At 33.0% G+C, this 72089-nt stretch overlaps 1 pseudogene; it reads right to left on the reverse strand.

Annotated features, from left to right (window-relative positions):
* Positions 1–21148: 21148 nt before the first annotated feature.
* On the reverse strand, positions 21149–44613 carry LOC149567747 (vacuolar protein-sorting-associated protein 11 homolog pseudogene; annotated as a pseudogene).
* Positions 44614–72089: the final 27476 nt, after the last annotated feature.

The raw sequence follows: 72089 nt of genomic DNA on the forward strand, positions 1-72089 counted from the left end.
ATATCAAGAAATGGTGGCAGGAAATATAGGTTGAAGGATCTAAAATGTTCTACTTAGTGTCTAAACTAAAAATTGAAAAAGAAATAATTCTAAAATAGAATAAAAATCATCTCAAAAACATCTTTAAGGAGAAATTGGAAGTAGAAGAATACTTAAAAAAATCTCAATGAAATAGTGATAAGAAACATAATGGATAAATAAAAATATCTCAAAGAAAAAGACTTACTAGCCAAGCAAGAAACAATCCTAGCTAAAGAAGAAATGTTTTGGAGACAAAAATCACAAGAGACTTCACTTTTAGAAGATGATAGAAACACAATTTTATTTCACAATAGTACCTTAAACAATCAAAATATCAACATAATAGCTAAAATAAAAAATAATGTAGATGGGTTAGTAGAAATCCAACATAAATAACATAAGTTTTCTTTAAATTATTATACAAACACTTTAAACAATTTTGAAAACTCAAATCTTACGACCCAAAATAGTATGTTAAATAGAATCCCAAAACTAATAAAGAAAGATGATAATAAAAATCTAAATAAGGATTTCATGAAAGAGGAGATCAAAGAGGCCCTCTTTAGTCTAAATCAGATAAATCCCAGAGACTAGATGGATTTCAAGCCCTTTCCTTCCAAAAATGTTGGAATATTTTAGGGGAAAACTTATGGATGGGCATAGAAGCAACTAGGAATTCAGGATCACTATTAATACATATTAATAGTACCTTTATCTCTTTAATCCCCAAAATAAAGAAGTATGAAAGTGCAGGGGACTTTTGGCCAATAGCCTTATGTAACATAATATATAAAACTTTAACCAAAGCACTAGAAAATAGACTAAAAATGATATTACCTAAAATAATCTTGGAATAACAAACATTCTTTGTACCCAATAGGTCAATTCTTGATGGAATAATCACAATCCAAGAACTAATACACTTTGCACAAAGTAAGAAGGAGACACATATGCTAATTACATTAGATAATCAAAAGGCTTATGAAAAGGTAGATTGGAGATTCCTATGCAAATTCCTAGAACATTTTACCAATGAATAAACCTTATCTTCAACAATATGTCCACCGCAAAATTTTTACTTCTAATCAATGACACCCTAGAAGGGTTTTTTAGCACATCTAGAAGAATCAAATAAGGAGATCCAATCTCTTCATTCTTATTCATTATTATGGTAGAATCCTTTGAACATAGAGAAATAAAAAAAGCCTAATCAGAATAAAAAATTAAAGGAATCTCAATAACATAAGGAATACCCAACATAACTCACCAAAAATTCAAAGATGATGCCATACTTATAAGAGATGGTTCTTTGGAAGAAGCTAGAAATTATAAGAAAATAGTTAGAACATACATGGAGGCCTCTAGAAAAAAAGTCGATGCTGAAAAATAAAAAATTTTCTTCGTAAATACAAAGTTAGATCTTGAAAGAAGTATCTATCAACTTTGGGGATATAAAAAAGACAACCTTCCATGTAATTATATTAGTATACAACTTGAAAAGGATGCAAAATAAATAAATTGGGACCCAATCTTAGAAAAAATAGACAAGAAAATTGAAAGATGGAAAGGGAAATGGCTAACCAGAGTAGGTCGAGCCTCTAAGATAAAATCAGTTCTATCCGCAATCCCAACTTACCAAATGTCATGCCTTCCCCTCCCCAAAGGTATTAAAAAAAAGACAGCCAATTAAAAAATTTATTTTGGAAAGGACCAAAGAAAATAAAAAATAAGCATTAATTAAATAGGAAAGATTTGTAGACCATAAGAACAAAGAGGTCTAGGAATTAAAAGTTTGGATTGAAAAAATGAAGCAGTAGGATCAAAACTAAATTGGAGGATGCATAACAAAAATGAAGTAAATGGTCACAATTATTGTACCATAAATATTTAGGTAGCTCCAACCCCCTATCACCATTTCAAACGAAAAACCCTCCCAAAGGGTCAAAATCTTGGAACTTCATGATGCAATGTATACCTCTCATTTGCAACAACCTAACCTAGGATATAGGACAAGGAAAAGAAGCCTTATTTGGGAAGACTCCTGGGATGGAATCCCCTTCTGGGACAACAATAATCTCCCTCCTAATGTAAAATATACACTAACTTATGGGGAAACCATGTTTGGAATTAAAAATATAATATGATAAACAATCAAATTGAAAAATGGGAATGAAAATCAATAAAATGAACCAACCTATCATAAGAAGAAAAGAATGTCTATAATTAATTCATAAATTAAAGACATGTAAACCACAAAGAAAGACAAGACAAACTAATTTGGGGGCATCAAAAACTGGGAAATATAGTTTTAAAATGGCATATAAATTAATCATCAACTCTCAAAGATGGGAACAATTGATATCCCTCTATCTTTATGCTAGGACCCAACATGTCTTCCCAAAGTAGGATTTTTTTTTATAGGAAACAATGCATAAAAGAATCCTTACAATAGATAGATTTAATAAAATAGGATTTGAAGGCCCATTGAGATGTCCCTTATGCAAAACCAACTATGAAATGATACAACATCTACTCTTTTAATGTAATTTTGCCGAAAGCTATTAGCAATGGTTATGCAACAAATTCAATTGGAAGACAACTTAACTAGAAAAAATATGGGACCATCTAACAAGTTGGCCTAAGAATGGGAAATAAAAAATTGGAAACTTCCCCTCAATCCTCTTATGGGATTTTTGGAGAGAGAGATGAAAAATATTCAAAAATGAAGAAATACCATTACAATTCTTCTTAAGAAGAGTGGAATCAAGTATAGTCAAACTAGTCAACAATAACCTAAGAAATACATCTAATGAAGAAGGAATCTTTTCATACTAGGATGCATAAATAAAGAGAAAATGGAATAAACTAATCAACCCCCCTTTTCTATATTCAATAGTGAATAAACAAGAAAGAACAAGTTTCAAGTCAAAATTTGCTCTCGTAGGACAGGCTAAACTAAATTTTGATGGAGCCTCTAGAGGGAATCCAAGTGTTGTAGGAATAGTTTTTATTGTCAACTTAGCATCATGAGAATGGATAAATAAATGAGAAAAACCAATTAGAACAAAAAAAAACAACTTTTCAGAACTAGAAGTCGTAATAGAGTGTTTCAATCTCAACTGAGATTTGGGTATCGAAAAATTGATCATAGAAGGAGACTCTCAAATCATTTAAAATGTTTTAACAAAAAGAATAATACAAAATTGGAAACTCAATTCAAAATTAGAGAATTCTTTACTTTTAATAGATAAATTAAAAGGAATTTTATTTCAACACATTTATCATGAAGGGAACAAGAAAGCTGATAAGCTAGAAAATGTAGGGGTCGACGAAGAAAATATACTCAAAAAAGAATTCATAAAATCTCAAACTAAATAAAATATTAAAGACAAGTATCTTAAGGAAAGGATTAAACCTTAGAAAGCCCCTTGAAATTCCATAGACTTTAAATTAATTAATTCTCCACCCCTTATTCCTAGAAGTTTAAATGATATTTTTCCTTAATCACTTCAGCTCCCAATCTCCTCACGCAATCCTATTTAGCAAACCAAGTCTCTAGATATCCCCAGTTGAGGCTATTTAAAGCATACTTTAGATGTCATCTCCAATTCACTGTAAGGCCCAACCATCCAGTTTTATTTTGATAGCCCTATCAATAGTCATAGACTGCACAACATAATGTTAGCTTCCCTTTTTTTGTAGCTAGAGAGGTCTTTAGGATCCTAGGTAAAGAATTCATCAACTAGAGGGACATATATAGAATTTATTTTGACATCCATTCAATGTTCATTTTAACAACCATTCAAGTTATAAATGAGTTTGAAAATTTCTCAAAAATAAGCACAAAGTAAAATAAGATAAGAAACCCTATAATTGACAATGGACACCTAAAGGAAGGCATCATTTAATACAGAAAGGGTAGAAGTAATAATGAGAGAAAAGCCTAAGCTAAGTGGCTCAAATGGTGAACATTGAGAATTAGGGTCTCTTCTATCTATCCCTTTTATTTTAGTTCTCTTCTATATGATTTATCTTATGTTTCCCTTAGATTCTAACTCAATAGTCTATCCATTAAGGACTTCCAACTAGGACTTTCTATTTCTCCCTAAGATTTTTCTTTAAGAGTGTCCTTCCCCATTTTTTTTGACCTCTCCTATTTCTCATTATTTCTTTATTTTTTTAAAATATATTTATTTGGTCCTTCTTAGATTTTTGTTAATCTTGTACCATATTTTTCGCTTATAGCATTTCTCTTCCCATTTAGTGTGTCTTCTCTCTTTTTGAGATCAAACCTTTTCATAATTCCTATTTCTTCTTTAGCTATTAGCCTTGGTTTGTTGTATCCTTATCATTATTAGTTTTCCTCATTTATTCCTTTGGTAAATGTTATCCTATTTTAAAGTAATGCTTAAAGAAATCCAAAGATCTTTATCACCCTTTCTCCCTCTAAATAAAATAATTTTTGATTGTCTGAGCTATTAATCATGTCTTATAAGAAAGCCATCCTTACACATTTAAAATATTTAAATCAAATCACACAAGGATTATAATTAAAGTTTATCCCTCATATACTAGAATCTAGTTAAAATGGAAATGCCTAGAATTAAAACAATTAATAAATAAGAATTTTTAGGCTAAAGCTCATTTGATTATTTTTTGAACTAGCATAATGTATGAGTTGGAAGCTTTTGTGAAACCATAGAAGATCATGAAGATTATCAGGAGGAAATATCACAATTCAAATTTTTCTTGCCACATAGAGAAATCTTGTCAAAGCTTTGATACAAATCTAGACATTTAATAGATCTTCGAGCAAGACTGAAAAAGGATCTCAAAATAATGTGAATGAAATATAAAGGAAGAAATACCTTCCCAAACTCCAAATAAGAGAGGGGATATGTATAATATTTTTCAAATTTAAGATGTCTAACATTAGATGTAAAAAAGGGGAATGTCCCCTGATAAAAATTGTAAATTGGGGTATGTCCCTTTTTTTGTAATAAAAAGTATTTGTTTCCCAAGAAAGATTGGAGGTTTTCTTCTCCATTTTTTCATACCAGTACTTGTTTGAACGGATCTTCTTGTAAATCTTTTATGATTAATATAAGCAATAGGACTTTGACCTTTTATTGAATAAAAATATAGTTATGAGAAAACAATTAAAGATTTACTTGATATTAGTAAAATCATATGATAAGCTTAATTTTTAAAATTTATTGAATATTATAAGTCCAAAGCTAGATTGAGCATGGAAAAGTTGGGACAACAATGAGAATAAATTATAATCAGGGTAATATTCTGATTATTTAATGAATAGAAAAAAGAAAGAATTCCTTAAACACATAAAATATATGTGTAAACAAAAAGCTCTTTGAAACTATTTATGATTTCCTCCTTGATTGGTAAAGAGTACCTTTAACTAGACAAAATTTGTTCTCTATAATTTTTTTTCAGTGGTCCATGAATAAAATAAAAAATATAACTATAGTCAAGAACTATCACATTTTGTTTTAAAAGAAAACTAGGGTCTTAAAGTTCACTTAAGAAAATCTTAAATAAAATATCTTGTACAAAGTATTTATTAAAAAAAAAAAAAAAAGCAACAACAACAACAATAACAACAACAAAATAAAAAAATAAAAAAATACCAACCTTTGTAACATTTAGACCTATCCTTTAAGGTTCCCAATGGGGCATTACATATCATTTGTTGACGAATCTTGGTAACTTGTGGTTTTCATGTTGATACAATTTGAGTGATGAGAAGAATGTGCCTAGGCATATCAGCCACTAACCACACAAGCTCTAAAATTTTACATGGGTATATTTCAATATTCTATTATGAATGTTTATGCATTTGATATATCCTTGACCAAACTAGTCAATGCAATTTGTGCCACTTCTCCAGTAAGACCCTTTAGACTGGCAAGTTGAGGGATGCTTTCTACAATGTACATGTCCAATAAGGATTAACCACCTCATGATCCAAAGCATTCATGAGACATCAAATAGTACCCAATCTAATCACTAGATATGAATTTGGCAGGTGCTATAATGTCCCCAACTCCTTGAATCACTCCTTGCAGTTCAATTCTACACATAACATTATCTGCCATGAGAACCAATGTATGCACAATAAAAGGCACCCTCTAACCAACAACAACCTTGTCTAATAACACTTGATGATCAAATCAATGATAAAGACTAGGAGCCAACCTAACACATCCCTATCCTAAATATGGTATAAAATTAGTGTAATTAACCACCCTCCCTAAATGAACCTTGACAAAAAGTTGTTGTGCAAAATAAAGTAGAATCTAATCATTATTTGGATAATGATCATGAGTAGTATGGAAGCATGGGTATATCAATGATGACATCACTAGGTCTTGACACCTCATAACCTAACACCCCTTCAAAAACTTTTGACTCACATAATGAGGGAGACATTCCCTTTTCAGGGTCTCTTTAGGCACTAAGCCCTATACCTTAGTCAAATAAATACCAAAAGAGACCTCTTGTCTCTTCCTCTCAACTATGGCCTTTATAGTATCAAAAAAATATAGAGTAGTACCATGAATATCATCCCTAATGCTAATGAGGCTATCTAAAATAGACTGTCATGTACTACTATATGAGAGCTGCAACATTAATGACACTATTATAGTGTGCATCCCTAATCTCTGTTGATATATCTTCTTTCTTCTTCTCTTTTCACCTACTAATCCTCATAGATAAATAACGTAAGATTATTAGGGTTACCTTTAGTAATATTTTTACTTTTGTTCTTTCTTGTAACTAATGATGATAAACATTATTATTTTTTCCTTTGAGACTTTTCTTGATTAATTTTTGGCACTTTAGTAACTCGAAGTTCTACTTGATTTTTATCCTATTTTTGCAATTTGGCTTCCTTAAAAGATTGATTTTTTAAATATCTTACATGTTTGCCTCAGTTTTTCAAGAACCTCTTCAATAAAACATAGACATAGACACATACACAGAGACACAGTCACACACACACACACACACACACACACACACAAACAATATTTATTTTATGTTCTAATACTCTTCCATTATAGGGGGCGCACACACAAAATATTTATTTTATGTCCTAATACTTTTCCATTATAGGGGGAATTCTATTAAAATATTCATTAAACACTTATTAATGTGTCTTTCTTTCTCTATCAATACCTCCTTCATTATGGTTTCAATGCCATCTAGTTTTAGATAGGGAAATGGGTGTCGTGTAGTTGTCTTTCTCTAGTATACTATTTATGTATTTTTCTCTAGTGGTTAGTGTTAAATATATGGAATACTTAGAGGTTTTGGTGGGGGGGGGAATTGGTGTTACACAAACTTTTTCCCAACTATGGATACCATTAACAATATTTAAACATGCATATATGTGTTGGAATCAACACTTAATCCATTCATCATTAATTCATCTAATCTACTGCATGCATGAGAAAAGATAAACATTCATAACACATGAACACAAAATTTTGGTAACCCAAAAACCTTCCAAAGAAAGTAAAACTAGGGTGGGGATGATACCCACAAAACTTCACTACTATAGTATAAAGTTGGCCTATTAGGGCTTACATTGACCACTTCTGATGATCTGCCCTATTAAGAGCAATTTGGATTGCTAGATCCACCTTGTTAGAGGTTTTACAAACATACAATGAAGTATGCACTCTGTTAAGAGATTTAGAAGAAGACTATTAAGTCTACCCTATTAAAAGATTTAGAAAACTAATTCACCTGTTAGGATGAAATAGTGGATATGACTTACAACTTGATTTCTGATTAGATCCTTGAAGTACATATCACCTCTTGTGATTGATATAACTTTATTGCTCCTTGTAGACCTTGCTGAATACTCTGCTCTACTGCTGATTCACGTTCACTCTTCTCAAAACATTATATATCCATCCATACATATACTCATTCATTCATTCATATGTTGCAAATGATACAATACATTACATATATACCATTCCAATATTTACAATTACAAGGTTTGCTAAAACACAAGTAAACAAAATATTACTGAGTCAACCAAATAGTAGAAACTCGGGTTTTATAAGTTGACTTGGTGAACTTTTGATACTTGGCATCCACTGCATTACTCGACATCATCATGCACTTGATAGAAGTAGAATCTTGATCCATACTAATCACACAATGTAGCTTTGAACTTGGTAACTATTGGAGACTCGGTAGATATAGTGTCACTCAGTAGATATTGAATCCTTTGTTTACCTGGCTTTCACTCAGTAAACACTACACATCCATCACTCAATATACATTGGCTTCTCATCACACAAACTGATGACTTGGTAGACACTGTGAAGCTCAATGACCAATATTTTCTTGGTAAATACTACTGGACTGCACACTCACTCGATAACTTTAGGAATGCTCGGTATGAACTGCTTAACTGATGAACTTACTTGGCAACCACTGAATGTTTGGTATAAACTGTAGATTGAGTGATGAGTTTGGTAACCATACAGAATTGAATAAGTGTTGTCACCAATGAAAAATATAACACAATGCCAACAATCTCCCCCTTTGGCATTAGTGACAAAAACACTTATAAGCCAAGACTTATGTATACTAACATACTAATTTTTGATTTTCCAAAATTGATCTTTGTAAAGCTACCATATATACATTTGTACATATCTCCCCCATACATAAGTCATAATATATATATATATATATATATATAGCTTTTCATCCTTTTTATTCTGTACATAAATCAATCTATTTTCTCCCTTATTGTCTCTTACTCCCCCTTTTTGACAATAATGCCAAAGAGTTATGCAATGTATTCAAATAGAGACATCAAAATGTGAGAGAAATTACGAGTGTACCTTGAGAATAAGATCTAAAGCCTTATCCTAGTTGTCTTGCAAAATTTTGTAGGTGGAGAGTGCCACATGAACTTTTGCTGAAAGTTCAATCATATGATTTGCAATAGAAAAATTGTTATCTTGGGCCAATGTTTTTGAATAGACAACATGTTTTTGCATTGAGTCCATAACTAGAAGGATCATGTTTTGTATATCTATCATTGTGGACCTGATCCTGGCTTCCTCTCTTAGCAATTCTACCTACATATCTGACAAAAATCTCACCTTAATGTGATGTGCCGAGCTTGAGCTAGGGTCAAGCTATAGCTTTTGAGCGCTAACCTTCATATCTACATCAATCTTATTGAGTTTCTCTTTGATCTCCTTGGTATACTCGGTAACATCACAAAGCTTAGCAAAAAGTGATGTCACATTAGAAAAAGAATGTTCAAGATTGCCCAAAATTGAGGATAGTTCTTCCTAGTTTATGGCAATGTGCTGAGCAATGTGCTCAAGCACCTTATTATCAAACTTTTTCTCTGCCTTCTCAATTAAATTTTCTTGGCTAGATGTATCCTCATTGAACTTATTGACTACTTCTTCCAATTGTAGAAAAATGTGTTGAGATGAATCCACATCAATGCCTATAGCTTCTATTATTATTTTCTTAGCATTTTCAATTATTCTAAACTCTCTATCTCTTTTAGCTCTGAGCTATTTCTGCCTTGCCTTTTGTTCCAAAAGCTGATTAACCAATCTCATTTCATCAACTGTAGCCGTATCCAAATCCAACTTGGGAATTACAATTTCCTTGCCCAAATCAATATCTTCATCAATTTCCTTACCAGTAAGTAGAAGTTTTAGGGGCATCCTTGGTTCTACTTCTGACCTTACTGCCTTGGACTTAGGAATAGAAACAATTGTAGAGATAGCTGGGCTTGTAGTAAAAACTTGAATAGGACCAACTGAAGGAAAACTAAAAGAAATACTAACTAAATCCAAAACTGATATGCTACCCAAACTTGAAGTAATAATAGGTGGAGCACAAACTAGAGTACTTACAATAGAAGAACTAACTGGAACAAAATTTGGTGCTAACAAAGCTAAAGTAGTCAAAACTGTAGAACATGATGATGAACTTACTGTACATGCTGCTAAAAAAATTGACAAAATTGTAGAACTGGATGCTTCACATACTATTGATGTTGTTGACTTAGGACTTGATGAAGAGAAGGGTTGTAGCTCAATAGATGAAGTGGTAGAAACTTCCATTATTGATACCTGGAGCTGAGAGGTAGCAAATAGTGATTGAATGTATGATGTGTCTGTTGTAGTTGCTATCACATTTGCTGAAGCTATCTCCAAACCTGATGATGGAGTAGTCTTAGGTGGAGAATGAGGAAGGGAAGCTATAACTTGTGCTACTATTCTTACTAGATCACTTTCTTCATCTCCTTCCTTGTCTTCCTCTTTCTCTTCATCATCATTCTTTAATGCCTGGTAGTCTTCAACATCAAAAGTGACACATGGAGTGTTATCTTCTTCATCATTGTCATTGTCATCATCATCATCCTTGATCTCTACTAGATCTTCACTAGGCTTGTTCATATGATAGATGTTTTCCAACATAGATGTGACATCCTTGACCACATGCTCAATTTCTTTTACCAAAATCAGACAAGTTTGAAATCTCATCATCATTTTCACTTCATTCTTTTTCATTGCTACCTTAACCTCTACATTTGAAAGATTTGGTAGTAGTTTTCTCAAGGATTGCTCAAATATGTATTTAGCTATTTGTTCAGCTGATTGCCACCTAACCTTGACTTTTTCTAATAAGACTACAAGGATTTGTGAAACAAACTGATCAAGAGAGAATTTCCATCTTCCTAGCTTGTCCATGATCAGATCTTCAACTTCCTGTTGTTCTGCTGAAGTCCTTGATTCATACTTGAGTGCTTTGAAGTTATTGATTCCAGCACCTACTCTCAATTGATTGAGTCTTTCTTGAAATGTGGGAGGAGGCTTAACAAGCACAACTTCACTATCTCCTTTCCTTTTAGATCTCCTTGTGAATACAACTATAGAGGTCTTGGGTGGCTTGGTAATGATTACCCTGCCCTTCTTTTTTATTGGCTCTTCCTCCTTCTTAGATTCCTACTCTTCTTCTTCTGATTCTTCTTCATCCTCTCCTTTTCCCTTGATAAGCATGAGAGGGGTACTTGTAGTTTTCAACTTGACTACCTTCCTCTCGCCTTTGCTAATTGCCTAAGGTAGCTTGATTTCAAGCTCAATTCTAGCCTTTGCCTCATCAAATGTTCCAAAAATAGGTTTCTTTCTATCTACTGGCTCATTCACCAGTGCTTCAATGATATCTTTGGTTTCATCAATGTTGACCTCATATGGAAGAGGTTTCAGCCATGCAATTCTAGGCCTGACTGCCTATATATACACTCTATCACAATCAACCATAAAACATACATCATCTTTATAGTCTTCAACAAGCTTGGGAGGAATCTTGAACTTGTTGTTCATCTTCTCCTTGAAAAATTCAAAGTAATTATCCATAATACTATCAAAGTTTTCATCCATTTCTACAATGAAATCATTAATCTGATACATAATTGGAGTATCTTTCTTCCATACTATTGAACCTTTTGATGGGAAAAACTTTTGAACATGAAAGAAAAGACATGTTAACAAAGAGCCAAATTTGCAGGGGTTTTCTTTGATGTCATGATACTGTCCATATTTTTGTTCAATTGCTTCAACAATAACTCTAATAGATCAAATTGCAAATTCTTCTTTACAACCTTGAATGCCAAATCAACTACCTCACATGACACACTGTTCAAACAACTAGAGCTATAAATCTTGTGAGCAATGATGTGAATACCAAACATCAATTCAATGTTAGATACTGTGCTAATATTTAGACCTCTACTGTCCCACTCGGCTAGGGTTTTCTTTTGAAGCTCTTCCCAACCTAGGGTTTTGGTAGTTTTGTCTTTGCTCAGCATGGGAAGATCTATGATCTTATGAATCATTTTCTTGGTGATCAATACAGGCTGTTCTAACCACAATTGACCATTGTGCACATGACTAAGAATATATGTAATCCACTTAATCTGAAAGCTCCTTAGCATATGCAGGATATGAGTTAACCCTTTTGTCTCTAAATGCTTATGCTCGAGTTTCAAAAAACCATCAACACACATTTCTCCTAGGGTACTATCCATCTCTAGGGTTCCAATCTCTTGCACAAAACACTTAAAATGAGTGTAGATATCATTAATGAGGAGTACCTTGGGAGGAATTTTTGATTGAGCTCCATTAGGGTCAAGTGAATCTGCAACTGCTGGTAGTAACTTGAAATTTGGTGCTTTCCATTCCACACCTTATACCAACATCTCAGATCATCTCTTTTCCTTGCTGCTATTGGTGCTTTTGGATGCCATGGTTGCTTGATAAATGGGAATTTTTTTTTGGAACAAATCTTCGCTGCAAATTCACTCGAGATTGCTTGGATGCACCTGGAAATTGCTCTGCTCTATGTATTTTGTAGTTGTGGTGAAAAATGCAGTTGAATCTTGCCCTTTTTGATGAAAAATTCTCCATTAATGCTTGGTACCATAATGACATAGTGCATGATAGAATATCATCCACTCACTTGCTTAGTAGAATCTTGTGACTTGGCGTCTAAACAAAACTTTTATTACTCCTGACCTAGCTTGGTAGAGTTTATGACCAACCTTGCTTGGTGAATGCTGATTTCTTTTGATCCCTCTATATCCGAAATACTGATTTGGATCTTCTACTTTCTTTCATTGGAATTGCTCAAGATTTGACTTGAAGATATAGTTCCAGTTCTTCCTTTAAGAGTCTAGTTGGAAATGGTGGTCACCCACTTCTTGAGTGACATGGCCATCATTTGAGCTGGCCTGCTTGGTAGATTTGGGAATCCACTATTGTCTCATCTACTTCCTGATGTTATTAGCTTTAGCTTTCTTTTCATCTTCAACCTTTCCTATGCTCATGTAGTTCTTAGCTATATGATCAAGTTCAGTGCATGTATAACATCCTACTGTTGTATCCTTCTTTCTCAAGTGATGCCTTGTATAGTGTGTCTATATTCTCCACAATAGTGACATCTACACCAAGTATTGTAGTCCCAACCAAATATTGCCTTTACAAGTTGTTCAACTAGATTGAATTGTTTAGATCTACATTTAGATGCCTTGTGACCTTGTTTCTTGCATTTGTGACATTTACCTTCAAATTTTGGTTTCTCCTTGCATTCATTAGCTTTATGACCAGGTTGACTGCAATTGTAGAATTTTCCATTGAATTTTGCCTTTCCATTGCTCCAACATTTGTTTGATGTATAACCTAACTTACTGCAATGATTGCAAGTAGGTCTTTGATTTCTTTGGGCACCTTGTTTGGAAATTTCACCTTCTTATTTGTATCCAAGTTGTGTTTTATCTTTTTTCTTATATAGATTCTGCTCACTTTGCTAATTCAATTGATCCATTTCTGCTTGAGATTTCATCATCCTTTCATTGAGTTTTTTTTCAAAAATTAGATCAACTTTCAATCTTTCATTGATTTGTCTTTCAGTGATTAAATCATTCCTTAAGCTTTCATTTTAAAATCTCAAACTCACAATTTCCTCATTTGCATTGGAGAGCTGATTGATAAGACTTTCTTGCCGAAGGGATTGACTTTGAGTTTCATTGTTCCTTGTCTCCAAGTCTTCACTTGCCTTATTCCTTTGTTCCAAGATTTCACACATTCTTATTGACTAAATTTCTTGTCCTGTTTTCAATTTTCTTACCTCTTCTTGTAGAGAGCCATTCTTTTCTAGGAGTTCTTTGATTGCCTCATTTGCTTCATCTAAACCGCTAGAGGGGAAAAATTCTTCAATATTTTCTTCAACATACTGGTGGTCATTCATTTTTTTTGCAAGTTCCTTCCTTCTTTTCAGGGATTAGGAATAATTCTCTTTTGCTTCCTTGAGTTGAGCTATGGCCATCTCCAGATCTAGCTTCTCATTGTCAATGGCTTTGTCAAGTTTGAATATCTCCATTTTCCTTGATCTTTGCTCAAGTTGTCAAACTTTATCTTGAGAACCATAAGCTCTGATCCCAATTGTTGGAAATAATCAAGGCTAGCTAGGTTATTGAGAGGGGAGGGGTGAATCAGTAACCTCAAAAACTTTAATTAATTCAACACTTAATCCATTCATCATTAATTCATCTAATCTACTACATGTATGAGAAAAGATAAACATTCATAACACATGAACATAGAATTTTGGTGACCTAGAAACCTTCCAAATAGAAAGTAAAATTGGGGTGGGGATGATACCCACAAAATTTCACTAATACAATATAAAGTTGGCCTGTTAGGGCTTACATTGACCACTTTTGATGATCTTCCTTGTTAAGAGAAATTTGGATTGCTAGATCCACCTTGTTAGAGGTTTTACAAATATACAATGAAGTATGCACTCTATTAAGAGATTTAGAAGAAGACTGTTAAGTCTACCCTGTTAAAGGATTTAGAAAAATGATTCACCTGTTAGGATGAAATAGTGGATCTGACTTACAACTTGATTGCTGATTAGATCCTTGAAGTACATATCACCTCTTGTGATTGATATAACTTTACTGCTCCGTGTAGACCTTGCTAAATACTCTATTGTGTTGCTGATTTGCATTCGCTCTTCTCAGAACATTATATATCCATCCATCCATATACTCATTCATTCATTCATATGTTGAAAATGATACAATACATTACATATATACCATTCCAATATTTACAATTACAAGGTCGGCTAAAACACAAGTAAACAAAATATTATTGAGTCGGCCAAATAGTGGAAACTTAGGTTTTGTAAGTTGACTTGGTGAACTTCTGATACTCAATGTCCACTACATTACTTGACATCATCGTGCACTCGATAGAAGTAGAAGCTCGGTCCATACTAATAAAAAAATGTAGCTTTGAACTCGATAACTATTGGAGACTCAATAGATATAGTGTCACTAATATGGAATCCTTTGTTTATCTATCTTTCAATTAGTAAACACTACACATCCATCACTTGGTATACATTGGCTTCTCATCACACAAATTGATGACTTGGTAGACACTATAAAGCTCGGTGACCACTATCTGCTCAATAAACACTGCTAGACTGCACACTCACTCGGTAGCTTCAAGAATGCTTGGTATGAACTGCTTAATTGATGAACTTACTTGGCAACCACTAAATGCTTAGTATAAATTGTAGACTAAGTGATGAGCTCAGTAACCATACAAAATAGAATAAGTGTTGTCACTAATGAAAAATATAGCATAATGCCAACAATATGATCAAACTAAAAAGTAAACATAAACATAACATAATGCAACTCATAACACCGTTATTTTTTTAACTAGAGAAACCTTGGCCAAGGGAAAAACCTGGTGGGGATGGTACCCACAAAATGATCCTCTAATAAAAAGTATTTTGTGAAATATATGGACCTTGTTAGGAATTCATTACATTTTTATAGTGTATATATACTTGTTAGAGGACTAGGCCTTGATAGAAGCCTCACTATTAGGAGTTACTATTACAATAAAAAAGTACCAAGTTGAGGCCACCATTCAAACATGCATGTAGAACAGTACAATATTTATGTAAAAGGTATAGATATAAAAACCTTTCTTACTGTGTTGGTATCTTCAATATCATATTTTTCCTTTGTAGCTTTCTTTACCAAAAATGATCATACATTCATATAATACTGTACTATCATCAAGTTTGCATTGTTAATGATCATACAAAGTGCACATTCAAATATTCAAACATTACATTACAATGCCACACTTATTACAAATAAAAAGTGTTTTGCTTTATACTAAATTACTTAACCAATTGGCCTTCAATACCTTGCACATTTTCCAAAACTTAAATTAACTTTTTTCTAAGTGAGGGTGAAGTACATTTAGGATGTCTTCCCAAACTTGTTAAGTCATTATTTTGGTAAACCAAAATAATCCCTTAACCAAAATGCCTTTACTCTATCATTTGCTCTGTTAAGCCTATTATGGCATGTACCTAGAAAATTGTCCATAAACTTACCCGTACATTGAATCTCTTTGAATGCTCTAAACCACATGCTCATTACATCATGTACTTCCTTCCCTCAATTGCACATAGTATCAAGCACTTCCAGTAGACTACACTAAAGAAAAATGTATAATTTTTCCATGTTTTCCTAAATAATACTTAGATAATTTTCTAAGTCAAAGTATCCAAAAAATAATATTATGTTTTGCCTTATTCATAGTAGGTATATGTTGACATAAATGACAACTCTATATCATCCTTATATATCCTTCTAGCCAAATTACCAATAGTTAGTTCTTCTTGATCTCTTGATTTTCCTAAGACATCAATAATTTCAACTTCCTCGGGGGTAATAGATGATACATGATTAGAAGTGGCAAAAAGGTATGACTAGATTCGATGGAGGAATATGAGATTTTCTCATATGCTATGTAGTAGATATTTAGTCATTACTAATAGTTTCATAAGAATGGTAATATTGTGTGCAAAGGTTAATGGTAGTGTATCATAGGAATAAATAGGAGTGGTAGGTGTTGAGAAAAGTCTATTTGCTAGGGGGAATTTTAATCAATACACTTAAAGTATTAACAATATTATCCCATATATAAAATAAATTAATTAATGATTAGCATAAAATAAAGTGAACATTTGAGATAAACATGAACATATTCATTCAACAAAAACTTTTGATAAATAATAACAAATTTCAAATTTTAATCTTTGAAACTTCTATTTAGTTTTATTTGATTCATATAATCTTCCTTCACACTTGAAGCATAAAAGACTCATATCTATCCTCTTACTCATCCATGATAACCTGATTCATTTTCATTAGAATATATAATGTTTCATTCATAAAAAATAACCAATAAAGTTAGCCACAAAATATAGGCATTATTGATACAAGGTTAACCACCTTTAAGAAAAATACTTGGTTCAATCCACTCCATAAAGTAGATTGTTGACAAGTATTTTTGAGGAAATATTATAAAATAATATTATAATTCCACAAGAATTATAACTACACCCAAAGAAAGACTTAAAGGAAACATGTGAAAAATCATTAAAAATAGCTTACCAATTGACCCCAAAACCTTCTCCAATATATGAAATACCATTAGAAGCACAAAAATTTGACTTAAATAAAGTATCGTAAGTATCTTATCTCCTAAAGTCATAATGAATCAAATCACCAAAATAACAAAAGTTAATCAAAATCAAACACACAAAATGAAAAGGTACAAATTTATACTTGTAGGGATAAATAATAAAATATATATGAAATAAAACACCACACAAACCATTTGACCAATTCAATCAAACTTCAAACCATGAAATCCTTCTTTAAAGGAATGCAAGTAATTTTCCAAGATTATCCAAACCATATAGTAGTAAGCCTTATCACCAGTCAAACAACACATCAAATATTTGTCATATAAATAGTTACAGACCTAGACACATGATGCTAAAATATTTACATTAGCCAATCATTGACTCTAGAGCTCAAAGTAGCCATTATCCCATTACATCATTTAATAAGGACATAAAAAATAACCTTTCCTACAAATTCTAGTCTAATATACTTTTTTCGAATGGAACTTGAATGTATTATCAACCTATTCAATTCTTATTTATCAATAAATGTTGCAAAAAACCTTTCAAAACATTATTCCATTTGTTCTCAACAATCTAATATTAATGACACATGGATGGTTGACATCAATGGAAATACAAACCATAATGCTTATGATCCCCCCTTCATCATCGATGGATTTATACCAATGATAAATGAGACAAATAAATCTTTTGAATATCCTTCTCCCCTTTTGACATCTAGGAAAAAGGGCGCAATACCTATTTCTTTTGATCCTACATAATTTCTACCCCTATCCGAGAGACCCACTTTTTTGCAATTCTTCAGGTAACCCACATTTCTCTCCTCAAGAGATACAATAGAATGAACCCAAGAGACAAATCATGAGAAATTATTCTCCCTTGTAAAGATGCATACTTGTGTACTATCCAATAGTACAAAAAAAACAATATATGAATAAATAAACTACCAAAATTTGTAGATATATGACCAATTTTGATCATGTTACAAGTGGTAGTTTATTTCTGGACATTTATCTTGCAACCAAATTTATGACTAAACTATTTTAATCATTGATTTGGTCATTAATTTAGTTGTTTATTATTTTTAATTGGTAGTTTATTTTGTCATTGTTTGTTGTTACTAGTTGTTTATTTGGTCATTTATTTGGTAGTTTATTTGATTATTTATTTGGTAGTTTATTTGGTGGTTTATTTGATCATTCATTTGGTCTTTTATTTGGTAGTTGATATAATAGTTTATTTGGTAGTTCATTTAGTAGTTTGTTTGATCATTTATTTAATCATTAATTTAGTCATAATAGGGCATGATGAAATTGAACCGCCATCCTCCTACTTATAAAGAAGACACTCTTCCATTGAGCTAGTACCCTTTAAAGAATAATGCAAACAAATGATATTAGATCTACCATGATCATGGTCATTGTAACATGATATACTCTTTTCAAGGAAAAATTGTTTTTAGATATAATGAAAAATAACAATCCAAACCTTTATCAATAACAATTCAACAATTTTAAATTCTTATGTTCAAATATTTTAAACTTAGATTTCATGTAAAATACACTTTTCTAAATTTTTTTAATGTTAGATTCTTAAAAAATATAAGTTGGAGCACTCAAAGATATTTGGTGGACACAAGTCTTGTTACTTGTGCTAACTTCTCAGAAAAAAGATACAAATGATTCTATAATTCAAGTCAAACAAATAGATGTACATGTTCTACTACCTATCAATTCAAGTAATTAAGAAATTCCCATAAAATAAAAAATTAATATATCATAATTCTACCCAAGCACTACTGGAGAAGAAGTCAAAATAAGACAAAAATACCTTAAGACCTTGAGCATGAAGACACATAGTAAGATGCTCATGAGATATCTTTGCACTTTTGTTAGTTAATAAAGGAAATTGTTTTTTGATAAGTTTTGGTGTTACATAATTGTCTACATAAAAAAATGAAGTTATCATGTTCAATTTTAATTAACGCAAAGGAGTTCAAAGGAATAAAAATAAGGCAAAAAAAAAAGTGTCAAATGATTTAAAAGTTTGAAAGTACCTAATAATACTATATATTACCTCGACAGGCTACACAATATAAAAGAATTCTTCCAACTGCTACAAATAAAAACTCAATTAATATGAGATAAAATGCAAGATTAAATATCAGGTCATCAATTTGAAAGAAATTATAGAACTCCCTAAATCAAATTATAAACTTTTTAAAAAATATGAAATTAATGGTCTCTAAATATGATCATAAGTACTTTATAAAAACTAAAATAAGAGCATAATAATAGTAGAGGCATCGATTTATGATACAATAATAATAAATATTAAGGATAAATAATATTAGGATGATTAATATAATCATAAAATCATAAAATTAATACTTAAATTTAAGTAAAGCATATTCAATATTATTGAAATGTAAATTTTATGAAATTTAAGTAAAGCATATTATATCTTATTAAAAGGATAACAATAGATTACAATGAGAGTGTAAAAAAATTAGGCTAAAGATCTATAAGATGAGGATCATTTCAAACAAAGAATGAATTAAAGGCAATGGTCTAAAATAGCGTGAGCACTGCTGAAATATCATGACAATCATAAATAGAAGTTGGTCCACTCTCATTAAATATCATTAATAAGTAATGAAAAAAATATCATAGATATCATTTTTTTTGTAAAAGTATGGAATTCTAGCACTTTACAATCTAGCTAGGTGAGAAATTTCCTTTAAAGTAGTGCATATATCTTTGCTTGATTGACTCTAAACTAGAAGTGAAAATAAAATAAAATAGAAAGGAAATTTGATTTTAATGAGATCCACTCGATAAAGATAATTTACATTGTGGGTTTATTTTGTAAGATGCTATTAGGTTCCCAAGTTTTAAGGGAATTGGCAATGATCCTCATTAGTGGTCTAGAATTATGTGTTAGGATTAATTGGGTTCTTTGATAGAATAGGAGATATTATAATTATAACATGATTTTAAATTCACAACTTCTTCCCCACCTCTTGAAGTTAAGAAAAAATAGATTTCAAGTTATCTCAAGAATACATAATTGTTAAGAGAGTGGAAAGCATTGTTAGTAATCCTATATTGAAACCCTCTATCAATGTTTTGTTCTAAGTAGCACATATAGGGCATTCCTTCTCATTGTCAACAAGACAACATTGATGAAATGAATGGATGCACATAAAGTGAACCACTCAAAGATTAGGGGTCAATGTACATCTAATGCATTTTCTCAATTTGAAAACCCTTGCATTTGTATGAAGTTCCTTATACTTATTTCCTCAAAGCTGCAATCTCTTCTTGTAACACATAATTTTGAGATGACAGACTTGTAAACTTAGGCCACTTTCAAATAAATGGAAAAAATATCTCTCACACACACATTTTTATTTTCTCTTTGTAAATTAATTAACATTAACCAAACACATGATAGTAAAAAGTATGGAAACTCAACCAGTTTGAATAGCTACTTGATACTTGTCAATTGATTTTCAATCTTCTTCCATAAGTTTGGATACTTGTTCTAGCTTTTGTGGAACATAATCCTTAATAAAAAAAATTGAAGACATGGCTTCTTAGCAAGAATCTATAAAATAATAATTAGGGGCAAGAGGTCATCCCTTTCAATCTACAAAGACACTTCTTTAACTTTTTCTGGACATTCTTCTCTAAGCTCTCCAAAGTACTTGATTAAATCCTCCCATAAAGATGGATCTTTGCCCCTACTTGAATCATTGAGCCTTTTGAAAAAATAAATTAGACCTTCATGGTTAGAATCTTGCATATAACAATAAATAACTTCTTTGTAAACTTTCATTTTTTCATAGAAATAAGAGGCCTTTCTTGAACTGATGAATTTCATAGAGAAAAAATAAAGATCTGCATCATAGCTTGGATGATCCTCATGAAAAGGACATGCACTCTTCAGAAAGGTTAATCCTTTATTTAGTGTTTCTATACATTCACATATTCCTATACGTGCCTATCTATTTTCAATTATTCCCAAGGTTTGACAATGACATAGAATTCTTGTTTGAATATTTCCCAAAAATATTCACATCTTTGAAGTTAGATTTGGATAATGAGATAGAAATATCATTAGACAACTATAGCTCCAAAAATATGTTATGAAGTTTGACATGAACAAATGAATTTTTCACTTTACTAATGTATCTTTCTAGGAAAAACTTACAAAATCAATAGGTGTAGGACATTTTCCAAGAAGGAGGTTAACAAAAGAATAATTGGAAATAGATTCATCCTCAACAACACAAAGCTTCATAAGGATAAAAATAGTCTCATTTACCTTATGCTCAACAAGAATCTTTACATGTACTTTCATTGTAACTATAGCTTGAAATATTTCAAGGATAGAGATGTATTTGAGCCTCATCATAACTACCAGGATCATTTAGTAGTATTTTTAAATACCACACATGGTTCCCATCTTTTTTTGCAACATACATTGCATGTTCATGATAACTTGTTGCTCAATTTTTTTTAATAGTTGTTTCCAAATCAAATTGGTTCTCACCTTCACCTTTAATGAAATCATCTAAATTTTCTAAAATCTTATGTTTGGTATAACAATTCATAAGAGGAGTTGTATGGTCCTTAGAAGCTAGACTTTTTTCATGTACTTTTCCCAAGTAACTAGTAAGATTATAAGTGCATTGGGAATCAAGAAAGTTTTGAATGACATAAGTGTGTGCTAAAATGTTGACACAGTTCTATGAGTCATTATATCCAAGATTTCTCAAGAATGAGATCTCAAATGGTGACTCATAGCTCTCTATTCATGGAGTGCAAGGGTTTCTAATGGAGGCCCTCATTTTGACCTAGTTTGTGCCCATGCAAGTACACCATAAAATGAGAGATTCAAAGATCAAAATATGCATGCAAATGAAGATGCAAGCTAATCTAAATGATAACAATGTAAGAAAGGAAATCTAATCTATTAAAGGGAATAACAATGTAAGATTAATCTATAAAAGGAAATAGGACTCTAAGGTGATATGAAAATGTAAGGATGAAGCATGATTATGGAAGCCATGAATGCATGAGAGAAGAAGAAAAGAAGAGAGAAGTTGCAATGAAGCTCCAATGTTCAAACCATAATGCTCAAACTCCTCCAAAATCGCTCTCCAAACCTGCAACATAACAATATTATAGCAACCAACCTCTCCAAATGAGAAGAAGAGGGCTCCTTATATAGTCAATTGTGGAGGTGGGAGGCTTCTCACAACCAATATAAGATAATAATGCTTGATCCATATGAGACAAAATTCTACCAATGAGAAAAGAGGAGTGTTTGACAAGAAAGTGGAAAGAGGAAATTAAGGAATTCCACTTAGAAATATGTGCATTTGAGTGTAGAGAAAAGGATTTATTTATTTTTTATTTAATTTATTTCATTTTTTCATCAAAAAGAGATATTTAAGTGAGAATTTTATTTAATTAAAAGAGCGATTTTATTTTAACTAAAAGAGGATTATTTAATTTAATTAAAAGATAAGTTTTCTTTTAATTAAATAATACTTAGAATAAGAAGATCAAACCTTAGGAAATATTTAAATAATTAAATTAATTGCAATTTGATCTAGGAAAATGATTTGAATTGATTTAATAAAATATTACAATGCATTGATTTAGGAAATTTATAAATTGATTCAGGAAATTGATAAATTGAAGAATGGGGCCCATAGTCTAGGTGACCATTTTAGGGTGCATACATTTTCCCCTCTTTGACTAATGCATGATCATTTTTGGAACACATGTAGTCAAAGAATGTAGTTTAAGTGTGAGGTTGATTTGGGATCACAAAACAACACAGATGTGTGGTCAACTTAGGATCACATTAGGACAAATAAATAAATTTTGATAACAATTTTATCTTAAAAAAGACAAGGCTATCCTAGGCGGAACAAAGATTGATAAAGCTTAATCAAGGATTTAATTTTGATAGGTATTGCCCCCTCCTAATTGAAATCAAAATGAAATAAAGGAGAAATAGAAAATTGATAAATTTGATCAAATTGAACTAAAGATAAGGTTCTTTATGTAAGATGTAAAATATAAGGATAAAAAAACTATAAGAATTTGGTATAGCTCTAATACCATGTGAGAACTTGTCTAAGGCACCAATTCAACACCAAGATCAAGAAGCCCAGTAGATAGCACAAGACAGACAAATGATGATCAAATGAGAATGGATATCAGATGAGTGGATATTAGATAATTGGATATTAGATATTTGGATGAATAGATTATAGAAGTTCCTTGTATATAAAGGAAACTAATATGACTAGGAGTGAGCAAAGAGATAAGCATAACAACTTGCAACAATGTGTAGATCACAAAATTCTACCCCAAAACAAAAAAAAATGCTTGAAAAAAGGAGTTCATATTAGGGAGATATTGCTGTTTGAAAATCACCTCTATACTTATTTTTCTTGAATCACTGCCATCACACATCCAAAAATCAAATGACTCTAGATTTCACCTCAGATGTCCAATTTTGATAAAAAAAAAGTCAATTTTGAGGTTTTTTTGACCTTCTGAATGTGATACCAATATCTAATTTTCTCTAGCAAGCTCTAATCTTGACCTACAAAAAAAATCTCTCCAATGACTATGCAATGAAACTCTAATGGCTCTGATACCATGTAGAATTTGGTATAGCTCTGATACCATGTAAGAATTTAGTATAGCTTTGATACCATGCAAGAATTTTTCTTAGGGAAAAATCACACCAAGATCAGGAAGCTCAAACACTAGCACAATATGGACCAATAAATTATGATCATAATAAAAATAATGAGAATATCATTGTGTACATACACACTAGAAGTGTCTGAATATAAAGACCTCTAGAATGACTAGGAGTTAGCAAAGTGATAAGCCTGACAACTAAGCACATGTCCACCAAGAGTAGATTATCCTCCATTGAGTATAGAAGTTAGTGTGTTGATGAGAGAATAAGAATACCGAGGTGTATCTCATAAAGAGATGTTGTAGACACCATGTGCTTAATTAGAGTGCATACAACTGTGTTGTCTACATGAAAACTTAGATAAATATGCAAACTCTTGTGTTGTCAACAAGACAACTCATCTAACTATGCATACTTCTAGGTGCCTATATGATAAATAAAATAATGCATTTAACCTAAGTAAACTCTAGTAAAGTGTAATAATAATTAATTATTTACACTAACAAAAACCAAGGTAGATCATCAAGCATGAAATATTATGACCCAAAGTTGAATTAGAAGAAAAGAAGTGGAGTGAAAGTGAATGGAAGATAGAAGTTTGGAAGAGGTGGAAAGAAATGGAAAGAAGAAAGAGAATTTGCCTTAAAATCAATCTAGTGTTTAAGATAGAAAATTTTGATTGAGATCACAAAAGAAGATAAGGAAATAAAGATCAAGACATGACCATAATTTATTAGAGGTCCACAAGAAAGATGAAGGAAAACCTTCTCAAACTCATAATGCAACCTAAAAATGAAAATTAACATGAAGTATAATAATGAAAACTACATGAAAATGAAAAGATGTACTTTCAATAGAGCAATTTTTATATAGGATTTTGTGTTCATCATTCATTAGATAATGTTAAGGAACTTATTTTTATCATTGGGCCATTATTAACAGACATCTTAAAATCACACAATCATCACTAGTCACAAGCACAACTATGAAGATATGAATGTGATTTATATCAGATTGGAATGTGAAAAGATTATAACATAAGCATCAAAGACATAAAGGTCAAGATGACTTTGATGTTGTTTTACCCAGTTTAATGTAGCAAAACCACACTCACATCAAGGCATAGATGTTGGGATGACCATAAGAATGGTTGTGCAAAAATAATCAAGGATGATGCCTCAAATCTCCTAAGTGTTTCAAGGGGACAACAAGAGACACCCTAAAATTTCAAGACCACACCAAAAAGAATAAAGAAAAAAATAAAAAATGGCCCATGTCCCAAGTCCTCTAGCTATGCATACTGGAGAGACTTATTAGACAAGAACACTCAACGAAAATCAATAGCAACCAACACAGGAAGAAAATATCATTAAATAGCTCAAGCATTGAGTGTTTGTGTTTAAAAATTTAAGTGTGTTAACTAATATTGATTTCAGAGGATAAGGATCAAATTCTTCCAAGTAGGTAAGATCACATGAAAAAACTAGGTAAGGCCAAACCAATAAGTGTTGAAGAGGTGGTGTTAAAAAATACCATTTGTGAGGTGTCCTAAGACTAACACATCCAAGAGACCGAAGCTAACACAGTTATGCCCCTTAGACAAAGACTAATATCGATTCCAAACCACGGAAACAAGGACAAGGAATGATGGAGAAAGGCTAAGTGTCGAGGACATATGCTATGAAATAGGGGTGCAAAGGCCTCAAGTAGCATATGTTTCCATGTTTTCACCACTTGGATCCTATTGCAATTTTTTTTTGGAATATATAATTTTTTTGAAGATACATCAAAGTGCCTATTGCTAGGTTTTCACTAAGATGATCATTTTTAAAGGATATTTTCTTAGAATTTTGAAAAATATATCATTTTTTTGGATTTTTGAAATATATCATTTTTTTTTGGATTTTTTAAAATATATCATTTTTTAAAGGATTTTTTTAGGATCAATAAGTATATATAAATGATACCCCTAGATAGAATGAACATCAAACTCCTAAATAAGATCACATCATGCAGTCCCAATATATAGCAAGGTGGAGGACAAGAGGGATTAAAAAGTTGGTGGAAGAGATGGAAGACATGAGAATGAAGGAGAATGAAGAAAAGAAATCCTCAAGGGAAAACTCCTCAAGGGTACCCAAGCTAGGGAAAAATTGTTATGCAAAGCACATTTGGAAAATAAATGAAAGGCCAACATAGGATAAGTCATGAAAGCATAATGCAAAAGCAAGAAAAGATGCAACCCAAAGGAATACAAATTTCAAGAGACTTCATACCATCGTGTTTTACTCTTTTTTATTAGATGAAGACCAAATGAGAAAATGATAGTGAAAGACTAGAATGAATGGAGGAAAATTGATATTAAGGCTAAACATGAAAGGAATGAAAGCAAGATCATCATAAGATATCTCACAAGATAGGCAAATGTCCATGTATAGGTCAATATTGTCAAGATCAAATAGAGACAATGAAATGGATGAAATATTTAGAAGAACTACACATGATGCCTGATTGCCAGGTTTTCATAATGGTACTTATCCCAAGCACCACAATGGAGTGATTTTCACCATAGGATGGATTTATTTCTCTTTAATTTTTCTACTTAGGCACCTAATTTTAGGTTTTCACCAAGGAACTTTCTTGATTTTTTTCATTTTTTTTCTCTTGTTTTTTTTTTTGATTTTTTTTGGAAGAAGGCAAGATTTTTAGATAATGCTCCTTGAAAGGATAAACCATGATATGTAAAGAATTCAAAATTATATTCTCAAAGATGTTGATAGGGAAAAGAATTTGGAAGAGAAAAATGGAGGATAAGGTTTATGCAAAACAAGTGAGGTTGGAAGATTTGAGGAATAGGAAAATGAGGGAAAAAGATAGAAGGTAGAAGGATAGTAAATGGAAGGATTGTGAAAGGGTAGATGGAAAGGAAGGAAAGAACAATGTCAACACACACCTTGAAGGGTGGTGAGAGGATGGAGGAAATGTAAATGAAGAAATACATGAAGAATATGGTAATTGGATATAAGAGGTTTCAATTTAGGCACATGGAATGGAAGAATGATTTTGGAAGAAGATGAAGTGGAAGTCTTTGGGAGCCTGAATGTCAACTTCACTTGTTGCTCAACATTAGAATCTTTCAAGAGAGACTTTGAAATCCATATAGCCATAGGCTTTTCATTTCTTTTTGATGATTTAGAGAGAATATCTTTAATGATGGATTTTGGAACCCATACTTGTTTTGTAGTTATCTTCTTAGATATCTCTTTTGACTTTATGCCCCTATATCGATTAGAGGAGACATGGTGATCTTCTTTATTAGATGGATTCTTGTATTTTTTTCCTTATATTGAAAATTCAAGTTACTTCCAAAAGACTTGGGACTTGTGGAAGGAGTATATGACTAGTTTAGATGGGTGGGTGGATGAAAAGGATTCAAGGATATGCATCTAAGTTGATCATGAGGAAAGATAGGAGATGAAGGGATGTAAGAAACCAAGATGGATGATGAATTAGGAGAGTTAAGAGGGGAAAATGAAGGGACATAAGGACCCAAGATGGAAGGAAGACATGAGGCCCTTGGTATTGGTCAAGGAAGTCCAAGGATGGACATGGCAGATAAGAAAGGATAATAAATAAGTCCATCAACATCTATATGACAACCAGGGACATCAAAAACTTTAGATTGAGCATTAGGATTTTCAATATGATCACGATCATCTTGAATAGGAGAAATTTCTTTGATAGGATTTTTTGGAGCTTGAAAAGGCTTAGGAAGAGTAGAAAGTGGAAGAAAACATGGGGTGATAGAACAAGAAGATGGAATACTTTGATCTTGACAAGGATCTTTGGATATAATAGGCATAGATCTTTGATCATAATGTTCAATAAGCTCAAGAGAAATAGCGGAAGTAGTTGTAATCAACTAAAAATGGTCATCTAGACTATGAGCCCCCTTTATAGCATTTTTCCATAATTTATCTAATGGTTATTTTTGATCAAATCCTCAAAAATCCATTTATTTGATTATAACCTATGGTATGACCACTTTATCCCAAGTCCATATTTAATTAAAAGAACATGTCCCCCTTTTAATTTAAATAAAATTCTCCACTCATCTCTTATCCTAAGTGTGCACACATAAAACATTATTCCCATTTTAGAAATAAAAGAAAAGGTATTTTTTTCTACACATGAATGCATAATTTCCTATGTGAGAGGAATCTTCTATTTTTAAAATAACTTTAATTCTCCTCCACACATTTCAAACCATCTCAAAAGTCAATCTTTTACTATGATTGGTTGAGATGCTTGTGCACATGGATCACTCAAGATGTATTCTCCTCCCTTGAATATTCCTCTTTTTCCTCTTGATCTCCACCATCCATTTTTCTTTAAAAGGGAGGGCTCTCTCCTCATTCAGAAAATCTTAGTCTCTTGTGCTCTTGTTATGCTGCAGGTTTTCTTAGTGATTTTGAAGACTTGGAGCATTCTTGCATTTTAGCTTAGCTCTCATTCTACTTACATTATGACATACTTTTTAGCTTAGTTTCATTTATGCTTTAGCTTAGTTCTCTTTTTAAGATTTCATTTCATTTAGAATAGCTTGCATTTGCATTCCATTTTATTCTAGATTCTTGGATATTGGCACTCTTGCCTCTACTCTTTAAATCTCTCATTCTATGGTGTACCTTGAAAGGGTTGTATAGTTTGGTTCATTTGAGAGCCACCATCTCATAGCCTTTTCACATCATAGATAGAGAGCTATAAGCTAGCTCTTAAGAGTCCCTCTTCATGGGTTCTCTCAAGAATAATGGTTTATAGAAGTGTGATACTTTTATGCACACATTTTTGGCTCCCACCGTGGGGCTAGAACCAAGTTTCTAGCTCTATTTTCTTACTTTCATTTTGGTTACATTATCATTTTTGATTTTTTTTATAGTAACTTCTTAGATCTAATCAAGTGGTTTTGTAGGTTTCTTACTTTGGTTTTAAGGCTAAGCCTTGTGCAGATTTGTTTGAAGGCCAAAACCCTAGTTTTGAAAGATTTGAGTATATCTTCCAAAACACTTTGAGTTCAAATCTGAATTTTCTTTTTGTAGGTTGGGTATACATCATAAACGTCTCAAACCAATTTGTAGATTGTTTTGAGTTGATTTGCATCTGTTATGAATTTTTCTTTATTTTTCATAAAAAATATTTTTGGTCACAAATCAGCAATTTTTTTGGAAAAATCTACATTTTTGGAAAGTTATTTGAATTCTTAAGGGGTTATTTCTTTGTGTTTTTACTTTTGAACTCATATTAGGCCTCAAAAACTCGATTTGATAAATCTAGTCTATTTTGACAAAATGGGTGCCTAGAGCAAAAACGAAGAGATTTTTTTGAATTTATTGCATTTTTGGAAAGCCCTCTAGTTTTTAATAGGGATTTCTTCTTTTCATTTTTGTTTTGGATCCAAAATCATAGTAAAAAAGTCCAATCTTGTTGACTAGGTCAAAAGCAAAGAGTAAAAATGAGAACATTTGTGATTAGCTTGCACTTTCTTTGCATACACTTGGTTGGAAGATAACTTGGTTTTTTGAGGCAACTAACCACTTTATGTTTCAAATCTTACTTGGTTGTTATACCCTAACCTTAGTTTCTTTGCAGGGAGTTTCATTGCTAAAAAGAATGCATGTCAAAGCTTCAAATGTGCAAGGGCTACTAACGATTGTTTGCAGGGCTGCCCAAAGCATAAAGACCAAAATTTCTTGTATTTATTTTATTCCATGTGTGGAACTCTACTAGTTTCTTTCATTTCATAAGCACATTAAACTTGTGATTAATATTCTTTGGTGATAGGAGAGTATGCTCTTCACCCTTGCAGTGAATCAAAAATCTTGACTCACCTTTGGATTTTGAGAACAAGAGGATTAATTTAAGATTTTTGGCTTATTTGGAGGAAACAATCAAGATAGGAGATTATTCTCTTCACCCTTGCGGTGAATCATAAATCTTGACTCTTGAAAGTGGATCCAATTTGTCTTAGTTAGAAACCTTTAGAGGGCCTACTCTTGGAAAACCTAAGAGGAATGACCCAAGCGGGGATAAGTTAATACCTGAATCTTCCAACCCACTATAAACTCAAGGCTATCAAGGAAAAAACCTTGGTAGATGTAGTGTTTGTCTTTGCTTAGTGTGATTGCTTATGGGATTTTGACCATGAGGAGATCACTAGGAAAGAACGCTTAAGGTGCTCTTGTGATCACAAGGTCTATTACCCACGGCAAGGTGGGGTGTCCCTTAATTGGGTGCAAGAGAAACATTATGAATAGAAGCCCTTTCTAAACACCTTAGGTTAATAGCTATCTTATTTTGTTGCTCAACTTCTTGATGCAAGGATCGATCCTAGTGGACTACCCGGATCGCCCCAAGATTTTACACTCACCATTTGTGTTCCCTTGGTTGTGCTTATGACACTTCCATGAAAAAACCAATATCTCTTGTGGGTAACCACTTGGTGTGAGGTGAAGGAGAATCAAATGTGGGCCAAGTTATTGAGTAATGAACCATGACTTTTAGGTAGATATTTCTTGATGTGTTCTCGAATGTGCTAGACCTATGGAAATCTTTTGAACATGAACACGACGATAGCTCTAGGAATTTCTTTTAAGATGTCACATATGCTTGTGTCATGCAAGCTTGCTTTTTCACTTGCTTGATTGTTTGAAGACTACTCCATGTGTCACTATCTTTCTTGGAAAGAAATTGCTTTTGAAAATCAAACTTGCTATGCTATCAACTATTGTCAAACTTTATCAACCAAGTCAAAGCATCAAGTCTTAACATTTTTATTGTGTTGCTTGCTAAAGGGAGTCTCATCATTTGATTTTTATTTTCTATGTCTCTAGTGCTTGAACATGCTTAAAGTGACTCTTTTGTCTTAGTGCTCTTGGTCTTTCTACCTTCATGGTCTATTGTCCGCTTGCTAGTTATCTTTTTTCTGAAATGGTTACCTTGATTTCTTGACTACACTCTTATGTTGGGAAAGTTGTTCACTTGTCACCCCACTTGCTCTATCTACTTGGCTATTTGGCTTCTTGCCTAGATCTTGACTTGAGTCACTAGTGTTGTAAGTTTCTTGGACACTACAAGTCACTTTACTCTATCTTTACTATTTTGGCAAGTGAACACTCTACCTCTTTAGTTTGGACATCAAGTTATCTTGTGTCACCTTATTAGATTCCTCTAGCCTCCTTCAAGCTTGATTATCTATCTACCACTATGGAATTCAAACCATGTGCTACCAAACCTCAATAAATCTAGATGATCATGATATCCTCCATGCCACTAAAGAGTTTCAATATCTACACTCAATACAAAGAACTAGAAGAGACAAACAATCTTTCTTACCTTCATCTCTCTAAGTATATTATAGAGATGAAGTCTAAACTTGAGAAATGATGAGAAGATTTCATTCTTAAATTAATCTCTCTTAATACCTTTATATACATATGGTTCATCTTCTTCAAGGTCTACGTATTCTACTCCAAGACATCAAATGTCTTCATCTTCTAGATCTAAAGACCTCCTCAGAGAGAAAGAAAGTCATACCTCCTTTAAGCCTATTCCATGCTATCATGATGGACCTATCTTTGACCAAGACAATGATGAAGACACAGATGCATACCATTCACTTGAGAAATAACAAAAGGACTCTAGGCATACTTTTGATAGAACTTTTGTTCCCTTGTAAGATTCTTATGATGACACTTTGCAAACACTTCTTGGAACCAAGTTCATAATGTTACCTAAGTCTAGCTCATATGGAAACCTATTCTTGGATATCTATTGTGCTTATCATTGACATAATGAGAATAGTACTTCAGATTGCATTGAGCTAAAACATAAAATCCAAGATCTTATTGATAATGAGATTATTGATACCTCTAATGACTCATGTGATGAGGATACTTTCCTTGAGAAAGATCATATTAATGAACCTATGTCTAGTGATGGTTTCCTTGATACCTCCACTTCTTCCAACACACATGCACCTCCTAATACTTCAAATCTTTCCAATATGCTTCTATCAAATAAAGAACCTAATACTTTTCGCTTACACTATGCCTATCCTCAAGGGTTACCTCTACAAGAAACTCAAGCTAACCTTCACTTGGTTGCAAACCTTTTCCATGCTACTAAGCCTAAAGATCCAAGCACTACTCCATTCACTCTTCATTCTCCCTTGTCCTTAGAAGTGGCTCCATGTCAAGAGGACTCTCAAAAAGAAAAATCTATAAATGTCAAGAAAGATCAAGATCAAGCACCCTTTCATCTCCTTCAAAATTTCACCCCTCTGTATCCTATGTATTTTCTATCCCCCAAGTATGATGAAGGTACCACTTCAATTATCTCCCTTGAGCTTACTAAAAATTATGAGAAAAATTCTCTTCCTATGCTATCAAAAGCTATTGTCAAGATCAAAGTCTCTCCTCATTTTCTATTTCTCCAGATCCACTTCAAAATTGTGTTCACGCTTCAAGTGCTCCTATTAAAAATATTGTTCCTATCAAAGCTACTCATAAGTCTATTGATGGCTTTGACTATGTTTCTCACTCTAAAGATGTTGATATCCCTTTTCACTATCCATTTGCATATCCAAAGTCTATCCTTGGTCCTTATCCATCAAAGCTAAAGCCTTCAAACCTTTCATCTATATTGGGACCTTATGTTCCTTCATCTCCTACATTTTCCACTCCTAGCTCTCCCATCATACCTCAAGATCAACAAAGATACTCATCCTTAATGAATTTCCACCCATCTATCGATCTAAACCAGTCATATCATCCTTATTCATCCAAAAATCCCAAGTCTTTTGGAAGCAAGAATAAACATAAGAATCCATTGAAAAATGAAGATCACTATGTCCCATCTAATCAACATGTGAATGCAAAGAATACATTCAAGAGACCACAAAGGCCCACTATTAAAAAAGCTAAATCATAGAAAATATGGGTGTTCCTAAACCCATTATTGAAGTAATGTGTTTTGAACTATCCAAAGGAAAATCTAAAACTATATGGATTCCCAAGTCTCTCTTGAAAGAATTGAACATTGAAAAGAAATCAAAGTCGACATTCAAGCTTCCAAAGGCTTCCATTCCATCTTCTTCCAAAAATCTTCCTAAAAATATTCCAAAGCCTTCCACTTCACTTTTTTCCAAATCTCTTCTACCACATCATACATCTAAACCTCAAGCTATTTCATCCATGATTCCTCCATCATTCCAATACCCTTCAAGGTGTGTGTCAATGTTGATCTTGCCCAATATTTCAGCTAGCCTCATGAAATCCTCTAAAAATTACACTTGCTATCCATGGTCATTCATTTCTTTCAAGACAAGAACCCTTATCCTTCATATACTCCTCCTACTATCATCTCCCTTCCATCACCCCATCATCATCTTTGAGCATACTTATATATGCTCTTAGCTTATCATGACTTATCCTTCCTATAAGAGCATTATCTAAATTGAAAAAAAAGCTTGACCTATTTCTAAAAATTCCAAAAAAAATAGAAAAAATGAAAAAAATGAAAATGTACCTTGGTGAAAACCACTTCTTGTGGCACCTTGGTAGTAAAAGTAAAGATAAATAAATTCATCCTATGGTGAAAACCACTTCTTGTCTTGGATTAGTACCATAATGAAAACTTGGCAAATAGGCATCATGTGTAATTCTTTCATAATCCATCCATTCCTTCTCCCTCTTTGATCTTGATAATGTTGAGCTATCCTTGTGTATTGGCTATTTTATCTATGAGATTCTCTATTGTGTTTTTTTCATTCATAGCTCTCATATCTAGCTTCATTATTATTTGTCTATCCCATTGCTATCCTATCTATTTGACCCCTTGTTCTTGATAAAAACAAAGCAAAACATGGTTCTTATAGGTCTCCTGGCATGCCTACTCTTTTGGACTACACACTTTCATGCTATTGGCTTCCATCACTTATCTTATATGCTATTTCAGTTATTTTCTTCCACTACTTATCCTACACCCTTTCTCCTTTCATGGATTTCTTGGCTTACCCAAAACCTGCTTCCTATGGCTATTTTCCCCTAGCTTGTGTACTCTTGAGGAGTTAGTCCTTAAGGATCACTTTCACTTGCTTCATACTCCTTTCTTAGCCATCTCTACTTATCCACCAACTTGCTACTCTATCATGTCTTACACCTTGCTAGACATTGGAAGAAAATGATCTGATCTTGCTTGAGTACTAGTAATCTCTAAATCATTCTAAAAAATCCAAAAAAAACATATATGATGCTGAAAAAAATCCTAAAAACCATAAAATGCCCTAAAAAAATGATAATCTTAGTGAAGAACTAACAAAAAAAAAAATCAAATATCTCAAAAATAATTTTTTTTTGAAAAAGTCCTGACAAAATTTGCCAAGTGGTGAAAACCTGGAAATAGGTGCTACATGAGACCCTTGCACCTATGTCTATCAGTCTCAATCACACATTCTGCAACACATTGCCTAGCTTGGAATTTTTTCTTTCCCTCATCTTAGGGGCACAACTACTTAGCCTATTGAGGTTTCCTTGTGCATTAGGGTTTCTTTAGCAACTCACACAATAATATTTATCAACACTAAGCCCAACTTGACATCAAGTGTTTGTCAACACTTTTCAAATAGTTTACCTATAGTCTTTGATGTTGAAATATTTCTCATTATCAGATTCAAATCTTGAAGAAATGGCCAAGTGACTTACACACATGCACTTAAACATTTAAATGACTGAGCTATGATGAACTTTATCTTCTTTGTGTGTTGTCTATGATGATTTCTTTGCTATGTGTTCTCTCCCTAATAATTCTTTTGAGGATGTCATGGAGTAGAAGACTGGGGGCATGGGGCATGTTTTACTTTCTTTTTGCTTGTGGATATACTTTTTTAGTCTAAGGTATTTAGAGCATTCATGCTTGTCCTACTTGACACTTTGGACCTACAATGTATCATCCTTGTTTGTTTTTGCAAGACCACACTCGAGGGTTATCCTAGTGCTCATGCCTTGATACAGGTGTAATCTTGTTATACTAAACTTAGGAAATCTAATTGTATTAGTCATCTTGACTTACATGTCTTTGATGCTTAGGTTGGATTCCCACATTTCTATCTAACATAGATCATAGTCATATCCTCATAGTTTTACTAGTGATGATTGTATGATCTTATGATGTCCCTAATAAGGCTCGATGATAAAAACTAGGACCTACTTATGTAACCCTTGCAATTGCACCTTTTAATAATATCTTGCATTCTAGGGTTCATTCTAGCTTAGCTTTGCATTTTTCATGTTGAGAGAGCCCTCTTCTTTATCTTTCATGGACTTGTTAGCTAATTGCATTCATCCTTGTGTCTTCTTGATCTTATCTTATCTCTTCTTTCCTATTTCTCGCTTCTTTTCTATCTTACTATGTCATCTATTCTTTTGACCTATATTTTTTGATCTTGACATCCTAGATCCATTTTTGGGATCAAAATCCAAATTCGGGTTCATCTTACTACTCAAATTTTTTTCCTTCTTCTATGTAGTTGGCTGATCTATTGAGGCTCAATCTTTGAATCTTGTTGGGGAAATCATCATTTCTTCATTTCTTCATCATTTCTACTCTCTTCCAATCTTTGCTTTCATTTCTATTTCATCTCATTTCATCTTTCTTCTTTCTTTGACCTAATTCTTATGCTTTATCTTTCTTGGTCAAAGTTAGTCAAACTAGGGCATATCTTCATTACTTGGTGGTCACTCTTTGGTCTTAATCTCTTATCTATCATCATGAACTTTATATTTGTTCTAAATTGATCAAATCTAGCTTATTTATGAATCTCCTCTATCTCATTTTGATTTCAATCCCGAGGGGGCATGAATATTCTATCATTGTTGCAAATTGATTTCTTCTACACCTATTTGTTTTCTCTTAATCTATCTTTTTTTCTTGGTGTTACTACTCTTCTTGAGTTATAATATTATCTCTATCCTAGTGTTCAAAACTATCACTATCATACTATACATTGAGGACTTGCTATCTCTTTTTGCATTTCATTCTTCATAATCGGATCTCTCTATCATCTTAGCTTCTTCATTCTTTGACATAATGTGTTCCCAAAATGATTACACATTATTCAAAGAGGGGCAAATGTAATCAACTAAAAATGGTCATCTAGATTATGAGCCCCCTTTCTAGTATTTTTCCATAATTTATCTAATGGTTATTTTTGATCAAATCCTCAAAAATCTATTTATTCGATTATAACCTATGGTATGACCATTTTATCCCAAGTTCATATTTAATTAAAAGAACATGTTTCCCTTTTAATTAAATAAAATTTCTCACTCATCTCTTATCCTAAGTGTGCACACATAAAGCATTATTCCTATTTTATAAATAAAAGAAAAGTCATTTTTGTCTACACATGAATGCGCAATTTCCTATGTGAGAGGAGTCTTCTATTTCTAAAATAACTTTAATTCTCCTCCACAAATTTCAAACCCTCTCAAAAGTCAATCATTAATTATGATTGGTTGATATGCTTGTCCACATGGATCACTCAAGATGTATTCTCCTCCCTTGATTATTCCTCTTTTGCCTCTTAATCTCTACCGTCCATTTTTCTTTAAAAGGGAGGGCTCTCTCCTCATTCAAAAAATCTTAGTCTCTTGTGCTATTTTTATGATACAAGTTTTCTTGGTGATTTTGGAGACTTGAAGCATTCTTTCATTTTTGCATTTTAGCTTAGCTCTCATTCTACTTACATTATGACATACTTTTTAGCTTAGTTCTCTTTTTTAGCTCGCATTTCATTTAGAATATCTTGCATTTGCATTGCATTTTATTCTAGATTCTTGGATATTGGAACTCTTGCCTCTACTCTTTGAATCTCTTATTCTATGGTGAACCTTGCAAGAATTACATAGTTTGGCTCATTTGAGAGCTACCATCTCATAGCCTTTTCAAATCATAGATAGAGAGCTATAAGCTAGCTCTTGAGACTCCCTCTTCCATGGGTTCTCTCAACAATAATGGTTTATAGAAGTGTGATACTTTTATGCACACAATAGTGTTTTCATCATACTTATGAGGTGGATAAGACATAGGATATGGAAGAGTGACATCTCCAAGGAGCTAAAGGGGTGCTTGATCTTGACATTTCTTGAAATTTTTATCTTCATCCTTTTGAGAGTGCACTTGACATGGAATCACTTTTATGGACAAGGGATAATATGAGGTTTGCATGAAAAAGGTTTGCAACCAAGTGTAGATTAGCTTGAGTTTCTTTTAGAGGTAGACCTTGAGGATAACTATAGGGAACCACATGAAAAGAATTAGGACCTTTGGTTGATGGAGGTATGTTGGATAGCTTTAAAGTTTTAGGAAGTTCATGAGTGTTAGAAGAAGTAGAGGTATCAAGGAAACCATCACTTGACATAGGTTCATCAACATGATCTTTCTCAAGAGAAGTATCCTCAACATATAAGCCTTTATGAATTTCAACATCAATGATTCCATCATCAATAAGATCTTGAATTTTACATTTTAAAATAATAAAATTTTCAATTTTATGACCTTTATTTCTATGGTAATCACAATAGTGATCATCGCTTCACCATGGAGGTTTTACCTCAGGTTCATAAGGTTTAGATTTGTATCGTAAAGTAATTATCTTGTTTGGAACTAAGGTCTTAAGTACCATGTCTTATGAAAAATCTCAAAGGAGTAAAATTTCTCTCAAAAGTATGTCTAGGACCATTTTTGTCATTCTCATCTTGGTCAAAGATAGGTCCATCATGAAATATTGACATATGATCAAAGGAGTTATTACTCACTTTCTCTCTCAAGAGGTCTTTGGATCTAGAAGGTGAAGACAATTGATGTCTTGAATTAGAAGATGTAGACCTTAAAGAAGATGATTCATGTAATGATGTAATCTTCTCCTCTAATAAATTTTCATATTCAGATTGCATTCCCATTATGTGCTTAGTGAGATAAAGGTAAATAAGATCATTTGTCTCTTCTATCTCCAACAAGGCTTGTCTCTCCAACACTAGGAGTCTAAATTTCTCTTCCTTTGTAGCTTGTTTGTCTAGGAAGGATTTCTTTTCACACTCAATTTTCTTAAGTCTTTGGTGAGTTTGAACTAAGGGTAATTGGTTAAAAACAAATTGAGGTCACTTTCCTTGATCTACTTGATATCTTGCTATAATTGACATGAAAGAAAAGGTACTAGGTGATAAGTGACCCTAAGAAACATTGGTACCAAACTAGGATAGAAAAAGAACTCACTTGTCCAAAAGAGAGATGATAAGATATAATTATTGCAATAGGCATAAACCAACACTGCCATAGTGGTATCCACTACTTTGGGTGAATACCCTGGCACATATGGACCAGGAGGAAGATTTACACAAATTATAATTAAACTAAATTTGAATAGAAGTGAATGGACAAGATATTACTAAGACTCTCCAAGTGTGTTATCAAAGAACCCAAAGGTTTATCTTCTCAGCAAGGATGGTTTCCAACTCACCAACTCGAAGAAATGGAACTTGTAAAATCAAAGATTACTAATTCAAAAGGTCAAAACACAACAATCCAAGGTGAAAAAAAGCTTCCAACAGTGGGGTAAGTAACCTAATATGACCTGGATCAAGCAATAGGTCTAAAAATGATAGGATAACAAATCTAAAAAGGTTTTAACTCAAGAACTCAATTTCTTGTTCATTTTAATTGACTAGATGCATCAATAGATTTTTATGATAAATTAGGCATAGAAGACAACACTCAGGGAGTTCAAGAAAACATCTACAAGCAATGGGAAAGGGACAAAGCAAACTTGTGCATAAACATGAATAATGTCTTAGTATGAATCTAATTCCTAGAAACACTACTGTGTATGTTCTCAAAATATTTTTCAATGATGTACATAGTCTTAGAAAAGAAAAAATTGGGCTTTACTATGATTCTTGGTAATGGTCAACTCTACAATTATTATAATCTCAAGTGGGAAAAATCCAATCCTAGCACACCAAGGGTTTGACACATTTTGAGAATTTGACCAACTAGAGATGTTGAGGAAATCTAATAGCCCAACAAAAGACTACACCCATGGAGATTTCTTCCACAAGGATATTTATATAGTAAGTGTTGCTACCATGGTGAAAGTGGCTACTACCACTTGAGGTTCCATCCACATGGTTTACCCAATAAAGGGAGTGTCCACTATAGTTAACCCTCTCTAATCAAGGAAGATTCACAAAATTGGACCACATGGGGACTTAGTTTAGATTGAAGGGTTCCAAGTTTATGATGTGCCCAAAAGGGAACATAGCATACTCCTTTAGCCTCTTTACCTCACCAAAAAATAGCAAATAGATTCATTTACATGCTAATTTGAAATCACTTCATCGAGGTTTAGAAAGCCAACAAAAATCATCACCAATCTCAAGAGAGAAAGTAGTAGCAAATATTGAAGACAAACCAAACAAGACAATAAAATAATATCAAATCCTTCCCTACCTACAAAGGGATCTATTATCAAGAAGATCTTCATATGTAAGTCAAGTGAATGAAGCCTAATCTCTTAAGTTCACCACAAATAGTGTTAATACGACCTAATGACTATGTGAAACATGTATGCAAGAAAGAAAATCTAGGTCCAATTTTAAAACACCAATCAAAATGTGAATTATGAAAGCATGTAAAACACTCAAGCTAAACAAATGAGAGGTTTAATTTTAATTAAAAAATTTAATTGTTATAGAGATGTATAAGAATACCTTAGATCCAAAGCAGCATGTGCACATAACTCCACTGATCTAACAAATCAAGCAAGCGCTCCAAGTAGAAACAAGGAAACTAATACAAGACATATATGTCTTATGAAAACCCTAGGGTTAGATCTCAAAATATGATTCTTAGGAGTAATAATAACCAACAAATAGCCTAAATGAAAACTCACATCATGCATTGAACCATGTAAAAATTAAATACAAGTTAATCATTAAAGGCCTTCTTTTTAATTTTGATTTTTGACCTAGTAAAAAAGATTGGACCTATATGCTATAAATTTGGACCCAAAAATCTAAATATAGAAAAGAGACCCCTATTAAAAAATAGAAAAATTTCCAAAAGTGTCATAATTTTAGAAAAATATTTTTATTGTGTGTACCAATTTTTGTAAATCGAGTGTTTGAGCCCTCATATGCTCTCTAAAATCAAAACACAAAGAAACAACCCTATTTATAAGTCAGATAAATTTCTAAAATGTATACTTTTCCAATAAAATTTCTAATTTGCATCCAAAAATGATTTTTCATGAAAAATAAAGAAAAAATTATAAAAAATATGAATTAACTCAGAAAACTCTAAAATTTTAACTGAAGCTTCTCTGATATGTCATCAACTTACAAACAACATTTCAGACCAAAAAACCAAGCCATTTGAGAGATATGATCAAATCTTTAAGATCTAGGGTTTTTCGTCTCCAAACAAATCCACACAAGGGGGTTAGCTCCAAAAATAGTCAAAACTAGCATGTAAAGGTGGGTTGCCCCATGGTGGGTGCCAAAAATGTGTGTTAAAATGTTGACACACTTCTATGATTCATTATGTCCAAGATTTCTCAAGAATGAGATCTCAAATGATGACTCATAGTTCTCTATTCATGGAGTGCAAGGTTTTGTAATGGAGGCCCTTAGTTTGACCTAGTTTGTGTCCATGCAAGAGTAAACCATAAAAAGAGAGATTCAAAGATCAAAATATGCATGCAAATGAAGATGCAAGCTAATCTAAATGATAACAATGCAAAGAAATGCAAGAAAAGAAATCTAATCTATGAAAGGAAATAACGATGCAAGATTAATCTATGAAAGAAATTATGACTCTAAGATGATATGAAAATGCAAGGATGAAGCATGATGATGGAATCCATGGATGCATGAGAGAAGAATACAAGAAGAGAGAAGTTGCAATGAAGCTCCAATGTCCAAACTCTAAGGCTCAAATGCTAATGCTCAAACTCCTTCTCTAAAATTGCTCTCCAAACTTGCAACATAACTATATTATAGCAACTAACCTCTCCAAATGAGAAGTAGAGGGCTCCTTATATAGTCAATTGTGAATGTGGGAGGCTTCTCACAACTAATATGGGATAATAAGGGTTGATATGTGTGAGACAAAGTTCCACCAATGAGAAAAGAGGAGTGTTTAACAAGAAAGTGGAAATATTGAAATAATTAAATTAATTGCAATTTGATCTAGGAAAATGATTTGAATTGATTTAGTAAAATATTGCAATGCATTGATTCGAGAAATTGATAAATTGATTTAGGAAATTGATAAATTGAAGAATGGGGCCCATAGTCTAAGCAACCATTTTAGGGTGCATACAATAAGAAGGTTCTAGCTAGCTTATTGTATGAATATAATATGACATAGATTTATCATAGTCTTGTTTTCCATACAAGTGGTCTCCATATTTTCAGGACATTTCTATTGTGTCTATTATATGTTCTTGTTGACTTTGGACAAGATTTATTGCAATCCTATATAATTTTTTTTAATAAACCATATCTAATTTACCTTCCATGTCATTCTCTCGTATACACAAGAATTTATGATCATGGTTAGGAGGATAATATTGCCTCACCTAAAAATCATGTAGGACACTTGTCTAACTAGTAAATTATAGCCAATCAAACATTTTTTTTGGTCATATATGTTGAAAATTCTACAATTTATTCCTTGGTCTACAATGATAGACAAAAAAAATCCTTGGAACCATCCAAGTAACAACTTGACCCCCTCAAAGATCCAACAAGGACTTGACCCATCTACTTGATAAAAATATATGAACTTAATCCTCCCAAGAACAAATTCCTTCTTAGAAAACATAAGATTAATCTAGTTCAAGCCTACAATTACACCTTTTCTTGAGGAAATTGAATGGTAAAACTTTGCACAATTTGTATACAAGTGGGACTTGAACCCTTTGTCTTTATCTTAATTATAGAAAAAATTTAAGTGACATAGCTAACAAAGATGAAATTTCTTCATCTTTACTAACAGTTACCAACATATTATGTTGTTGCATGGTTCAAAATTGCATACAAAATATGTAAGCTATGATGTTGTTGCTTCATCTTTAACTATAGTTACAACATATTCCATTGCTGCATGGTTCAAAAGAGCACACAAAACACAATTTTAATTGTTGATTCTATTTTTATTTCAAGTATGAAATTACAAATTTAGATAACAAGGTTAAAATTGGCAGCACTAAGTTGAAAGACCATATATCATTATGGTGAATTAAGAGAATTATTAATCCAAACATATAATTAAATTTTTCAAAATTTTATGAAATTTAAATGTCATTTGTTTGCCAAGACCAACATAAATTCAAGAGTTGAAGGAAACAAAGATTAAAAGTTTCCACCACAACTATTAGATAGTTCTAAAGTATCCAGTACTTGATAAGACATATTAAGTCACTTGAGATCCTTGTAAGTAAAACTCAGATACTCACCACATATAAAACCTTTGGAAAATAGAAATTTAGTTTTGAAAAATATCACCTTTAAGATTTTATGTAAGTGGGAATCTTTTTCTGAATTTATAATATATTGCCAAGAAGATATTTGAGGATACATAGAGCATCATAGCTTAGAGTAGATGATAGAACACAAAACAATATGTGTTTGTCTCAGTTCAGAAACACATTGCAATGCAGAGAAGCATTAAAACTTATTAAGCTTCTAGATTGCATTTTCTTGTATATATAAATATATGATTTTTCTTTATTACATATAACATCATTCAATAGAAGAAATAAATAAAACCCCATAGCTAGAATTTAAATTTTGAGGAATTAAAAAAAGTGCCTAGATAATAGAGTGAAAATAATTTTACATAGATTTCTTGGATTGACTAAGGATTGGATTCATGCATTGAAAAGGTGAAGGGTAGAATTTGTTGATAATCTCACTATTATAAGACCTTGATATACTAATTATATTAACAATGCCTTCACAACATTGATCTACTACTTTGAATCAATACTAATATTCATATCTATTTCATTCTATAACCATATTAATATGTTCTATAACTAGTCTCTCTTCCTTCCAGTAATAATGACATCTATCCTTAACACCATACCATGCATAGCCATTGATCCTTGAGGAAATTATTGTGTTCTTCCATGTAGGATCCATGTTCTTTTTATTATCTTTTAAACCTTCTATGGTGCTCTTCATTATCATGTAACCCTTGCTCATTTTGTTCAACTCACTTCATATTGAAATGTTTTCTTGAATCACGCCTTCATTCTACATATTGTATCTTTGTAGTAGTTAAATCACCTATCATATAGCACATTGAATTAATATCTCATAAAATAATGAATTTAATTCATCTAAAAATTATAAATTTTTTAGAGATGGCGAATCCTTCTCTTGAAAAAAAGTTTGAAATCTATGAAATAAAGAATAAAATTCAAAGAAAAAGTAAAACTATTCAAGGATGGAAATAAAATTCTCCAAACACCATTAATAATATCGTGTCTAATAGTAGAATTTATGTCTCTTTTTTTAGATTATAGCCCTCACAATTTGTATGGTGCTAACTTATGAAATGCATAAATCCAAAAATAATGGAATACATGTGCTAGGATAGGGCTCATGATTTAGATTTTTAAAATCTACCTCTTTTGTTTTCTTTCTCACTCATAGATCTTATTGATCCACTTAATGAGCAACTTTGAATAGATGGTGAATGGTAAAATGAGTGTTGAATCCAATATGAGGATGGTTCACGATATTTTGAAGTTGTACAAGGAAATTTTCATAAATAGGATTCTAAATTGAACTATGGCATGTATTATACCCACCAACAATATACAACTCTTGAGGTTGAGCACCCTAAAGAAAGAAACTAGATACCACCTATTAAGGACACCTTCTAAAACTCATTTTTGCATTTGCATATATCTAGTCACAAGACACTAAAGGTTGCATAAAAGAAATGTTTTAGATTAATGCAAAAATAGGTTTTGAGGGGACCCAAAACCCCTTACAAAACATTATATATACAAGAAGTATCACCAAGTTTTACAAGGACCTAAAACCTAAAATTCACAACAAAGCATAAAAAAACTAGGTTTTACAAGGACTTGAAACCATAATTTAAATAAAGTACTAACCCAATTTTTACAAGGACTTGGAACTTGGAGTTAAAACTAAAAAAAAGTTGGAAATAACAATAACAACAAGAAACAAACCAACAAACCAACTAGAGACTAGACACCTGCAAATAAGATAAACTACTAGATTATCTCTTTAATGACCTTTGCTAATTCCTTGCCAGCCTCCACTATACTCTAAAGGATCTCTTCCACAATAGAATAAGAGTCTCACCAGCTACCTTCTTAGTATTTTGTCTTGTTCTTTTGCTCAGCCGATCAGGGATCTCCACCACAGTCTTAGGAGACACAATCTCCTCATTGCTCTTTCTCTCTAAACTAATAGTCATGACACATAAGCTAGAAGTCACCATCTCCATTTTTTGCCCACTGTCTTTGACCAACTGCTGAAGTTCCATTTCATACTCTTTCAATTTCTCAAGAATATTCCCAATTTGATTTTCCAATTGGGTTCTCTTAGTCCTTTCTTCTTCTAGATCTTTCTGCATTTCACCCATTTTCTTCTTAAGCATGGTTATTTCATTATAGATCCAGGAGTCAACTTAGAGGGAAGAATCCACTTTCATCTTGGCTTTATGAAGGAAGGATAGCTTGATCGAGTTACTTTAATCTCTAATCTCATCACCATACTTTTTACTAGAATCATTGGTAATTTCCTGGTTTTCCTTGAGATAGATCTAATGCTTAGAAATAGTTCTCTTTTGTTCCATTATCTCATTTTGATTCTCTTTATTTAGTCATTGGTACTAAATGACAAGGGCTTTACCTTCATTATTCTTCTTAGTTTCTATATCCTCCAGACTCTTAACATCATAAACATCCTTTTTAGTGGGAGTAGGTTGATCATTCTAGCTCCCCTCATTCTGCTCTGAGGCTTCAGAGAAAGATTTTGACTCCACATTCCTATCTTTACTACTTCCCCCTCATGCTTAACCATAAAAACACCCCTTCTATCAGAGTAACCATCCAAATTAGAGCTCAAATCCCCCGTTTCCATATTGTCCTCTTCATCTCTTGTTTTCTTAGACTCTGTATTTTCCTCAATAATTTTCTTCTTTTTCTCCCTCTTAATCTCCTTCTTAGAACTCTTTCTATCACTAAAACCATCCTCATATTTTGCCTTAATTTTCTTAGCACTCATATTTTGATGAGGCTCATTACCGAGCGATTTATGCTTCTTCTCTGTTAAAGGAGAGGCTTTTGCTGCATTATTTTTACAATAATTTTCAATTAATAAAATAAGCCCCTTATGGAGCACTGATCTAGATTCCTTCTTCCTATGGGCTTGAAGACTATGAAGCAGAGATAACTTGAAATAAAAAGAGAAAGGCATCATATATTTATACCAAAAATGGTTTAAAAATGTGAAGTGAAATTTATGTACCCTTTTTGATCTTCCATCAAGAATAAAGTATTCTCGAATGCAGGACAAGACATCTTGCCATGTAGCCTTGAGTTGATCCATGTCATATAAATCCCCATTCTTCACCATCCTTTTCTCCTCATCATTAGTTTTCAAAAATTTCTTGAAAGTCGCATTTGAAATACTTGTTTCCTTTCTAAATCTTAACCCACCCATTGGAAGACCAGTAATCTTCACTATGAAATCCTGTATCAAATTCACTACAACTCCATGCATAGTAATCCTTTCTTTAGTTCAGTTCTTAAAGAAATACTTAGTGATATGGGGCTTGTATCCATGTAACTTCTCAATATACTCCATCACTTTTCCCTTGGAAAGTATTTCTCAAAGCACCAAATTTTTCCTTCCACTCCTTGCATGTCACTGACTCTTCTTTTCTTGGCTCTCCACCCATTGCATAACCTGCTCTACAATTTTTAAAAAAAATGGTAACATCAACTGAGAACAAGGTATGCTTAATCTCAAGAAAAAAATTTACCCTTAAAATGTGCCAAGTAATTTTAATGACACAATAGTACCTCTTTGAGATACGCAAACAATCTACCATAAAACCATCAATAATCATAATAAATTTCTCAATCTTTTGTAATTTTTTCCTTTAGTTGCATTAGTCATATCATTATTAATAGTCACCACCAGCTCACTCTCTTTGCTAAGGTAATCATGATAGGTAATTCTTTCATCCCTATAGGCTGCTTTATTCACAATCTAGTTAGAAACTTCATTGCCTTCAAGGAAGATGTGAGTTATGATGACTTTATCAAAAAATTTAATAAGATCTTTAATTTCCTTAATGCTACCATTAATACTCCACATGGTCATACTCTTGTTATTCAACATATTGAAAATATTAAGAGAATCCCCTTCCAACCATATATTCCTATAACCAAAATTCATTGCTAGCCTAACTGTATACAGAGCCACAACAGCCTCAACTTTATGACTAGTTGATTTACCAATAGAAATAGCAACAACATCCACCACTCTAATATAATGGTCTCTCAAAACTCCACCACATCCTACTCTTCTAAGATTCCCTTTAGCAGATCCATCAAAATTAGCTTTCAACCAACCCAAAGGAGGAGATTTCCATTTCACATATTGTCTTTGGTCTTCCTTTACAGTATTAGTTCCAATACCATTCATAGGATTTCTAATTTTGGCTTCATCACTATTTTTGTTTTGATATCTAAAATTCCCTTTAATGGCTTTGATGATCCTTTGGCCCATAACCCACTCAGGAGTTCCTTTCTTCCTAAAAAATTCTATTGTTCATTTCTTTCCAAATACCCCAACAAAGATGGGGAAGAGAGATCTTTTAGAGAAATCTAATTTTAACTCTCCTAATCAGACATATCCAATTCTTAAAAAATTCATAAATATTATCAAGCTAAACCCACCAATTATTCCAATATTGAAGGAGGTATCCCCGTACATTCTAACTATATCTATAGTTCAAAAAAAGGAAATTCCTCTCTTCCAAGTCTATCTTACAAATGTATCACCTATTCACTAGATAAATACCTCTTTTTTGCAAATTATCCAAGGTTAAAATTTTATTTTGAAGCAGAGTCCAAAAGAAAATGTTAATTTTAGGAGTGAGACCCTTGATCCAAGCTTTAGCCCATATGGGGGAATTGATCTTATGCTCAATTTTAAACACATAAGAGACCTTGAAGCATCCACTAGGTTCAATCGTCCACATAGTTAAGTCTTCCTGATTAGGATAAAGGTTACAAGTATTGAGAGAAATTTGGTTGTTGGAAAGACTTTGATTAATCTTTGCAATATTAACCTAGCCATTATTAGACCAATAATTGTCTAGAAATTCTCCATAAACCTATTTACATTTTTCTATAGGACTCAAATCCACAAAATCATCCACTAGTGGGTGATCCAAAAGACACTCATCTTCCCAAAACCTAATTTTACTTCCATTACCAAATTTCCACTTACAACCTTTATTCAAGATATGTTTAGCACCTTGGACAACACCCTAGATTGTAAAAGAACTTTGGATTATAGGATAGGACAAAAAAATCAGAAAAAGAGGGGGCATTATAAAAATAGTTTTGTTTCCAAAAAGAACTCCATTCCTTATTATCATGGTATACTCTCCACCCTTGTTTGGCCAATAAATATTTATTCATACATCTGATAGATCTGATTCCCAATCCTCCTTCTTTCTTAGGTTTATAGACCTTCTCTGAAGCTATCTAGGCCAATCTCTTTTTATCCTTAGTTCTAGACCATAAAAAGTTCCTTTGAATTTTATCAATAACATCTACAAATCTAGCTAGAATCCTAAAGACACCCAGAGCATAAGTTGGAAGGCTTTGAAGACAAGCTTTTAGAAGAATTTCTTTACCTACTTACTCAACATGTTTCCTTTCCATCCAACTAATTTCTTGTTGAATTTCTTGACTAGATCTTCCCAAAAGGTATCAGAAGGACTAAATCCCAAGGGAAGGCCTAGGTAAGTGCTGACAAAAAATAGAAAAGAACCAATAGAACACCAAGAATATTAGCAATTTACTTTGTCTATGATCAAGAGTGTTGACAAAAAAGAGAGAACTCTTATCCTAGTTTATCAATTACCTAGAGATAGTAGAATAAATATTCAGAGCTTTTTTAAGACTTCCAACCTCTCTAACATCATCTTTTCCTAAGAAAATAGTATCGTCCACAAATTGTTCATGAGAGAAAATAAGTAGATGAGAAGTAGGTCTCATCCCTTGAATTTCCCCTCTCAAAACCATCTTCCCAATATACCTACTTAGACTATCAACCATAATAGTGAAGAGGATTGGAGAAATAGGATCACCTTGCTTCAGACCCTTAGAGGGATTAAAAAAATTAGTAGAACTCTCATTGACTAAAACAACTAGAGAAGAGGTAGAAACAAGCTGAAAAATTAGCTTTATGATAGAACCATTAAAGCCAAAAGAACATAAGACCTTTTTATTAAAACTCCATTCTACTCTATCATTAGATTTAGCAATATTGACTTTTATAATGAAACCCTATTTTTTGGATAGAGATAAACAATGGATATTTTCATGAACATAGATGATTGAATTCATGATTTTTTGTTCCAAGAATAAAACCATTCTATTGTTCAGAGATAAGGTTAGAAAGGATGTCCAATAACCTCAAAGTGAGAACTTTTGAAATGATTTTGTAAATTGAGTTACAAAGGCTAATAGACCTAAACTAATTAGGGGAGTTAGCTCCATGGTTCTTAGGTATGAGACCTCCTCCAACATTCTTTTAGCTCCAAAGAATTCTTTAATGAAATCACAAAAATCTTTACCTACCAGCTTCCACTCTTTTTGAAAAAAGAACATAGGAAACCCATCCAGGCCTGGGGATTTATCTCCTTTGAAGGATTTGATCAATACAAATCCATTAAGCCCAAAGAATACCTAGATGTAAAAAACCAGTCACAAAAGAAAAAGATTAGAGGAGGCAAGGGTTTTCTTTGAAAATATGTAAATTGTATTCTCAAAAAATTAAAAATATACAAGATAATTACAAAATATATATCCTTATAGGAGATAGAAACCAAAAAAGGGTAACCTATAAGGTACAAAGGATAATCTAAAAGGTAAAAGCTATTTAATAATTACTAATTAATTACTCAATGAGAATAAAAAAGGTGCATAAAGTGGAATCTTAAGAAGGGAATAAAGAGAATTTAATAAATGAAATTAAATTAACACTCTACTCTAACAACCCCCCCTTAAGATGAGGAACAATTTAGCTACAAATAATTTAGAAAGAGCAAGGAAACTAAAATGCAATGTTGAAAGAAAACTTGGGTCCTAGCAACAAGGCATGATGAGGTACCCAATCACAACTAAATTTCTATGAAATGGAGAAATAAAGAAAACCCAGTGAGAAAAACTCTACTCCAAAAAGAGATAGTAGAAAAAGAAGGAAGGATTGACTCATCACTGAGACCCCCCAAGGACAACTTCCTTCACCCCAAGCATAGAATATAGCTAAAGATACCATGGGGATGCAAAAGGTTTATTGAAGATTTTTGCAACCTACTTAGCAGTAGGATTGTACTCCAAGGTCAAGGTGACATCCTGAATGAGATGCCTAATGAAGTGCATGTGAAGCTCAATGTTCTTGGTTCACTGATGCTCAATTGGGTTGTGTGAAATGTGTATAGCACTCTAATTGTTAGTTTTTCACACTATAGAAAGGTGGGATGATCTGGAGAAAATCTAAACTATGTCATCAACTGTCAAAGCCAAAAAACATCTTGACTAGCCAATACAACTACCCTATATTATGCCTCTGTAGATGATAATGCATGAGCATGCTACTTCTTGCAAGACTATGTGATAGGACCAAAACCAAGATAGAATAAAAAATCAGAAGTAGACTTGTGATCATCAATATCACCAACCCAATCTGAATCTGTGAAACCAACAATATGAGGATCCTCTAATGTGTAGTGAATGCCATAACATGTTGTACCTCTAATATACCTCAAGATACATCTATAAGCTTGCCAATGAATCTCATGAGGATCATGGGAGAATTGAGAGACAAGCCCAACCATAAAGGAAATATCAGGATGTGTGTGTATCAGGTACAACAAACTACCCACAATCTATCTGTATAGAGTGGAATCCATCATAGGAGTAGAAAAAGTGGTAGATAAAATAACACCTGGCTAAAAATGTGTGGGGTTAGGCTTGCAATCAAGCATTCCAAATATTTGAAGCATATCAAGAGCATACTTATGTTGGAGTATGGCTATCCCATTTGATGACTGACCAACTTGTAGGCCCAAAAAATAGTGTAGAAGTCTAAGATTTGTCATCTAAAGCTTCTCTCTCAATGCTTGTTGGACACCCTATATCCTGGAGACTGAACTTCCTATAATGATGAGGTCATCAACATAAAGCACACATAATAATAAGTTAGCCCCATGATGCTGAATATGAACTATGGGATTGAAATGACATTGAGTGAATTGTGAAGCAAACAAGAAGGAATCCATCTTCTCATACCAAGCCCTAGGGGTTTGTTTGAGACCATATAAAGACCTTTGAAGCTGGCATACCAATGAAGAGTCCTACACAAAACCATGAGGTGCTCCATATAGATCTCCTCATAAAGGTCTCCATGCAAAAAAAAACTCTTCACGTCCATCTAAAAAAATGTCCATCCCTGTGAAGTTGTTAGAGAGAGTACAAGGTGAATAGAATTCATCTTGACAACAACAAAAAATGTATTGGAGTAATCAATACCCTCAACCTATGGAAAACCCTTTGCAACAAGACATGCCTTATACCAATCAATATAACCATATGCAACATACTTGGTATGGTACACCCAACAAAACCAAACCAAATTTCTTCATTTCAGAAGAGGACAAAGATCCCATGTGTGGTTCTTCATCAAAGAAGAGTACTTCTCATCCATAGCCCTATCCCACTCTAAGTAACCTGTTGCCTATGAACAAATATAAGGATTATCTAAAATGGCATGACTGAAAAGGCCACTACTAGTAGTTTGAGCATGGGTGCGATGAGTATCTATAGGATCACCTTCCAAAGGTCCAACTACATCAATAGTATCACGAGCCCACTTAAGCACTCATGGAACATCTGGTGGAGGTGGTGAAGGGGGATCAATATTAAGATCTTCCTTAGAGGATGCATAATCCTATAGAGGAGTAGAGGAAGTATTGGGTAGTGAGGAAGATGCCAGAGATGGAGGATTCATTAGAGGATAACACTCATCAAACTAAACATCTCATTGAAACAAGACATCTTTGGAATCAGGATCAAACAACCTGTATGCTTTCACATTCTCACAATAGCCAACAAAAATGAGTGGTAAGCTCTTCTTCTCCATGGATTTCCACTGAGCATTTGGAATAAATGCCCAAGCCTCACTACCAAAAATGTGGAAACTAGAAACATTAGGCTTGACATGAGTCCAAGCCTCCTCAGGAGTCATGTGTTGCAATACCTTGTGAGGCATTTGATTCTGAATATAGTTGGTACAATTGATAGCTTCAGCTCAAAATGAAGAACTCATAGATCTAGAATGAATCATACAATTGGCCATCTCCTATAATGTCCTATTCTTTCTCTCTACAACCCCATTTTGTTGAGGTGTATAAAGAATAGAGAATTGATGCTGTAAACCATGCTCAGTGCAAAAATATCTAAAATATTGATTCACATATTCTCCCCACTATCAGTATGTATACACCTGATAGAAAGACCATACTGCTTCTCCACAAATGTCTTAAAGATTCAAAATAAATCAAAGACATTAGACTTGTACTTCAAAAACTACACCCATGTGCATCTAGAGAAGTCTTCAACAAAGATGACACATCAAGCACCTAGAAAAGATGGAGTGGAAAATGACATAAGATCACTGTCTATCAACTCCAATGGTGCCTTAGCACATGTTGATCTACCTGTTAGAAAAGGATATTTGTGATGTTTTCCAAGTGCACAACCTTGACACACACCGTCAATACAAGAGATCCAAGGTAACCCAATCACTAGCTCTTGTGTGCTCATCTACTATAGATATTTGTAGTTGACATGGATGCAACACTCATGCCAAAGCTTGCTCACTGTACCTGCATGAGCAATGAGAGAAACACCTATAGAATCAGATCTCTCAAAGCTATTGAATGGATATAAGTGAGATTGAAGATCATCATTTCCTGTAGCAATAACCAAATTAGGATAATAGAGGTCTTGAATAACCACATCATGTGGTGAGAACTCAATGATCTTTCTAGAGCTTGAATGAAAAATATGAAAGATAGACAAGAGGTTCATAGAAATGACCAAAACCAAGAGAACATCCTAGAGTGAACCACCTTCTGAAGAGATAGTTCCTAAACCTGTGACTGAAAGCTGAGAAGAATCACCAGCTACAATATGTGTAGTAACACTCTGAGCAAGTGAGGTAACGAAATTAGGTGAGTGTGTCATATGATGGGAAGCTCTAGAATCAAGAAGCCAAGAAGCTATAGAAGACAATGCTAGTGCAGAAAGAGCATGTCCTTTCCCCATAGTTGGAGGTGGAGACTTTAGAGAATCAATAGTGGAATGTTGAATGGCCTCCTCTAATGCCTCAAGATGTTTCCAACACTTGGAAATTGGATGTCCTTCCTTGCCACAAAAACTTTAAGGTTCACCTATTTACTTCTTTGTCTTGGAGGAAGACTCACTAGACTTAGAAGAATTACCCTTTTGAGTAGGCTTCCAAGCATCTAATTTGGGAGAAGACATGGAGGAACTCTCACTACCAACTAAATTTGACTTATGCTTTAGTTTTTGCTTCAAGTTTCCTATAGATGTCTGAGCTACCAATGCCTTCATCTTAGAACTAGTCATAGTATCCAACTGTGTAAGCTTTGACTGCTCTCTATTCAAGTGATCATGAAAGACCTCAAAAGTAGGCATAGAAAATCTACTCCCCAAAGAATCATTGGTGGAATAGAAGGTGGAATCAAATATCAAAAAATTCCCTCGAAGCTTAGAGAGAATCAGATAGATGCACTCAACATTAGTCTTTGTCTTTCCACAACCCTACAACATGGATCTCTATTAGTTAAACTTCATCAAGAAGTCATTAATAGCTAGAAAGGAATCTAGTACAAGTGAGGTAAGATTTGCCTCTATGTGGATTGCCTTGAACTCATTCATAGTACTGTAAGAATTTTCCTTAGGAAAAAATCACCCAAGATCAAGAAGCTTAAGCACTAGCACAATATGGACCAATAAAGTATGATCAAAATAAAAATATGAAATTGAATTGATGTACATATACACTAGGAGTGCTTGAATATAAAGGCCTCTAGACTAACTAGGAGTCAACAAAATGATAAGTCTTACAACTAAGCACATGTCCACCAAGAGAGGATTATCCTCCATTGAGCACATAAGTTAGTGCGATGATGAGAGGATAAGCTTACATTACTGTGTCATGTAAAAAGATATTTTAGACACCATGTGCTTAATTAGAGTGTGAACAATTGTTTTGTCTACATAACAACTTACATAAATATGCAAACTCCTGTGTTGTCAACAAGACAACTCATATGAGTACGCAAACTCCTAAGTATCTAATCTAATAAATAATAAAATAATGCATTAACCTAAGTAAACTTAAGTAAGTGTACAATAATAATTAATTATTTACACTAACACCCCCCTTAAGTGCAACTTAGGGGAATGCACTTAAGCTCACAAAAGCTACAATGAAAATGCATGATGGGTCCGGCTACTAGGCCATGTTAGGTACCCACGTACAAATGTAATGCAATCTCTCTAAAAATGGAGAAAGAGAGAAAACCTCATGGGAAAACCACACCCCCCCCATTACAACATACATCATGTATATAAAATAGAGAAGTATGAGAAGGACAAAACCCCATAAGAGGAAAAAGTCCCACCCATAAGAGAGAAGACAAGGTAGTTCTTTGATTAGTGATAACGACTCCAAGATGAATGTAGAAGCTAGCTGATCCATGACTACTGAATAATGTTCCTCCCTCGAGGAAGAAGCAATGTCATAGGTATATATGAGATGTTTCCCCAATGTGTGGAAAGAATCTTGAAGATGAATGGTGTCTCTGAAACTTGCTCAGTTGTCCCTATGTCTATATTGATGGTTACCCCTTCCAATACTACTGAAAAGAACAATTTCAGAAATAGCAAGGTTGGTTGTAGAACATATCCCAAAGAACCAATTGTCTCCTTGAATGATAAAGAGACCTCCTGCAACTACTGTACATAAGGATCCACAATCATAACAACCTGGTAAGACTAATCATGTAGAGAATGGACAAGAGGGTCAGGGTGTGCCCTAGCAAGAACTGAAGAAGGATCTTCTTCATCAAAGAGAAGATGTATATCATCAATAATGTCTCCCAAATATACTATTTAGGACTCCACAAACAAGCCTAAAATATCTATTATGTAGTCATCCCCTGATGCTAGAACTAGAAGACAAGGTGTACCCAACTATACTGAATTACATGGACCTATCACTGTAGCAATGTATGCATGTGGAATTCACTAATGTTGTGACCTCATCCTTTGTCTATCAAAGGGATCCCCCACAAGTGAACCCGTTGAATCACTATCACTATTGTTACTATCAGTTTCCACAATGTATGAAGTATGGAGGGGATTAGAGGATACGCTAGGTGAACTTTCCTCAAAGTGAACATTCCTCTCTATGAATATCTCATGAGTCTTAGGATCCATAATTCTATATACCTTAACACTGTCTTCATATCAAATGAAAGTAGAAGGATTTGGTGGTGGTGCCTTGCATTCTCTTGAAGATATGTGTGCCCATCTTGGACAACCAAAAACTCTGAAGTGTTTCACTACTAGTTTTCTTCCGCACCATGCCTCAAAATGAGTTATTCCATCTAAGACATTATGAGGAGACCTATTAAGGATGTGATTGGCACTACTTATAGCTTCGACTTCAAGTGATGGATCAAGAGAATTAGCTTGAATCATACAACTTTCCATTGACTTAAGAGTTCTAATCCTCATTTTTTCAATGTCACTTATCTTTTGTGGACTAAATGCTACAAGATTTTGAGGATCAATACCCTCAAGTTCACAAAAGTCTCTAAGTCTTGAGTTCACATATCTACTTTCATTGTCCATACAAAGAACCTTGATGGATTTACTTGATTGCTTCTCAACATGACTCTTGAAGGCTAGAAACTTATCAAACACTTCATTCTTGTGATTAAGAAAGTAGACCCATGTGTAGTGTGAAAAGTCATCAATGAAAGTGAGGACATAGCGACCCTTGCTAATTGATGTCACTGAAAAAGGTCCTGCTAGAATTGTGTGAACCAACTCAAGAACAACTGATGCTCTCCAAGACTTCCCTTTGTCAATATTCTCTTCTAGATGCATATCTATTGAACAAGTTGAACATTCACATGTAAAAAAGTTGATTGTAGGTAGACCTTTGACCATATTTTTTGAGCTAAGTTGATGAAGAAAGTGGAAGGAAATATGTCCATACTACTTATGCCATAATTTAATTTGTGATTGTGATTGTGTCAACAAGGCATGTGAAGGAGACTTAGGCTCAAAGTGGGAGAAAGAATAAAACCTCATGTCATGATTGACTTTACCCACTGCAACCAATGAATCATCCTTAAGATTTTGCACATTACTGAATTAGGAAGAAACTCAACTTTATTGCCACCTCCATAGTGAGTGATTTGGTAAATTGAAAGGAGATTAGTGCCAAGGTTAGGAACATAGAGAAACTTCTTTGAACTCCCCATTTTCCATCTCAACTTGTCCTTTCCCTTCAACTTCTAGTTGTGTATCATTCCCTACAAAGATATGAGGTACCTTAGACTGCTTTAATGAATAAAAGTGTCCTTTTGAAGAACCCATATGATATGAGGCACCCAAGTCAAGAATCCATTCCCTTAAAGAACATGAAATTTCCATAAATGCTTGCCCATTTCCTATGAAGTGGATGGATTTGAATCCTTGGAAGCATTTGGCACATTGATTTTGTTTTTCTTAAGTAAGTTTTCCAACTCATCTATTCTCTTAGTCTTTCAATGATTCTCATCATGATTTGGTTTCTTGTAATATGCACAAAATAGTTTATCCTTTTTGTTGTTATTTCCCTTCTTTTTGGAAGAAGAATTGCCTTGTTGCGAGGAGGAAGATTGTTGTGTCTTTGATTGTGATTTTTGCTTCCGCTACTTTTTCTTGCTGTTGGTAAAAATTTTTCTGCCTTGATTTGATTGGTTCTCGTTACTAGCCACCAATGCTATAGACTTGGATGACTTGAGAATTCCCATATCTATCAACTTGGATTGTTCCAACATCAACATTTCTACAAATGCATCAAATGTAGGCTTACTGAAGGCACTTCCCATGGTCAACCTGTGAGTGTTGTAACTCAAAACAAAAGATGCATACTCTGAAGGTAGCCTCTTCAAGATGTGATGAATCAATCTATCATCCTTCATGGGATTACCACAATCTTTAAGGAATGCTCTCAATTCATTGGTTTTGTTGACATAGTCTTGAATTGTGTCAAAATTCTTAGGATCCAATAGAAGTAGATCATCCTCAATTGGGAATCCATTTTCCTCATCCACCATACCATACAACCCTTCAAGTTTCTTCCAAGAACCCTTGGCATCCTTAAAGATGGAAATGTGGAAGAAGAGATTTCTATGAACACAACTCCTAATAATTCCTAAAGCCTGGTTGTCTTTAACTTGCCAATCAACCAGTGCAGTAACATCAGTGGGTTTTATAATTATACCATCAACATATAGATTTAAACCATTTTCCATTAGTCTACTCCATATAATATCATTCCATGTAGTATAATTGTGTGAAGTTAAAAGTGGAGCTTTAGGTGAACCCATGATGCAAAAAATTAAAAGAGCAAAAGAAAGAAAGAGAGACACAAAAAACACAAGACACATTCCCTTTATTCACTCAATCAAAGAAACACCCCCCCCCCCCAAAAAAAAAAAAATGATGCTTTTGACACTTTATATGTAGTGCGTTTACAATAGGCTACTTGTCAAAATGGACAAAAGTGGGCTTTTGATTTTTTTGTTTACAACCTCCTTTTGGAGTTCAAATCTGGTACTAAGCAATGTAGTTCATATGTACAACAATCTTGAAGTCTTATAAAACCAATACAATGCAAAAAAGGACCATTTCTAAGAGTGGTATTTCTATCCACACAAGCCTATACTTTGATTGTAGATCTGGAAAGTAGACAAAAAATTAAGCACTTAAAAAAAAATAAAACTTGAAAATGTGTCCAGATGAGCTCGTATAGAGTGTTTGAAGTTACAAAATATAGGATTAGACAAGTACAATTTCCAAAAATAGAAATTTATGACAAATCCATGCACCAAAACCTAAAAATAATAGCACCAGTGAAAAACTTAGGAAATTTTAGCCAAAATTAAAAAATTTGCACTTGATTTGGAGTCTGGATGACTAAGATATGGCCTTCTGAAGTTGGACTATCAAATCAAAACTGTAGATGGAGAGGGGTCTGATCAGCAAAATACTATGTTAAATTTGATGTCCAAATGGCCATCGTGGTAGTGCAATCTAGCCTGCTAATGATGATCAAATGACGATCAAATTTAATGCTGTGAAAAAGTGACGTTAACAAAAAAATGGGCCCACTAGATGACGTGGTAGGCCATATTGTACAACTAATGATGTTAGTGGTATGGACATGCTGATGTGGATGATGATGTCACTATTGATTGGGCATATATAGGTTGACATGGGGCATAGTGGCCTACTGACATGGTCCAAACTATCATGTTAGAGTGACTGGGTGGATGAGCTGGTGCCTATGTGGCTCTACAGATAATGTGGAACTATGCAGACAAGCCGCATGGAGCTGCTATGGATGTGTGCCATGTGGTAGATTGGGTGCTAGAGTTTTGAATGAGCTAGTGAGTGTACTTTGGTTGGCAAAAAAGGTAATATGCCAGTGGCAAGAAAAGGATGGAAGGTACTGGCAGGAGGGAAAAGAACCAATGGGTGGGTGTGGGTTTAATCCCACATGCACCCCACCATGGTGCAAAGATTTGTTTAAAACAAAAGAGCCACCATCCTTAAATTGGCTTAGAAGCCACACACGTGTTGAACGCTGGTTGTATTTGATGCCATTGGAATGTGTGGTGGTCGCTGGTATGAGGAATATGCCACTAAACTGTGAATGGAATATGCCAAAATTGTAGAGGAATATTTTATGGCCATGGGAGCCAGGATTTGATCACCCGGTTCCTGCAAAAAAAAATCTCCTCTATAGGCTTAATGGCAAAACTTTTTTTTGAAAAATAATGCAGAGAAATTGCAAACAAAAATTAAAATTGTAGATTTTAAAATACATTATACAGATCTAATAGATCATACCAAATTCTGCAAATTAGGCCTTCGAGTGTCAGTCTGCAAATTTTTTTTGCCTCAATTTTGACTATGACCTAAGGTAGGCAAATTTATAGTCAAAATTCACCGAATCAATGCTTCGGATGCAATGGTGAGGTCCACTTTGTCTTTAGATGATCCTAATAACTACAATACTCCAGATCTGAATCAAGGTCCTCTGAGAGGTGAAGCAAAAAAATGGTCTTCAATGGCTATGTGAAGAGAAGCTCCCTGAACTTTAATACCATGTAAGAATTTTCCTTAGGGAAAAATCACCCAAGATCAAGAAGCTCAAGCACTAGCACAATGTGGACCAATAAAGTATGATTAGAATAACAATATGAAATTGAATTGATGTACATACACACTAAGACTGCCTGAATATAAAGGCCTCTAGACTGACTAGGAGTCAACAAAATGATAAGTCTCACAACTAAGCACATGTCTACCAAGAGTGGATTATCTTCCATTGAGCACATAAGTTAGTGCAATGATGAGAGGATAAGCTTACTATAACACCCCGCCAAGAGATCCAAAAGAATTAACCTAAAGTTTTACTAAGTTTGCTAAACATTTAAAAAAAAAAAAAAAAAGTAAGAATGTATAACATACACATCAAACACATAGTAGCGGAAGCAATAACATGTAATCATCAACAATCATACATAACAGGTTACATTCCTTAAGGATCCCAAGACGTTGAGTTAATTTTAAATTTAATTAATTCTAAGTCTAACAACTACCACATCCACATGAAAGAATAATACAAAAGTCCAATGCCCACAATATACATTTGTTTCGAATGCCTCTTGGCAAATTAATTCGGAATGCTCAATCATCCACTGTACATGTCACAGGGTATGAAAGGCTTAAAAGAATATACATATGTAAAGATAAAGATACATCATCCTCAAATCCATGATACAAAGTACAGTAAAATAAATGAAACTAATAACATACTTGATACATCCATACATCCATAATGATAAAACATCTATCATAAAACACAACTAATCTAAGTGCGTGGTTCCTCCCAACCATCAATAACATCATTAGACCATCATGGGCCCTAGCCATCCCCCACGCGTAACATCCCAAGTCATCGAAGAGATCATCGGTAGTATAGCAATAGGGACATCACTCCTAAAACATACTACCTTATATGCATAAAGAAATCTAACATGCTACCACATACGCATAAAGAATTCTAACATGCGAGAATAAAGCATAAGATGATCCTCCAAAGTAGAACACATCACCTAAACATTATGAACAAGCATCCCAAGAAGCTCTAGCCATGGTAGCACCAGACGGATCTCAAATGGTAAGAGTAAAAGCACTACCACCCGACCGAGTAGAACCTAAATGGTCCACTCCCACTGCGCTGAGGAGATAGTCTCAAGTCCCAAACAAGATATCAAAACACAAAACACAAGTACTCTCTAAGTCTGGGGAATCCTAAAAGTACACTAACTCAAAGGTTCCAACATAGATAGACATCTAGACCCAGAGGCACCACAAAGACACATAGGAAACCTACTATGCAAGCGGGAAAGTGTCATCACATGAATCACATTGTAAGTTACCCGAGCAATCCCTCAGGAATCTCGGGTCCCCAGTAATCCTGCGGCCACTAGTATCCTCTCATACTGACGAGGCATACTATGGAATGCAAGCTCGCAACCAAGCGTTCTCTCTACCCCATCCTAGTCTATACTAGCACTTAAGGCATGGGAGAGCACATACAGTTATCAATTTAGGTTCATTTAAGTCAGTATTTAGGTGAGATGTTTTCACTTATTAAAACAAACAACTTACAATGAGTCATCCCCAGAGCCACTTCAGGTCTCCGGTCCCTCATTGCAAGCCACTTCCCGACACTACACATAGATAACCTACCCTAGGCTTATGAAATCAAAGAATCATAATAAAATCACCTCAGTCCTTTACAAGCAACTGAAAAACATCATAAATATAATTCACAATAATCACATCAGTTCTCCATGAGCAACCGATAAGCATCAAATAATAATCATGATGATCACAACAGTTCTCTATCAGCAACTGAAGGCATCAATGATAAATCACAATATCCCATGGTTCTCCAACGAGCAACCAGAAAGAATCCCAATGATAAAACTAATCGAAGACTCCAAAATGGTCAAGTCAGGTAACTCAAATGCGTACACCTCAACTTCACACAAGGAAACTGGAAAGCAATAACAAATAGTAATACATCCATATCATAGAGCATACCATCACATTACCATGGTTGGGTAAAAAAAAAGGATCGAGATCCAATCATCATAACATCACATTCACAATCCTGAGCCTCTGGTAACAACCTAAAACTGGTCAACACTCTAGGACCACCCAAAACCCCAAAAGCATAGACAGTATAACAAAACAATATAGTTCATATTCTCACTGCTAGATTGATTTGAACATAAGTAATCAGGTTAAATGTAATATTTTTGTTTCTAGTTTAATGTATGTTTTCAAGAAAATAAGTTCACAGTTTAACCTACACGTTAACCCAAAAATTCATTGGCTCAAAAATACATATAAGATTATCCTTAATATTAAATTTACTATCTTAAAATAATTTAGAATTAATCTTTAATTAAATCAAATATAATTAAATTAATTAATAATTTATTTAACTATTATTCATGAATTAATAATTTATTTAATTATTAATTTATAATATAACTTAATAATAAAATTTTGATTTAATAATAATATAAATTTATTAATAAAATTATTAATAATTAATATTATGAATTTTAATTTTATTTAAAATACCATAAAATAACATGTTTTGAAACGCATGAAAAATGAACGAAATAAAAATAAAATAAAATAAAAGAAAGCCTTTTTCAAAGGCTGTCGGCGTCAGAGCTGCAGTACCTGCTTCGCAGGGCCTGCGGCGGTCGAGTACAAAGTACCCTACCGTCGCAGTACCTGTGACGCAGGATACTGGTCGCCGACAGCGATAGGGGGTGGGGCATGGGGTAAATCCCTCCCCCCCATACCTTTATTTTTATTTTTATTTTTTTGTTTTATATATTATTTCATTTTTTAAAAAGAAACTTCTAAACTTAATTTTTTAAAATCGCCCCTTTTAAGAGAAATTGTTTTATTTATCAAAAACAATTTTCAATAAATTAGATTTTAATAATATATATAGTTGTTTTTATATATATATATATACAAATTTATATTATATAAACATTCACAAAATATATTCTGATAGAGAAAATAATATTAACCATTCAAATTTCAATCTACAATGTTCATTTATAAGTTTAAAATTTAACCCTTCACCGATTAAATTCAGATTTCTTTAATCTATCAAATAAGAATTCTTGATCACTCTTCTAATTTTTACGTATGTCGAGTATATTGACAAGCATTTAATAATTTACAATATTGAAAAGTTAAAACTTTCAACACAGAGAATTCGGATTTACAAACCCCAGACACGAAGAAGACAGGAAAGGATAATTGCATATTTAATCGATGATCAAAAACACAAGACCCTACCTGATCCTGATGCTATTATGCAATCCCCAGGAACTGTAAGAGAATTCTCTCCTCTTCAATAACCTTCTTCCGAAATCTTTCTTGGTATTAGCCTTCTGAAATTCGCTTCCAAAATTTGTCTCCCAAAAATTCCCGTCCGAATTCGTGTCCCCCCCAAAAATGAACCTCCCAAGTTGTGATAAGAAGTCTTCTCCTCAAATCGGGGCACTAATTGTGGGTTCACCCGAGAAGACTCTTTGCACCACTAAGTTAACTCCCAAATTAACCTTTATTATCTTTTCTTTTATTTTGCATTCATCTTTTCATGCACATTAAGTTGAATTATTAAATAACTTTATTTAATATTCCACTTGACTTCTATTTTAAATTAATTAATTACTTTAATCTCATGTGCACTTTATGAAATTAAAAATAACATTATAATTTTCTCTTATTTTATCTTTTTAATTTATTTCTTATATTTAATCTTATGCACAAGTCATGCAAACTAGAATCTTTTATTAAATAATTATATTTTCACTTTTTAAATTATTTTAGAAACTTAATTGATAAAATATTTATTAACCCAAATAATAATAATATTTAGCATTTATTTAAAAATGAACTCTAAATATATTATTATTAAATTAACTAAATATTATCACGTTCTAAATTTAGACTTAAAGCTTTTATCTCCAAATTTAATTCCTTATTATTTAATTAATTTCTCAATTAATTAAATGCCATTAAATATTAAAGTGACATAATAATTCACATTAAATTAAATCATTAATTTAATCTTTTTAATTAAACTTAATTAATAGAAAGTACACCAAGGACTCATAAAACAACATACTAAAACCCATCATAGAAAAACACATACTAAATCAAACAAAAGGGTTATAATCATGAAATTACATCATTTGATGCATTCAGAGGGTACTTAACTCAGATACTTGTCCTAATTATCAATTAAGACAATCGGCTAAAGGGTTTAGGATTTGGACTTAAGAGTTTATCTCCCCTCTCTTACCATTGAGATAATGCGATAGGGTACGCTCATCCTGGCAATTCAGGGAAGTCGATACCTGGTACCTACAACCTACATAAAATTCATGCATGTACAAACACAATATTCTAAACTAAACAGACAATGGAAGGAAGTGGTGCATCGTGTAGATCCCGACTAGCAGGTGACTACGACTCCCTTCCTTAACCACATCAGAAACACCATACATAAAGAAAACAAACATGCACACCATACACATGTAGTATGGGGTAAGTATCCATAAGAAAGCACATGTGATAATAAACCATCTAACTAATCATCATCGATAATTGAAAACATTGAATAATCATCATACATGCATGAAATATAGAATACCAAGTAATCTCATCATATAATAAATTGAGTGTAAAACGTCATCTGATAATCTCTAAAATAATAATACTAATCATCAAACATAAAATTGGCCTAAAAGAGTTTGGCAAGGATGACTGAAATGCGACTTAGGGGCAGGCACTACACTTACATAGGTGTGTCATGTAAAAAGATGTTGTAGACACCATGTGCTTAATTAGAGTGCAAAGAACTATGTTGTCCACATGACAAGTAAGATAAATATGCAAACTCCTATGTTGTCAACAACACAACTCACATGAGTACACAAACTCCTAGGTATCTAATCTAATAAATAATAAAAAAATGCATTAACCCAAGTGAACTTAAGTAAGTGTAATAATAATTAATTATTTACACTAATAGTACCAAACAAGCCATGAAGCTTGGTCCACGTTGCTAGAGGAGTATTGCACCTATCCAATTGAAACTGTAGACTATCTAATACCTATAATGCAATCAATCTGATTGCCTCATCCATTTTGTTTTGATGCTTCATGATCTCATAAGGCCTCTAAAAAATAGGTTGCATGGCATCTAAACATGACCACAACCCTTTTGACTGGAGAAGCTGAGTCATTGAGGTCTTCCAAGTGTGGTAATTGTGAGGGGTCAAAAGTTCTAAAGAAGAAGAGGTCTTGACCATTGTTTTTTAGTAGGAGTTTTTTAATTTTTTGGATATGCTTATACAATAACAAAAAATAATAAAAAAATGCCCCCCACAATGCAATAAACCGAACCCCAACTTACAGAAAGAATGTGTAAATGAGTAAAGAGAAAAAATGATTCATAAATGAATCAAAAATACTTAATACAAAATACTGGTGAAATGATATAGAATCTGTAAAGTGCTTGAGAAGAGCTTTCCTACACTTTTTTTAGAATGAAAAATGAAGCTATAATGAAGAAGTTATGCCCCCTAGAAGATAGAAGTCATTAACAGACTTCAAGTGCCAAAATAAGTACCAAACTAGAAATAATCCTAAAAATTACTACTTCATCACCTCCCTCTCAGAACTAGCTTTCTGGTACTTCTTTTGGATTGAAAAAATACTTATGTATGCACAAGATATCACAAAAAAATGATAGGGCCTTCAGAAATGCATCAAAAAAGAAATTTATTTTAAAAAATAAAATTAAAAAAAGCACCACAATGAGTGGAGTGGCGGTGGCTGCTTGGTGGTGGGAAGGTGACGCTTTGAAGGAGTGGAGCAGGGTGGTGCATGGTGGAGGTGCTGCTGGCAGAGTGTGGCCACAGTGGCGAGCAGGAGGTGATGCTGGCGGGAGCCGTAGTGGTTAGTGTGATTGCTTGCGATAACCACTGGTGGTGCCGAAACTGCCAGCGGTTAATAAACCACTGCAGTAAGAAAATAACCACTGTGCTTTTAAAAAGTGAATTTTTTGTTTTAAATTTTTTTTGCCTTAGATTGCATGCAGAGGCCATACGACCCTTTTGTGCAATTTTTTTGCCTCTTGGATCAACGTTGTCCAAAATGGATAAAATTTATATGAAAATAAGGGTTTTGATGCCTTTTCGATCCAACTATGAGGTCCATTTGGCCTCAAATTATACCAAAAATTAGTGACCCCCCTGTTTTTACAAGAAATACTTGAAAAAATCTAGATTTGTTTTGTCAAAACCTTGTTCTCTTTTTTCTCCAAATGCTGAACAAGCTACAACAAATCTTGCTTTGATACCATGAAGGATTTGATCAATACAAATCCACAAAGCTTGAAGAATACCTGCATGGAAAAAACCTATCACAGAAGAAAAAGACGACAGAAGGCAAAGGTTTGCTCTGAAAATATGCAAATTGTATTCTCAGAAAATGAAAAAGATACAAGATAATTACAAAAGATCAATCCTTATAGAAGGAGATTGAAACCTGAAAAGGGTAACCTAAAAGGTACAAAGGGTTACCTAAAAGGTAAAATCTATTTAATAATTACTAATTAATTATTAAACAAGAATGCTGTGAAATCTTAAGAAGAGAATAAAGAGAATTTAATAAATGAAATTAAATTAACACTTTACTCTAACATCCTTCAAAGGAACAAACTACTTTATAAATTTCCTCTCCATTGCATATGGCTATCAACATTTTGTTCTGTTAACTAGAGACTACATGAGGAATAGCTTGAAGAAGCTGAAACCGCTTAGTAACGTCCACATTATGGTTAGAAGTTAGAAGAGAAGAAAAGTAGGATAAAATTTCATTACAAATCTCAATATCATTAGTAATTTTTTCTTTTCCCTTAGAAAGGCTAGAAATTCAGTTCTTGGCTCTATGTTTCATAGTTGCTAGATGAAAAAATTTAGTGTTTCTATCACCTTCTTCCAACTAGATGGATCTAGAAATGTTGTTAGTTGGGCCTAATCCTGAATCTGGTAAGAAAGATGCACAAAATTTGTTTGGATGCTCAATAACATAATGGGGATTCTAAGTAGAAGAATTATGACTAGAAGTACTGAGCTTAGACTTCCATTTCATATTCATATCTACTGATTTTTCTTGAGCAATTCATCTCTATCTAAATAATTCATATGTAGCCTTATAAGTACCTATACATATTGGCAGAGGTGCCAATGAAATGCTTTTTAGTAGACTTTATATGTTTCTCTCTTGTTTGATGTATCTTCTCCTTATTTTTGATTTGTAATGTTTCTTCAAGGTCATGGAAAATAATGCATAGATCCAAACCATAAGTTATGTTGTAATTTCCTCCATAAAACCTTACTCTACAAAGAAATGCTAGTAAAAAGTTTTTTCATGGGGGTTTTGAATGTGTTTGCATACATTCACAAAGAAATACAAGAAATATACATGATTAAATCATTTGACTCATTGATCAAGATCAATATTATATGTAAATTGATAATTTATTAAATATCTAAGTTATCAAATAAATTTAACATTACTAAATGGAATTGAATTAATTTTAAAACGATTGGGCATATTAGCATTACTTATGTGAAACCGCCCACATCCATCCATACACCACCGAGAAATACCATTTATTATTTCTCAGATGTTAATTAGAAGCTTCCTTCATTTGTACATATTTTTTCTTTGAGGAAAAAAAATTGTGGATCTTATATTGACTTATTCAATTGGAATAGCTTTAGGATAATTAGTCCTAACACAAGGGAAGGTCTATAGGAGGAGCTTCTAAGGCATCCAAACTCCATTTCCATTCATTACGAACATCACTTTTTTCAAACCCCATGTCAAATGCACATCTAAGTGATAGTGCAAAAGCCACACTCTTGTATAAACAAAATCAAAATTCACTTCAATTCTTTTAAAAATGTTTTATATAGAAACTTCCTAGATCAAATATTAATAACTTATAATAAGACTACAATTGTTCACTTATAAATACCTATCTTAAAAAACTTGCTCATTAAAAATAGAGAACAAAACAATAACAAAAGAAGAAATCCATAAAACTATGATAACAAACATTACCTAGATTATCTTCCTTGAATGGTATAGCAGTCCAACAGTTGGCCAGTAGAATCACAATATTCCTCTTGGATGGATCAACAAGATTAAAATCAATGGGATCTAACAAGAGATCATAACTTCCAGATCCTTCTCCTAGAACATTAAAATCATATTCATGAAGATGCGTGGGATGGTCCTCACCAATTACAATGTTGGTTCACTAAAACACCCACTACACGTTACTATTGTACTAAATGACTTTCACTTTTGCTCAAGGAAACACCATCACCATGATCTGCAAGTGCTTCATATATTGTTCAAAATTTCATCATAATCACACATTCAAAACTGCTTTGTTTGGAAAAAATGAAAAATCCTTTATCTTGCGAGTGCAAAATCCAAGTGTTTGACTCCTTCAAAACATGATAAGAAACTCTATTTTGATTTGCAAAAATGTCAAGCCTAGATTCAATCCTTCTTTGTAAGGCATTTCTCCCACATCAAATGTTGGACCTACTTGAAATCCTCATGAGCACCTCTGCGGTTTGTTTGGATGTAGATCCATCTATGTATTTGTTGTTGGCACATGAATGCCCCACAAAGATCTCCTGCCCGTGATGCCTTGTAAGTTTAAAATGATACCATGATTTCATATGTGGCTCTTCATTCTGCATCTCTACCACTCCTACTTGAAGATTTTTGCGTCTCCAAGACATTCATTCTTTTAAAATTTCTTGCTCGCACCAATCAATAGAAACTCTTCAAAAATTTGGTTTCAGTGCTGCTATCATCTACCATAGATTCCATGGTGCCTATGTCAACTATAAAAATATCGATGAGTTTATAAAATGGAAACTATTCTCAACTACAATTTCACTTTAGGCAATGAAATTTTCATATATCTACAAAATATAGATTTGAATACAACATCCTTTAAGCCTAAGTAAAATTGTAAACTTAAATCTAATTCTAACCATGATGTAAACGTAAATTCTTACATTAAAATATAAACCCTAATAAGCCTCAAATCATAATGGTAAAACATTGATTCTTAGCCTTAATGTAATAATAATTATGATATACACCTTAATTCCTACCATGATCTTAATTGATTTTATTATATTACATTGGTTAAACTTATTGTAAACCTTCATTTTTAACCATAATGATAATAATAGTTATGATATATACCTTAACCCTAACCTTGACTTTAATTGACTTTATTATATTATATTATTTAAACTCCATTCCAATAATATTAAGTCATACAAATATTATTTATTAATTATATTATATATATATTTAAAGTTTGACATTATCTATATTATTAAAAGAGATTGATTATTTGTTACTATTTTACTTATATCTATAATAATATATGTAAATCAAAACACAAACAACTTTTGCTAAACAATATACATTTACCAAATTATATATATATATATATATATATATATATATAATATTTTAAATCTTATTAGTGTATTAAATATTTCAAAGTACTACTTATAATACTTTGAATAAATAGTTTGTTATATATAAAATAAATTGTTTTAATATAAATATATTACTTTTTAAATAAAATTTTAATAAATTTTACATGGATAATAAATTCATCCTATATAAGTTTAAATCTTAATTTTTACCAAAAATTATGCAACCAAATATCATTAGACATGTCACATAAAAAATAAACAATTTTTACATAACTATCAAAATTATTATAACTAAAATAAAAAAGAAAGAAGATATTCCACCTAACCAAATTTGGGGTTAGTAGAGGAAGCAATGGTAAAGTTAACCCACTGTTAAAATAATTTTTACATTGCTAGTCTAATCATAGTAAAATAGGGACCTCATATACAACTAATCATATGATTGATTGTTTGTAGAATAAGTATACATTTTATTCATTTTGAATTTTTTTAGAATATTAATTATTGGGACTATGTTGTAGAAAAATATTGAATACTAAATTAGAAAGTGTAGATAATTAATCAACAACAACTATGAAAATTGTTCTTTTTATGAGAATAATATATAATCTTTTTATTTAGTAATTATTTATTAATATTTGTACACTAGAAATGTGTCACACTCTAAACCCTTCTATCCAAACGATTCCATGAGTTGGAATGCTTGGATGCCGGCTTAGAGCTCCCTATCCATGGAGTGCAAGAGAGTGTATTTCAAGAATAAGAAGACTCTCAAATGAGCCTTAGATATACTCTTCTTGCTAGTAAACCATGTAATGGGAGGTTCCAAAGACAAGATGCAAGAATGCAAATGTACCAAGGAGTTCCTCAAGAATGCAATGCAAATGAAGATTAAGCTAGGATGAGAATGCCAAATGTAGCTATGCTAAAATATGTATGAGAGTGTTACAATCCAACTATTAGACTATGTGATTTAAGCTAAATGTAAAAAAAGAAAGCTAAGCTAAGCTAGAATGCCATGATGCCATGGATGAGAGAATGTAGACAAGAAATAGAAGTTCTCCACAAAGCTCCAAAGAAACCTGTTAGAAAACCTGCAGCATAATAATATTCAAAATAAGGATTGATTGAGGGGGAAAGCTCTCTCCCTTTTAAAAATGTATGGACGGTAGAGATCAAGATGAAGATGGTGGATGATCAAGGGTGGAATTCAAAAAGAGGAGTGATCCATGTGCACACACAAGTCAACCAATAGAATATAAGTTGACTTGTCATATAAGACAAAAGTCACAAAGCCTTTTCTTTTAATTGTAAAATAGAAAAAGGACTTTATGTGTGCACTTTAAGTGGGTTAGAAGAATGGGGTGTTTTATTTAATTAAAAGGGGACATGTTCTTTTAATCAAATAATGAACTTAGGATAGCATAGTCAAACTATAGGTTATAATCAAATAAATTGATTATTAGCAATTTGGTCTAGGTAAATGATTAAATTAATTTAGCCAAAATGTTGAAAATGGGGCTAATAGTCTAGATGACCATTTTTAGGTGATTACATTTGCCCCTCTTTGACTAATGTGTGATCAATCTGGGAACACATTATGTCAAAGAAAATAGAAAGCCAAGTAGGTGGTGATAGATATAGATATATGATTTTGAAGAACGAAATGTAGAAAAAGATAACAAGTCCTAAATGTACAACTTGATAGTGGTAGTACTGAACACTAGAAAAAGATGATGTCAGAATTCAATAAGAATGCTAACACTTAGCAAAGTAGATAGATCGAGAACAAGTGAGAAGATCAAACAAATGCTCCTAAGAAATAGATAGTTGTAGCAATCAATGATAGAGTATTTTTGCCCCCTCGGGATCGAAATTGAAATGAGGTAAAGGGATGCAAAAACTGGCTAGACATGAGAAAATTAGAATATAGCAATGTCCAAGATGACAGATAGATGATTAGAACCCAAGAATGACTATAAGAAAGTGATTAAATGCCCTAGTTTGACTAAGAGTTGACCATGAAGGACACAGTGTAAAATTAGGTCAAATCTAGTAGAAAGATGATTTAGATGTGAAAAGGTGACTAGAAGTAGATATGAAGTATGGAAATGAAGATGCCCCATTGATGTTTTGGAGATTAGACCTCAAAAGGTCAGCTAACTGCTTAGAAGAAAGTAGAAATTCAAAAGATAATTTTGACCATCAAGATGAACTCGAATTTGGATTTTGATCCCAAAAATGAATCCAGGATGTTGAAATTATTTAAGAGGTCAAAACTTTATATAATGTGATGATAAGATAGAAAAGAGATGAAGTGAAAGATTAAGAAGGTAAAGGACATGAACAAGAAGAAAGTAAAGAAATATATGAAAGGAGTTAGCTGATATGTCCACAAACAGATGAAGAGAGAGCTCTCTTCATATGCAAGAATGCAAGACTAAGCTAGAAAATGAACCTAAAATGCAAGCTAATATGCAAAGTGGTTTACCAAGAAGAAGCGCATAACATTTAGACTCTTAATTTCATCATTGAGCATTTATTAGGGACATCATGAGATCATACAACCATCACTAGTATAACTATGAGGATATGAATATGATCAATATCAGATAGGTATCTAAGCATCAGAGAAATGTAAGTCAAGATAAATACGCGATTAGATTCCCTAAGTTTAATTTAGCAAGATTACACCTGTATCAAGGCATAAGTGCTAGGATAAACCCCAAGTGCGGTCTTGCGCAACAGTCAAGGATGATACATTTATAAGTCAAAATGTTGAATAGGACAAGCATAAATGCTCACAACACTATAGACAAACAAAGTATACCCACAAGCAGAAATCAAGAAAACATGCCCCATGCCCCCAGTCTTCTAGTCAATGACATCCTTGAAAGACTATTAGGGATGGAACATATAGTAAATAAATCATCATAGACAGCACACAAAGTAGATAAAGATCAACATAGCTTAGTTGTTTAAGTGTTAAAGTGCATGTGTGTAAGTCACTTGGCCATTTCTTCAAGACTTGATTCTGATAGTGAGAAATATCACGACATCGGAGACCGTAGGTAAACTATCTATAAAGTGTTGAAAAACACTTGATATCAAAGTGGGTGGGGGTAGTGTTGAGAAACACTATTTTGTGAGTTGTCAAAGAAACCCTAATGCACAAGAATACCTCAATAGGCTAAGCAGTTGTGCCCCCAAGACGAGGACAAGAAACAATTCCAAGCTAGGAAATGTGTAGCAAAATAGGTGATTGAGACTGATAGACAGAGGTGGGTGCCAAAAATGTACACTAGAAATGTGTCACACTCTAAACCCTTCTATCCAAATGATTCCATGAGTTGGAATGCTTGGATGCCGGCTTAGAGCTCCCTATCCATGGAGTGCAAGAGAGTGTATTTCAAGAATAAGAAGACTCTCAGATGAGCCTTAGATATACTCTTCTTGCTAGTAAACCATGTAATGGGAGGTTCCAAAGACAAGATGCAAGAATGCAAATGTCTCAAGGAGTTCCTCAAGAATGCAATGCAAATGAAGATTAAGCTAGGATGAGAATGCCAAATGCAGCTATGCTAAAATATGTATGAGAGTGTTACAATCCAACTATTAGACTATGTGATTTAAGCTAAATGTAAAAAAAGAAAGCTAAGCTAAGCTAGAATGCCATGATGCCATGGATGAGAGAATGTAGACAAGAAATAGAAGTTCTCCACAAAGCTCCAAAGAAACCTGTTAGAAAATCTGCAGCATAACAATAT

The sequence above is a fragment of the Cupressus sempervirens genome, chromosome 3, assembly GCF_028749045.1.
Source record: "Cupressus sempervirens isolate cs-2001-9-10 chromosome 3, ASM2874904v1, whole genome shotgun sequence".
Classification (NCBI taxonomy): Eukaryota; Viridiplantae; Streptophyta; class Pinopsida; order Cupressales; family Cupressaceae; genus Cupressus; species Cupressus sempervirens.